The sequence below is a fragment of the Somniosus microcephalus genome, chromosome 5, assembly GCF_052327205.1.
Source record: "Somniosus microcephalus isolate GS21.2 chromosome 5, FLI_Smic_1.0, whole genome shotgun sequence".
Classification (NCBI taxonomy): domain Eukaryota; kingdom Metazoa; phylum Chordata; class Chondrichthyes; order Squaliformes; family Somniosidae; genus Somniosus; species Somniosus microcephalus.
In genome coordinates this window covers 311,572,680-311,644,768 of record NC_140991.1, presented here as the reverse complement: position 1 = coordinate 311,644,768, position 72,089 = coordinate 311,572,680, and positions in this window count along the sequence as shown.

Here is a 72,089-nt window from a genome sequence, read left to right as displayed (position 1 = left end):
AGCATGCGCGTAACGCCAGGATGACACAAACCATTGTGGACATCCATGAGAGTGGAGGATGACATAGTGGAGCAGAATGCCCGTGTGAGGGTGTCCGGGGCCACATTCTCCTTGCCAGGCCGATAGAGAATGGTATAACCAAAAGAGGCCAGTTCCATCCTCCAAAGTTGTATTTTATTATTCTTAATTTTGGTTCGTTTTCGATTATCGAGCATGAAGGCGACTGATCGTTGGTCCGTGATCAATGTAAAGTGCTGGCGAGCTAGAAAATGGTTCCACTTCCGTACTGCCTCTATGATGGCTGTGGCTTCTTTCTCAACCGGAGGATAATGTAGCTCGGCACCTTGTAAGGTCCTGGACATAAATGCTACAGGACGACCTTCCTGATTCAGAGTAGCCGAGATCGCCACCTCCGAGGCATCACATTCAACCACGAAAGGGAGATTCTCATCAATGGAGTGAAGAGCCGCTTTCTCCAACTGTTTTTTGAGAAGGTTAAAGGCTGCAACAGCCGCTGTTCCCAGTGGAAATGATCTAGCATGCAGCAAGGGTTGGATTTTGTCCGAAAAATGAGGAATCCATTTAGCGTAGTATGCAAACAGACCGAGAGCCCGACGTAAAGAAGCCGGATTCTTAGGTGACGGGAGCTCTTGGAGCGGGCGAAGTCTTTCTGGGTCTGGCTTAATGATACCATTGCCTACGCAGTAGCCAAGGATGTTGATGGTCGGTTGCGACTCAACAGATTTGGATTCATTCAGGGTCAAATTACGGCGATGGAGGGCATCCCGAAATTTTTGGAGGTTGGAGTCGTGTTCCTGTTGATCGTGACCTGCAATGGTAATGTTATCAAGATAGGGAAAAGTGTCCCTTAGGTTTTCCTGCTTAACCAGGCCATCCATTGCCCATTGAAAGACAGCCACTCCATTAGTAACCCCGAATGGGAGGCGACGAAATTGGTACAGCCGTCCATTAGCCTCAAAGGCTGTGTACTGCTTATCTGAGACCTTCAAGGGTAACTGATGATAGGCACTTTTTAAATCGTAAGTTGAGAACACTTTGTATTCGGCCAGTTTATTAACCATATCATCAATGCGTGGCAATGGGTAGGCGTCCAAGTCGGTATATTGATTGATGGTTTGCGAATAATCGATGCATAGTCGCTGTTTGTGAGGTTTTAGAGGGTTCTTGACAATGACGACTTGAGCCCGCCAGGGCGACGAACATGGTTCAATGATATCCTCTGCTAGAAGTCGAGAGATTTCAGCCGCAATAAAAGATTGGTCTTCCTGATTAAAGCGCCGCGATTTCGTTATTATCGGTTGGCATTGAGGCGGAATACTGGCAAATAATGAGGGTTCATCAAGTGAAGCTGCTGATAATGCACAAAATGGTAATTTAGATGGTATATTAGAAATAGTAAGTCCGGGTTTGGATCCACCAAACTCAATGGTGAGTTTCTTATGCTGTTTTTGGAAGTCCAGCCCTAAGAGGAGATCACTACATAAGTCCTTGAGCACCGAAAGTCGGGTGGAGGGATACATACGACCATGAAGTGTCATATCAACAACACAAAAGCCGGAGATTCTGGTATTAAGTGATGACTGGGCCATCGCAATTGCCTGGTCCGATGGGAAGACATGTAGTTTCAATTTCGCAACAATCTGTTCCTTAATGAAACTATCAGTGCTTCCTGAGTCAATTAAGGCATCTAAGGTATGCCCTTTAATTGAAATTTTTGTGGCTGCCTGAGACAGGTTCTGTGGGCAAGCAGCTGTAATTGGTGTCGTTGCACAGAGAGTGGCTAAAACTCTCGGTGTGCTTCTTCGGGAGAGAGCTCGAGAGGAAGCTTGATAGGTCCTAGCTGGAGCATCTTGATAGGCCCTAATTGGGGCAGTTCGGTAGGCCTTAGCTGGATTGGCCCTCGTAGAGGCCCTTGATAGGCAAACTTTAGCAAAGTGTCCTTTTTTCCCGCAATAACTGCAGATTGCATTGCGAGCAGGGCAGGTTTTCCTAGGGTGAAAAGCATCTCCACAAAAGAAGCATTCCTTCCTAGATTGCCAAGAGGCTGCTAAAGTGGGGTCGTCCTCCTCTTCTTCATCAGAATTATCAGAATTAGATTCCCCCATGATAGGGTTCACCTGAGACCGCTTGAATTGTCTGGTTGCAGCTACAGCAGCAGATCGAGATCTGGGCAGCTGATAGAGGTCTGCATTTCTCTTTGCCAAATCCAGTGAACAAGCTAGGTCAAAAGCTTTTTGTAGCTCAAGTGTTTTACTTTCTAGTAGACGCTGGCGTATAAATGGAGAGGCAATCCCGCAGATGAAAGCATCACGAATCATTTCTTGGCGGTACAGCTCAGCTGAGGCTGCCTGAAAGTTACAATCTACGCTGAGCCTGCGAAGTTCTTGCAGGAATTCGTCAATTGATTCCCCTGGCCCTTGTCGGGCTGTGGCCAGTAGATGTCTAGCATAGACCTCATTTGGGGTCTTCGCATACAGTTTCTTAAGTGCCCGAATCACCTCTTCGTAATTATCCCAGTCATCAACATATTCGAACACTTTTGGGGTCACATAATTGACAAGTATCTTCAATTTAGCAGGAGCATCCGCTTTACATTCATCCAGAAAATTCTCAAAAGTACGATACCAATGCTTCCATACCCTGCCAGCTGCTGGTGTATTCGGGTCCAAGTCCAGACGAATAGGTCTAAGGATTTTCTCCATGATGGGTGGTTCCCTGGATCCTTAACTTCCGAGTTTGTCTGAAGGTCTAGTATTTGTCAGTGTAAATACTAAGTTACTTAAATTGATGTAAGAAAAAGGAGACTTACCATCAAGTAACTTTAAAGTAAGCTTTAAGTAACTTATAAACACACTATATACACAAGAGAGGTCTTTACCATGCCTCTGGTAGAAGCCTCTTACAATACTGAACAGACCAGTATTTATACCAGTCCAACAGGAAGTGACATATGACAGGAAGTGAGGTATGTACACAGTTCATAGTTCATAGTTCACAGGAAGTGATGACATAACTTCCCGGAAGTTATTATTTTTATCACAAGTTCGACTCTGAGAGTAGAGTTTTCAATCGTGGTATTGGACCTTCAGAGACACAAACCCTCAGTGTGGAAAATACTGATGATTCTGGGAATTCGAATGAACCGGAGTTAGAACTCCGGGAGGAGCCTCAGCAAGAGTTACGTCGTTCCCAGAGGATTATCAGACCTCCTGACAGACTGAATCTAAAGCAGGGGGTGAGTGTGATGAAATAACTGTGTTCTGATATTTGTACTTGTACTTGTAATGTCTGGAATGTTCCACCGGGGGGAACCACTAATGCTCCTCCCTGGCCCCGCCCCTCTTCTGGTATGTTCTACCAAGGGCTCGGTCAAGATGAACCCTGTTAACTCTGCCATGATTCTTACTTAATAAAAGGCTTCAGTCTTAAGCTTTAACTTCACGGATCCGGGCAGTTATTTGGCACATCACACCTTGATGGTCTTCCAAGTGTAGATCAGGCAGGATTCAGACCAAATTACAGTAGCTGTGACCAATTTCCGCTGTTCACCAACAACACCATCAAGAATGGCTTCCAGACCAGGCAGAATACATGTGGAGTGTTCCTAGATGCTTTTTCCACAGCATTGCATTGCTCCCTGGTGTGGCTGAGTGGGTAGTGCTTTCTCCTCTGAGTCAGAAGGTTGTGGGTTCAAGTCCCCACTCCGCAGGCTTGAGCACAGAAATCTAGGCTGACACACCCAGCGTAATACCGAGGGAGTGCTGCACTGTCGGAGGTGCCGTCTTTCAGATAAGGCGCTAATCCGAGTACCCATCTGCCTTCGCAGGTGGGTGTAAAAACTCTGATGGCGCCATTACAAAGAAGAGCAGGGGAGCTGGCCAGTATTTATCCCTTGATCAACATCACTAAAAAATAGATTATCTGGCCATTATCACATTGCTGTTTGTGGGAGCTTGCTGTGCGCAAATTGGTTGCTGCATTTCCTATATTACAACAGTGACTACACTTTCCATACCTCAGGAGCCTATTATCAACAAGGGCAGATGTTGATGATGAAATCCAACACTGCCTTCAGTGTGCCAGTGCAGCCTTCAGTCGCCCGAGGAAGAGAGTGTTTGAAGGCCAGGACCTCAAACCCGGCACTAAGCTCATGGTATACAGAGCAGCAGTGATACCCGCCCTCATGTATGCTTCAGAGGCATGGACCATGTACAGCAGGCATCTCAAAGCACTGGAGAGGTACCACCAACGCTGCCTCCGCAAGATCCTGCAAATCCATTGGCAGGATAGGAGCACTAACGTCAGTGTTCTCTCTCAGGCCAACATCCCCAGCATCGAAGCTTTGACCACACTCGATCAGCTCCGATGGACGGGCCATACCGTCCGCATGCCCGATACGAGATTCCCAAAACAAACGCTCTACTCAGAGCTCTGACATGGCAAGAGAGCCCCAGGTGGCTGAAGGCAGAGGAAACCCTTCAAGGACACCCTCAAAGCCTCCTTGAAAAAGTGCAACATCCCCACCGACACTTGGGAATCCCTGGCCCAAGACCGCACAAAGTGGAGGAGAAGCATCCGGGAAGGCGCCGAACACCTCGAGTCTCTTCGCCGGGAGCAAGTGGAAGCCAAGCGCAAACAGTGGAATGAGCGCACGTCAACTCAAGCACCCCACCCACCCGTCCCTTCAACCACTGTCAGCTCCACCTGTGTCAGAGACTGTTGGTCCCGCATTGGACTCATCAGTCACCTGAGAACTCATTTTTAATGTGGAAGCAAGTCATCCTCGGTTCCGAGGGACGGCCTAAGAAGAAGAAGACACTTCAAAAGTAATTCATTGGCTGTAATGCATGTTGGGAGGTCAGGTGGTCATGAAAGGCGCTATATAAATGCAAGTCTTTCTTTTCCCCAGTGTGGCTCAGCTCTTCTTACACAGGACTAGTAGGCACGCAGCTGAGTTAGATGAACAGATAGCATGAGACCAACTGACATCGCCCCTTCTGACATCAGGCAACAGGTCACCTTGCTACAGCCATTGACCCGTGGGGCCGGTCTCCAGCAGTTAGTGAGGGGTCTGTCCTCTCTCGGGCTTACCTCATGCCTCTCTCATGCTTACCCCATGCTTCTCTCATGTAAGAATGAGCTGATCTTGTCTGGCAATGTGAGGCCAATTGATTTGAATATTTTTCTTGACATGAATCAGTCATTCATGAAAGAAAGACTTATGAAATAATACTGAGCGGCCTGCGGGTGGCGCTGTCCAGGGAGAGTATAAATACTCGGGCAAGGTCCCAGCTTGCGCAGGACATTCTTAACAGGAACTAGTGAAGGACACAACTAGACCTCCATGTTGTAAAACAGTTGATTAAAGCTTTGTTTAACGCTTAGACCAAGTGCCTCGTAGTTTTCTTACGTCATTTCTCGCACTCCACGTGCATTGGTCATGACACTCTGGGAGCACTGGGGGATTGGATGGGATGGGATGCGAGGTGGAATTTCAGGTGGCAGTAGTCAGTCATGCATTTCTGGCTGCCTATAGAATCTCGGGATGATTGTTCAGCATGGAGGAGGGGCATGGGGTCAGTAGGATGCTGGACATGGATAGTAAGCCTGGTGGGAAGGGACCAGACTGTGGATTTTCACATTTTAAAACTGGGGGACTCCCCACTTCAATACCCATTTCAAATGGCTGACTGATGCACCCAGTCGCATTATTTCACACCATTTCTGTAATCTCCTCCAGCCTTACAATCCTCCGAGATATCTGCGCTCCTCCAATTCTGACCTCTTGCGCATCCCCGATTTTAATCACTCCACCATTGGCGGCCGTGCCTTCAGCTGCCTGGGCCCTAAGCAGCGGAATTCCCTCCCTAAACCTCTCCGCCTCTCTACCTCTCTCTCCTCCTTTAAGACGCTCCTTAAAACCTACCTCTTTGACCAAGCTTTTGGTCACCTGCCCTAATTTATCCTTATGTGGCTCGGTGTCAAATTTTGTTCGATAATCACTCCTGTGATGCGCCTTGAGATGTTTTGCTACATTAAGTCGCTAGATAAATACAAGTTGATATTGTTGTTGTTATTGTAGGATCCCAAGACCCTTTGTGGAGTCCAGCCGTGGTGAAGCATCCTGGGCACCATGGACATGTTGCAAACCTCACGGCCCCTGCACCCAATAATATGGAGAGTGGTCATCCTCGGATTATTGGGACCACGTGTCACAGAAGAAAAATTCAGCCCAAGGTTTCTATACTAGGGGGAAAAGAAATGCTTGAGGTTAGTTAAAGTTGACTGAAATTTCTGTGATTGGCCTGTGCAATTCTGCCTTAATCACATCATGAAAATGCGCCTGAAAGGTTAATTTGTTTATTAAATAAGATTACCTTTCTGGCTTCAAACTTAACAAATACTGCTTCGTGGTTTTAGTCCTATTCACATTCACACATAGCACTAAATTTGCTTCTACCTCAAGAATGGAAAATCATCGCCTTGATAGCCCACATTATCATAGCTAATGGGAAACTGGAAAATAAGGAACCCAGTTTCATTTGTCTTTTTGACAATCATGCTGTTGCATGTAATTTTCCTTGATTAAAACCTTTATCAGCTATCAAACTTATTTTTCTATAAGAAAGGGATTCAGTTTTCACACAACGCTAGATATGACAAATGGACTCCCACGTAAAGCAGTGTTTCGGTCTGGTGCTGATCAAATATCTGCCTAAGAATGGAATATCAGAAGCAGTATACACACAAATGATCAAACACTTTATGAGTCAGTGATCCCAGTCCTCTCAGGAGTACAAAATGGTCGCCAATCGAATATAAAAAATGAAAGACATGCCTTTCTATAGCGCCTTTCAAAACCTCAGGACGTCCCAAAATGCTTTACAGCCAATGAAGTACTTTTGAAGTGTAGTTACTGTTGGTAATGTAGGAAACACAGCAGCCAATTTGCACACAGCAAGCTCCCACAAACAGCGATGTGATTGACATGAATCTTGTCATTCATGTGAAAATGACTTATGTAATAATACTGGGCGGCCTGCTGGTGGCGCTGTCCAGGGAGAGTATAAATACTCGGGCATGGGCCCAGCTGGTGCAGGACATTCTTTAACAGGAACTAGTGACGGACACAACTAGATCTCCATGTTTAAAAACAGTTGATTAAAGCCTTGTTTAATACTCAGACCAAGTGCCTCATAGTTTTTTTACGTCAGTGATCATGACCAGATAATCTGTTTTTAGTGATGTTGATTGAAGGATAAATATTGGCCAGGACACCGGGGATAACTCTCCTGCTCTTTTTTAAAATAGTGCCATGGAATTGTTTACATCCACCTGAGAGAATAGACACTTTTAACATCTCATGACACCTTCGACAGTGCAGCACTCACTCGGCACTGCATTGGAGTGTCAGCCTTAAGGTTGTGCTCCAGTCTCTGGAGTGGGGACTTGAACCCACAACCTTCATAACTCAGAGGCGAGGGTGCTGCCCACTGAGCCACGGCTGACACTAACTCAGCGAGCAATTGAACATTACACCCTACGTTATTCATTATACTTTGACTAATGTAGGGTGTAATGTTCAATCGATATCCCTCAAGTTTTGCTCGCTTACATTCAATGGACAAGGAGAAATCTTTTATTGTGATCATCATTGCTCAGCAGATGAAGTAAGATGTGGAGAGTCAATGACAGTGTAGACTGCACATGGAGCAACAGGCTTGATAGCTTGAATGGCCTTTTTTTTATGTCCCATGCTTTCTTATGTTCTTAAGGGATAGAAGAATTCCCGGCACAGCACTCAAGGAAAATGGCATTACTCTGGCCCCCGAAAATTCACACGAGCATCTTTGTTCGGGGAGATACAGAGCAGTGAGTTTATCTGTGTCTTTTTTTCTTCTCTCCCACAGGGCAGCTGTCTTTCGTTCTGCCAGCGCAATTCACACTTCATCTCGAGCCATCCTTTGTTTCTTAACCTGTTCCATTACCATCTCCTTTTGCCTTGAATATTTCTTAATGTCTCTTAATCTCTTCCGCCTTCTATCCTATCACAGACCTTCCCTTTTGTTCTTTCCTCCCCTCCCCCATTTCCCAGCCCCTACACTCGCTTAAAAATCTGTTCCATTTCCTGCTTTTTCCAGTTCTGACGAAAGGTCATCGACCTGAAACGTTAACTCTGCTTCTCTCTTCACAGATGCTGCCTGGCCTGCTGAGTGTCTCCGGCATTTTCTGTTTTTTATTTCAGATCTGCAGCATCTGCGGTATTTTCTTTTTGTATTAGTGAGTTTGAACAGTTGGTAACCTTTGCATTTAACTGTAATTGTGAGGGAGCGAGGTCCTTTCGGCAGCCCTGCTCCTGCTCTGTTTTGAAATATGGTAATTGGACATAGGATCAAGCAGCTTGTACATAATTTGTATCATCTCATTGCTGTAAGGAGTAGTTTCATGAAAATTTAATGTCTTTTGGAAAGACTGTAATTCAGTTTTCGATTAAAAACCCACCCTTCAACAGAGATGGCCTTCAGTCAGACTGACAGCTTCACGTTCTGGCTGTTCTCTGAAATACTGCCAGAACAGTCTGTCATGACAGGACAAGCAAATACTGTAAAACCAGTGGGCGAAATAAGTAAAGAAATTAAACTCCAACAGCATTTATAGAATGGGGTATAAATAGCTTTCCAGCAATTTATTTTTGTCGCTAATCTTTCTTATTCTGCGTGTTGCCATTTTGGGATCCACTCTCTGCCTTAATGGGTTTGAAATACACGTTTGGGAAGATTGACTTCATATTGCCCCCGAATGCGTGGATATGGGCAAGCGTCTGTCTTTGTAGCATGGGCACCGGACAGTATTAATAAGGTGATTTAAATATTCATATGGTTTCTTTGTGCAATTGGCTGAGTCATGGCCAGCCCATTACCAAAGGTGGTAAATGTTCTCTGCCCAGTAACTTGCTCCTGCTGAATTTTTAACCTTAAAGCAATTGTTTCACCTTTTCCTGTACATGCTGCAAGTTATCATACACTTATATTGAATGTTCCCTTATCAACTAGACGGTCAAACGTGAATATGCTGAAGACGGGTGGAGCTAGTGTGACCAATCGTTAAAGCGCGAGGAGTGGCTCTGTAAGACGATCTGGTGTCCCTTGTTGGGGGAGTTTGCCCCGGTTTACGCTGCAGCCCGCATTTGGCAACAGTGGATAACGCCGCAGGTGCAGAATCTTGACACATTTTGAAATTAGTGCAAAAATTGTCTTAGCGGGAGATCCTCCAATGGTGTGGAAAGTGACGTGGACGCTTGCAATTCCGTGAGTCAGCCTATGGCAAATGTGAGCTGCTCACAAACAACATTGGCTGCTGTTCAATATCTGCCCTCACTGCTATCCAGAGCTCGGAATTAACAGGCAAAACTCTCCTTAAGAGGACGCTTCTTGGCTTACTTTACAGGGTTGCCTCCGATGGTGTGCTTGCTACCAGCAGCAACCATGTAAAGTAAAGAGAGTATAAGATGCTTGCAGGGCTGCAACGTGTGGAGTCTCCTACATTACTACAATGACTACACAACAACAACTTGTATCTATATAGCACCTTTAATGAGATAGGGAGGGGGGCGAGGCCATGGAGGGATTTGAAAACAAGGATGAGAAATTTTGAAATCAAGGCGCTGCTTAACTGGGAGCCAATGAAGGTCAGCGAGCACAGGGGTGATGGGTGAACGGAACTTGGTGCGAGTTAGGACACGGGCAGCCGAGTTTTGGATGACCTCAAGTTTACGGATTGTAGAACATGGGAGGCCAGCAGGGAATGGATTGGAATAGTCGAGTCTAGAGGTAACAAAGGCATGGATGAGGGTTTCAGCAGCAGATGAGCTGAGGCAGGGGCGGAGACGGGCGATGTTACGGAAGTGGAAATAGGCGGTCTTAGCTAGGCCGCGGATATACGGTCAGGAGCTAATTTCAGGAAATGCTTCATTGGTGCAAAGTGCTTTGGGACTTTCTTTCTTTACTTCCTTCCTTTCTTTCTTTCCTTCATTCCTTCCTTTCTTTCTCTCTTTCCTTTTCTTTTCTTTCTTTCTTTCTTGTCTGCCTTCATTTTCAGCAGTATTTTTTCATGGATAAAGTCAACTTTTAAGCCCATGACAAAAATTGAAATATAATTATCCAGCACTTATCCAACAGACAGACCCGACATCTTAACATATTCAGAAATGAAGTCCCTTATGAATTCTTGAGTCATTTCTGTCTGCTGGGTGCTATTCATAACAAATGTCCACTAACTTACTCTTCTTTATGAATGAAAGGATCCACCTGAAATATTAACTTAACTTTCTCTTTCAGTGTCCTGAGTGTCCTGCTGTGCACTTCCGGCATTTTCTATTTTTTATTTTGGATTTCCAGCATTACTCGTTTTTTTTTCATTGTACCTGTTCGCAGTCACATCTCATTATTACCCATCCCATTAATTAAAAAAAAAGACAGACTTTCATTTCTATAGCGCCTTTCGCGACCACCGAACGTCCCAAAGCGCTTTACAGCCATTGTAGCACTTTTTGAAGTGTAGTCACAGTTGCAATGTAGGAAATGCAGCAGCCAATCAGCACACAGCAAGCTTCTACAAGTTTAAGCAGCGTAAGTTTAAATCATCTTGAAATGTGATAATGACCAGATAATCTGTGACGTTGATTGAGGGATAAATATTGGCCCCAGGACACCAGGAATAACTCCCCTTTTCTTCTTTGAAATAGTGCCATGGGATCTTTTACATCCACCTGTAAGAGCAGACGGAGCGTCCCTTTAACATCTCATCCAAAAGACGGCACCTCCGACAGTGCAGCACAGCACTGGAGTGTCAGCCTAGATCTATATACCACCTTTAATGGGATAGGGAGGAGCGAGGCTATCGAGGGATTTGAAAACAAGGACGAGAAATTTTGAAATCGAGGCGTTGCTTAACTGGGAGCCAATGAAGGTCAGCGAGCACAGGGGCGATGGGTGAATGGGACTCGGTGCGAGTTAGGACACGGGCAGCCATGTTTTGGATGACCTGAAGTTTACGTAGGGTAGAATGTGGGAGGCCAGCCAGGAGTGCGTTGGAATAGTCAAGTCTAGAGATAACAAAGGCATGGATGAGGGTTTCAGCAGCAGATGAGCTGAGGCAAGGGTGGAGACAGGCAAAGTTATGGAGGTGGAAATAGGCGGCCTTAGTTATGCCACGGATATATGGTCAAAGCTAATTTCAGGAAGGCTAGATTTTTGTGTTCAAGTCTCTGGAATGGAGTTTGAACCCACAACCTTCTGACTCAGAGGCGAGAGCGCTGCCCACTGAGCCACAGCTGACACAGGGGAAATGATATTAAAGAATGTGGCGATCTCAAATATCAACAGAATGACCCTTGACAAGAAGAATCATATTGCTGGTAGCTTTGTAACAGTAAGATTTAACTCTATCACGAAGAATTGTTCTTCCTAATAAAAAAGGAAAATTATGACATTTGCATCGACTTTAGTAACCACTTTTATTCAGAAATCCATTCTCAATCTATATCATCAGAGATGTTTGAAATGGTGTACTGCGAACAATCTTTCAGCAGCTTGATTCGTGCAGCTTGAAGCTGAAATATATGTGAGCAGTGTAAGTTTAAATCATCTTGGCATTATTTGAACGTTCGGAGAAGAAGAGGCTCGAGCGACTGCAACTGTAAGAGATGTCACTCTTTAGACGGAGAGGGTGCACCAGTTTTAAATTTATCTTTCAAATAAGATGCTCTACTAAAAAGATAGAATAATAAAAAAAAAAGTAAATTATGTTATTGATGTTCGGCGACAGTCATGAAAACTGATGAGACACGTCTGAAGAAGCACTTGTGGCAAATCAGTGTCTACTGCACCTGAAGGATATGATGAACTTCATGCTTTAATCAATGTTGATGAATATATTCATCCTATTCTTTATGCAACCTTTTAAACCGTGAGGAAATATGTTTAGCAAACAGGCGAAATGGAAGGACCGAGGCGCAGAATTTCCTTTGATCTTTTGTCGTGGAAAGCAAGATCAGTCGGTTTCAATTTGCATCTTCAGGGACAATTAGTAAAGGTTTAACAGTAGATTGGATGTGAACGAAGGCTGCGACACAAGGAATGTAGCATTTTAAGGAATCCCAGGATTACATCGGATGTGCAGCACAGAAACAGACCATTCGGCCCAACCAGTCCATGCCGGCGTTTATGCTCCACTCGAGCCTCCTCCTGTCTTTCCTCATCTAACTCTATCAGTGTAACCCTCTATTCCCTTCTCCCTCATACGCTTGTCCAGCCTCCCCGTAAATGCATCTATACTATTCGCTTCAACCACTCCCTGTGGCAGCGAGTTCCACATTCTCACCACTCTCTGGGTAAAGAAATTTCTTCTGAATTCCCTATTGGATTTCTTGGTGACTATCTTATATTGATGGCCTCTCATTATGCTCTTCCCCACAAGTGGAAACACTCTCTCTGTATCCACTCTATCAAAACCCTTCATAATGTTAAAGACCTCTATTGGGTCACCCCTCAGCCTTCTCTTTTCAAGAGAAAGGAGACCCAGCCTGTTCATCCTTTCCTGATGGGTATACCCTCGCATTTCTGGTATCATTCTTGTAAATCTTTTTTTTCTGTTCTTCTGATCTGTTCTTTTTATCTAGCTATCTATCCACTCATTTATCATTCGAGCTATCTAGTAGGTATTACAGGCTCGTTGTCAAATTTTGCTCTTAACGCTTGTGTGAAGCACCTTGGGACTTTTTGCGACATTAAAGGCGCTATATAAATGCAAGTTGTTGCTGTGTTGGATCCTAAACTGGCTGAGTGGCAGGAGGCAGAGGGTGATGGTCGAAGGTTGCTTTTGTGACTGGAAGCCTGTGTCCAGTGGGGTACCTCAGGGATCGGTGCTGGGTCCCTTATTGTTTGTGATCTACATAAATGATTTGGATGAAAATGTAAAAGGTATGATCAGTAAGTTCGCAGATGACACGAAAATTGGTGGGGTGGTAAATTGCGAGGAGGAAAGCCTCCGGCTACAGGACGATATAAACGGGTTGGTCAGATGGGCGGAAAAGTGGCAAATGGAATTTAACCCTGAAAAGTGCGAGGTGATGCATTTTGGACGGACAAATAAGGCAAGGGAATACACAATGAGTGGTAGGACCCTAGGAAGTACAGAGGGTCAGAGGGACCTTGGTGTACATGTACATAGATCCCTGAAGGCAGTGGAGCAGGTAGATAAGGTGGTTAAAAAGGCATATGGGATACTTGCCTTCATTAGCCGAGGCATAGAATATAAGAGCAGGGAGGTTATGATGGAGCTGTACAAAACGCTGGTGAGGCCACAGCTGGAGTACTGTGTGCAGTTCTGGTCGCCTCACTATAGGAAGGATGTGATTGCTTTGGAGAGGGTGCAGAGAAGATTCACCAGGATGTTACCTGGGATGGAGCGCCTCAGCTATGAAGAGAGGCTGGACAGGCTGGAGTTGTTTTCCTTGGAGCAGAGAAGGCTGAGGGGGGACCTGATTGAGGTGTACAAAATAATGAGGGGCATAGATAGGGTAGATAAAGAGGAACTTTTCCCCTTAGTGGGGGGGTCAATAACAAGGGGGCATAGATTCAGGGTAAGGGGCAGGAGATTTAGAGGGGATTTGAGGAGGAACTTTTTCACCCAGAGGGTGGTTGGAATGTGGAACTCAATGCCTGAAAGGGTGGTGGAGGCAGGAACCCTCACAACATTCAAGAAGCATTTGGATGAGCACTTGAAATGCCATTGCATACAAGGCTATGGACCAAATGCTGGAAAATGGGATTAGACTGGACAGGGATGGGTGGGCGGCGCGGACACGATGGGCCGAAGGGCCTCTTTCTGTGCTGTAAAACTCTATGACTCTATGACTCTATGTGTTACTGAGGGAAAGAGTAGGGGTAACAAGGGGTCAATAATACAAGTAGAGGGCTGAGTTGTGGGTTTTGGAATGTTGCAATATCAGGTACAGAGGCCTGTCACCATGAACAGTACCCATGTCCATGCAATCTCTCAGTACTTTGGGCACATTGAGCTGCCACACAGTTTGCGTAAGGTTCATTGATCTGATTATTATGTTAATATGGGGAGGTGCCCATTCTATAATTGCTAGGTCTGAGCACTGCATGAGAGACTTGCATTTATATAGCGCCTTTCACGACCACCGGATGTCTCAAAGCGCTTTACAGCCAATTAAGTATTTTTGAAGTGGAGTCACTGTTGCAATGTGGGAAACACGGCAGCCAGTTTTGTGCACAGCAAGCTCCCACTCACAGCAATGTGATACTAATCAGATAATCTGTTTTTAGTGATGTTGATTGAGGGATAAATATTGGCCAGGACACCGGAGTTAACTCCCCTGCTGGTCTCCAAAATAGTGCCGTGGGATCTTTTACGTCCACCTGAGAGAGCAGACAGGGCCTCAGTTTAACGTCTCATCCGAAAGACAGCAGTGCAGCGCTCCCTCAACACTGCACTGGAGTGTCAGCCGAGCTTTATGTGCTCAAGTCCCTGGAGTGGGACGTGAACCCACAACCTTCTGACTCAGAAGGCAAGGCTGCTACCCACTGAGCCACAGCTCACACTGCTGCTTGGCTAGGAAGCTGTATAAAATGGGGACTGCAAGGCCGGGCCACACTACACCCCATGCAACAGGACTTCCAAAGCTTCCTCTGTCAAAAGGAGACTTTTCCCCATATCCCTGTTTGCAGACAGTTTTGGTGACATGCACCTCAGGCCACTTTTACTGTCCTTGCTCACAGTTCTTTTCCAGTAAAGCACAACTTTTGCTGCTTCTCCTCTCTAGAGCTGTTGTCTTGCAGATTACCTGTCCCCGCACGTAAGAAGCAGGCTGTATGACCCCTCGAGCCTGCTCCGCCATTCAATAAGATCATGGCTGATCTTCCAACTCCACTTTCCCGCCCGATCCCAATATCCCTTGATTCTCTTAGCGTGCAAAAATCTATTGATCTATGCCTTGAATATACTCAACAACTTAGCATCTGCAACCCTCTGGGGTAGAGAATTCCAAAAATTCACAACCCTCTGAGTGAAGAAATTTCTTCTCATCTCAGTCCTAAATGGCCGACTCCTTATCCTGAGACTGTGCCCCCTAGTTCTAGACTCCCCCAGCCAGGGGAAACAGCCTCTCAGCATCTACCCTGTCAAGCCCTCCAAGAATTTTATACGTTTCAATGAGATCGCCTCTCATCCTTCTAAACTCCAGAGAGTATAGACCCAATGTATTCAATCTCTGCTCATGGGACAGCCCTCTCATCCCAGGAATTAGTCCAGTGAACCCTCGTTGCACTGCCTCTAAGGCAAGTACAGGTAGACTATCCTTTATCCGAACTTCCGAAAACCGAAAACCTCTAAAAACCGAAAGTCTTTTCGTTCAGCGTAAGTCGTGCGCACGACATGACCAGAGTGGCGCACGACTTACGCTGAGCAGGGCAGAGGGTCACAGAGTTCCCTCCTGGGTAGGAGATTGCGGGCCGAGCCGGGCAGTGTGAAGGAGGTACCGGGAGAGTGAACCCAACAATACAGCGGCCCTTCCGATAGCTGCAGCGGCCCGTCCGATATTCTTTTCTCCCCCCCCCCCCCCCACCCGACCCCCGACCTGATTTGCGGGCCAGCTTAGTAGGAGTCAGCCGATATCCGGCTTTCCAGAGAAGCAGGAAGGGGAATGAGACACGGAACAGTCGCAAGAGGTAGCCTGAACTTTTAAAATTTATATTAAATACAAATTTCCCAGTCTTATAATAATACCTTCTGAAATCCGAAAAATTCCGAAAACCGAAACTCAGCTGGTACCAAGGCTTTCGGATAAGAGATAGTGTACCTATATATCCTTCCTTAGGTAAGGAGACCAAAACTGTGCACAGTACTCCAGGTGTGGGCTCCCCAAATCCCTATATAATTGCAGCAAGGCTTCCTTATTTCAACCCCCTTGCAATAAAGGCTAACGTAACATTTACCTTCCTAATTGCTTGCTGTAGCTGCATGTTAAATTTCTGTCAACTTTTGCACAGCCAATCATGATGCTGGCCAGCCTTCTTGCACTGCTCTCATGCACAGGGAGCCTAGGAATATGAGAAGAAAGGGGTCTAGCCTTGTAAAATTGGAGGCTGCCAGTATAGATTGCTCACACCATTGGTGCGTGCAGCCATTGCATGTAAACAGTGTAAGTCCCTTTTCTTTATAAAACGCGTATCGTCTTACTGTCAGCAATGTCATCGGAGATCCAGCAGTAATGTATTAACGAGAGCATAATATTACAGATCATGCTTGTTTATGCCCATGTGGAGTATAAACACCAGTCAGGCTGAATGGCCTTTTTCTGTGCTCTAAGTTCTGTGTAATTCGATTTATTTTTATGTCCATCACATTACACTGTGTCATACTTTAATGTCACACTTTCTGATTGGTTCCCAAAAAAGCCCCACAGAATTGTATAACTAGCAGTACTCAGGAAAATCTAACCAATCAGAAAAAATGAAACAAACTATCAGATCGCTCAAGCCTTTTGTCCACCAGTTTGCATTTTTTTCCCCCTGAGCTCCAATATCTCGGGTTCAAAATAAGCTTTTAATTAACAGACGCGAAATGGTCAGCAGCTTGCGCCCAATTTTACCATAAGCGTTTCCAGTGCACCAAACTCTTGTGCCTGAAACTCTGCCCCACCGAGCAAAATGACCACTTTACTGACCGATTATGGGTAGTTTTGTGGGCTTGCGTTCACAGGTAGCTATTATTTATTCACTCACGGGACGTGGGCATCGCTGGCAAGGCCAGCATTTATTGCCCATCCCGAATTGCCCCTTGAGAAGGTGGTGGTGACAATTGAGTGGCTTGGATAAGCAATTTAAGAGTCAACCACATTGCAGTGGGTGGACTAGGTAAGGACAGCAAATTTACTTCCCCAAAGGACGTTAGTGAACAAGTTGGCCTTTTATGACAATCTGAAAATTTCATTACTGACAATGGCCCAGAAATTCGGGTCGCAACGCGTGAGGACGGAGTACTCACACGTGGACCCGATGGAAGTGCCGGAATCTTGCATGCACTACGCATGCGCGGGAAACCGGCACTTCCGATCCTCTGAACCAAGGGGTTCAGAGGTCGAACGCGTGCGCGTGGGAGTCTGCGCGTGCGCGTTGAACTTCCTTTTTTTTTCAGGTTTTAACGTGCGGGTAAGTCTGTACATTTTAGAAATGTAAAAAGCAGCCATAAGGACTTCATTTTCAAAGGTAAGTGGTCAATTATTTAAAATTAAAACATTTTTTCCACAGGTTTTTTACTTTTAAGCACTTTAAAGCAAGGTAAGTTTATTTTTAGCCCCGTCTTTTTATAAAATTATTTTTTTCAAAAATTTAAATTTTTGTTTAAAATAGTTATTTAATGTCATTTACAGTTTATTTACAAAGTGTGATGTTTTTTAAAAATTTATTTGAAGGTAAAGTACAGCTTTACAGCCTCAGCATTTATACATTTTGACAGGTCTATCTGTCAAGACTTATGAATGGAGCATTCCCTGCTCCGATTGGCTGCCTGTTGCTCACGTGATCCCAGGGGATGCTTCGCACTAACTACGCCCCTGGGACACGCCAGCATAGCGCGCCGGCCTCTGGGACAGGCCTCGGAGAGGAATTCCACGCAGGCCAAGAGGTCAACTGCTGGCGCGCTAGGTAAGTGTAGGTCGGGGGCTTGCACCCGCGGGAAGCCCCCGACCCGAATTTCTGGGCCAATAACTTTTAATTCCCAGATTTAATTAACTGAACTATCACAAGCTGCCATGGTGGGATGTAAACTTCACATTTCTGGATTATTAACCCAGTACCATAACCACTATTGTACCACACCCTTGAACTGAAGTGGGATCATTCAAACTCAATGTGGTTGAGCATTTTAATGCATCTGCTTGGTGAGTAAACTACAACATCCAGTTCCCTGGAAGACTATTCAGTTGATTCCTAATGAAATATTTTACGTGAAAATAACTGATTGAAACATTTTTATTGGGTATGTTATAGTGTCAGCTGTGGCTCAGTTGGCAGGTCCCTCGCCTCTCAGTCAGAAGCTTCTGGGATTACAGTCCCACTCCAGAGATGTGAGCACAAAAATCTAGGTTGACATTCCCAGTGCAGTACTGAGGGAGTGCTGCACTGTCGGAGGTGCCGCCTTTCAGATGAGATGTTAAACCGAGGTCCCGTTTGCTCTTTCAGGTGGACATAAAAGATCCCATGGCACTATTTCGAAGAAGAGCAGGGGAGTTCTCCCCGGTGTCCTGGGCCATTATTTATCCCTCAATCGATATCACTAAAAAACATGATCTGGTCATTATCACATTGCTGTTTGCTGTGCGCAAATCGGCTGCTGTGCTTCCTACATGACAACAGTGACTGTGATGAAATATGCCATTCATCAGGCACTGTATTCTCTGTGTTTAGTTTAGTTTCAGTTTCATTTCCTTACCTGGATTGTATTGTGTGTAGGGCTCCGCCCATACCTGGCCCCTACTTAAGCAAGCCCAGCGTGTCTCTCAGACAGTACAGCAGATCTCTGGATGAGAGACACTTCTCCAATGTGTATTACTTTCTGAGTTAATAAAAGCCTTGCTTTGTTCCGTTAACATTGAGTCTCGGATTCATTGAGGCACATCAGTGACTACACTTCAAAAAGTACTTCATTGGCTGTAAAGCGCTTTGGGATGTCCGGTAGTCATGAAAGGGGCTATAGAAATACAAGACTTTCTTTCATAGGAACATAGGAACAGGAGGAGGCCATTTAGCCCCTCGAGCCTGTTCCACCATTCAATGAGATCATGGCTGATCTGCAACCTAACTCCATATGCCTGCCTTTGCCCCATATCCCTTAATACCTTTGGTTAACAAAAATCTATCAATCTCAGATTTAAAATTAACCATTGATCTAACATCAATTGCCATTTGAGGAAGAGAGTTCCAAACTTCTACCACCCTTTGTGTGTAGAAGTGTTTCCTAATTTCACTCCTGAAAGGTCTGGCTCTAATTTTTAGACTGTGCCCCCTAGTCCTAGAATCCCCAACCAGCGGAAATAGTTTCTCTCTATCTACTCTATCTGTTCCCTTAATATCCTGAAAACTTCAATCAAATCACCCCTTAACCTTCTAAAATCTAGGGAATACAACCCTAGTTTGTGTAATCTCTTCTCATAATTTAACCCTTGGAGTCCGGTGATCATTCTGGTAAACCTACGCTGCACTCCCTCCAAGGCCAGTATATCCTTCCTAAGGTGTGGTGCCCAGAACTGCTCACAGTGCTCCAGGTGTGATCTAACCGGGGTTTTGTACAGCTGAAGCATAACTTCTACCCCCTTGTATTCTAGTCCTCTAGATATAAAGGCCAGCATTCCATTAGCCTTTATGATTATTTTCTGTACCTGTTCATGACATGTTAATGATCTATGTACCTGAACCCCCAAGTCTCTTTGGGCCTCCACTGTTTTTAGCTTTTCATCATTTAGAAAGTACCCTGCTCTATCCTTTTTAGGTTCAAAGTGGATGACCTCACATTTGCTTACATTGAAATCCATTTGCCACAGCTTTGACCATTCACTTAATCTATCGATATCCCTTTGTAATTTTATGCTTTCATCTACACTGCTTACAAGGCGCCACTTTATTTCTTTATACAAAATTGATTTTTTCTTACATGGACATTCTCGGTCCATTCCATCAATGCAGGCAGCAGGCTCTCGTTTCCTAATGCAGCTTTCCAGGTCCATACTGTTGAAGTAAGTACTGAGTCTTGACAAAGGGTTTGACCCGAAACGTTGACTTTATTGTCTCTCCACGGATGTTGCCTGGCCTGCTGAGTTTTTCCAGCATTTTCTGTTGTTATTTTGGATTTCCAGCATCTGCAGTATTTTGCTATCGTAAGTACTGGTGGCACTCGGTTGCAAATGTTCGAAGGCAGCTGTTTCCTAGATTTGGAGATGAACTTCACTGCACCTATTTTCATATTTGAACAGTTTCCAGGCATCATGTAAGACTGAGTAAATATCAGAGGCGAATCCAGGTTGTAATTAATAACAAATGTTCTTCTGTGTAGCCACTTGTCCGATGGTTTCCCCTAGAAACAATCGTACACTATAAGATCGCAACTAGCCAATTTCAAGCTAGCTGCTTCTTAGCCGAGCTGAGTAAAGGTGCTAATTTGTGACCAGACTACTTGGCTGCAACTTCATATCTGTTTGTGACACATCGTTACACATCTAACACAGGAGGCTGGCCCGAAATCTGGGAGTAGAGGAGATCAAGGGCCCAGTAATCCTCGGCATCAAAACAGAAGAAGCACACGTTGTCTCGTTGATTCCTGAGAATTACGTTCACCACAATAAAACGATAAGAGCCACGTGCAATCACGATCCTTCAATGCTTCCCAAGCAGCTCATCAACCATTTAACCAGGATAAATGTCGAAAAGTGTGTTAATCCAACAGCGTGGTGAACAAATTGCAATGTAAATGGCTGAAACCAACTGTGTAAAAACCTGATTGAATGATGAATCCCTGACAGTGCTGGGAATCCCTGCAATGAAAGGAAATGAAAGAAAGACTTGCATTTCTATAGCGCCTTTCACGGCCACCGGATGTCCCGAAGCGCTTCACAGCCAATGAGGTGCTTTTTGAAGCATAGCCACTGTTGTAATGTAGGAAACGCGGCAGCCAATTTGCGCACAGCAATGTGATAATGACCAGATAATCTGTTTTAGTAATGTTGATTGAGGGATAAGTATTAGCCAGGACACCGGGAGATAACTCCCCTGCTCTTCTTCAAAATAGTGCCTGGGGATCTTTTACGCCCACCTGAGAGAGCAGGCGGGGCCTCGGGTTAACGTCTCATCTGAAAGACGGCACCTCCGACAGGGCAGCACTCCCTCAGCACTGCACTGGGAGTGTCAGCCTAAATTTTTGCACTTAAGTCTCTGGAGTGGGACTGTGAACCCACAACCTTTCACAAACTCAGAAGGTGAGGGTGCCGCCCAACTGAGCCACAAGTGACAAATATCCCAGAGCCCTAAGAGTGCAGTCAAGATGGCAAATGTGACAATTCCTCACAGACTGTATCGTTCCCTTATATGCCAGCTGTACCGTTGAAAGCCAATACGTTAAAAGTAATATTCATGCCTTAACTTTGTGCTCTTTTCTGAGCCTTGCAGCTAAGGTCTTCTGGATTTTGGAGACCGAGTTCACTCAGTCAGTGACGATGCTGGGAGCTCCTGTAAGTGAGCAGCGTCACAGCCTCAGAACTGCAAGCTGGTTGCCAAATGTGACAACACCTCACAGAGTGGAGGTGAGGCTGAGGGATCTGTCGCAAGCTGCCTGTGTCTGTTTTATCTGTCTTTTTGAATATGGGCACACCAGTGGCCTGCTTGCAATTTACTGGTACCTCCCCAGTCATAGAACCGTACAGCACAGAAGGAGGCCATTTGGCCCATCGTGCCTGTGCCGGCTCTTTGAAAGTGTCCAGCCATTCCATTGTAATGGTTGTCAATGCCTCACAAAACTTCTCCCTGCTCACCTCCAGCACACTGAGATAAATACCATTTATCCATGGTGATTTGTTTGTTTTCAGCCCCTTCACCTTCATCTCATTTATATCAAAGTCGTTACTTTGACTTTGGTTCACTCTATTTAGGGAGAGCACATGACTCAAATCTTCCCCATGTGAATACTTGGAGAAAGTAAACATTCAGATTATTTACTTAGGTTGTATTTATCTCAATTTCAGTCCATTCGTGTATTTTAAGGTGCTCTGAATGTCCTCCTGTTGTTAAGTACTGAAAGAATTTTTATTATTTCATTTAGTCTCGGCTGCAATGCATTTGTTTGGATCTCCTTTTGTCCCTCTTGTATCTGGTTGCCCCCATGGCATCGGACACCTGCGTTATGTAAGCGTGTACTGCAGATTGACTGACATTGCTAATATCCCTGTTGCAGCCGGGAAAGAGTCGAACACAAAGAAGTTGAAAGAAAAAGAAAGACTTGCATTTCTATAGCGCCTTTCACGACTTCAGGACGTCCCAAACCACTTTACAGCCAATGAAGTACTTTAGAATTGCAGGCACCGTCGAAGGACATAGGACCCCAATTTTCAGATTGATATTTGGCTCCTGCCTGTTTAGAGTGCGCTGTCTACATAACCGCTCTGTAGAATTCGCAAAATTGCACTTTATGTTATAAAGGGTCGAATGGCAGAAGAGGCCATGATTTTTAAAGACAGTTTTAAAAGAAACCCAGAAAAAGGGGCAATCAAAATGGCCGCCAGACCCCGTGATCAACTTATTGGGACACTTTAAAATGGTTCCTGCAAATCCTCAGACAGCTTTGTGGATTCAGCCCAAAGTAAGTTCTGGAAGCCGTTTCTGAGAGAACAAAACCAGGCACCCACATATACATATAGATTGGATGCAGATCCAGTCGAGATCGGCCTGCAGATAAAGGCCATCTAAATGTTGACCCAGACAAAAGGGAACAGTTTCATATTCATGAGCAGAGCATCAAGGGCCCGTTAAGGACATCACCAGGACATTAAAAACAATGAAGGTCATTCCAGACCAGAGATGGCCCGTTACCAGCCATCCAAGAACAGTTTAAAATATAATAACTACCCCGTTGTGCAACAAGCCCGCCAAAAGTTAAACAAAGACTAACCCGATTTGGCGCGAGATAAGGGCTTCTGGAAAAGAAGTATAATTGTGAGAACACACGGGTAGGGGTTGCCATTTGTCAGCTTTGCAGCTTGCAGGCCTGTCCAGCTTTTGAGCTGGGTAAAGAGGAGCCGCTTCGGGAGAAGATCAGCGTGACTCCTCTCCATCGACGGAGAGGAAGAAGAAGAAGACCAAACCGCCATCAAGAAGGTCGTTCGAACCGGCGTCCCGCCCCGGGGTAAAACATTGAGAGGCCATTGACCCCCGCTCCGGCTCGGGAGAAGAGATAAAATAAAACGACAGAAGAAGCCGAGGTCGAGCAGCCGCCCCCGACCCCCACCTCAGGAGAGAGGTGAGGCGCAGCTCGCTGGGGCTCTACGATCCACGTGGAGACGGGACGCCTGAAAGGATCAAACGCAGACTGGTTCAAAACCTTGCACTTCCTAGTTGGATTGGTGAGCATGTTTCTGGCCCTCCATAATCAGATCTAGATAGGTTTAAGGGGGTGGATATTTAAGGGTATAATTAACATGAGTTGTTGTCCCTCGATGTTCCGTGTGTTTCCCTATTTCATGATGATTTTTGTAGAGTATAATATGCCTGTATTTGCCTTAGTTAGTATTGTGTCGTTATGATTTGTTTGTGTTTTTCCCTCCCATGTACTCTCTTATTTGCTCGCTTTTGATTTGTGTTTCCATATGCAATAAAATTTCATTTTGTTTCATCAAACTTGGTCTATAAGAGTTTTCTCTACATTGTAGTTCCTGCCCCAAAGTCCAGAGTACAGAATCTAAGGGGCGAGTGGGTCGAACCACTCAAGGTTTTACTGTGCAAGCGAGCGAGGCCTCTGGAGAGAGAAACCTCTGCGATCTAAAACCCCTTACAGAAAATGGCGACCGCGGCAGGACTCTGGCAGCAGGATTGCAATGTAATAGATCCAAGTTTGAATGGTCGGAATGCAATGGATGAGAGGATAGCGGATTATGTCTTTGGCAAGGTAAATCTCACTAAGCAGTGGATTTCCGATCTCTTACTGGATGGGTGTCCGGTGGACGCAGCCATCAGGTGGACAGAGAACAACGAGCATAAGAAGTCAGTGGAGAAGGCACTACAAGAAGCAGGTCCAGATGTTGGACCAGGTCGTTGCAGCACAGGCAGCCAGGATTACAAGCCAGGCAGCAGAGATGGAGGAAAAGGCCATGGGTGGGGAAAAACTCATCACAGCGCTCGCTAAATCAGGAACGCCAAGTGGTAGCTAGTCAACATCAGGCTAGGATAGAGTACCTGGAGTGCCAGGTTACTGAGGCAAAGATCAATGAAACGAGGATCCGGGAGAAAAACGCCCGCCTCGCACAACAGCTAAGAGCGCAGGAGGAGAGAGTAGTGGAAGTTAAGGCAGCTTACAAGCTAGCCCTCAAGCACGGGTTTGAGAGCACAGACCATGGCCCCTGCCAAAAGACCATAGAGGACCTAAGAACGGCCCTGGTTAAGGCAAAAGGCATGATGTGTCTCGTCAGCCCTAAAGCCAGTCACATGGATTTTTTAAAGGAATCAAAACAGCCGATTCCAGCTGAAGTAACTGTGGTACCAGCCACCGAGCCCTCAGCACCACCGAGCTATAGTGAGACTTGGCCGGAACAACAGGGGGTGGTAAAAGAGGAGGCAGCCGAGGTGGAATGTGAGGAAGAACAGCCACTGGGAGCGAAGCCGGGACCGGCACCAATGTGTCCTGCTTGGCACCAGAGGTTCGGTCCCAACGGCGCCAATGGTAATGTCGGACCCCACCAGAACCAACTCATGGTGCCATACGTTGCCCCACAATTAAGGTCCATGGTGAGCCACCTCACACGACTCACAGTAAAGGGAGATCCCTCGATTCATTTCAGGGAGATAGAGGAAACAGCAGCCATTAATGACTGTGATGATCAGGAACAGGTGAAACTGTTGCTTTTCTCCCTGGATTGCACAATCCTTCAGTGCCTCTCATCTGAGAGTAAGAGGGGATGGAAAGGGTATACAGATCTCAAGGAGGAAGTCTTAGAAGTAATGGGAGTGGACGACAGTAGTCCGTTCGACCATGTGGAAGGGACCGTGCAGCTATCTGGAGAACCCCCACGGGTTTTCGCAGAAAGGCTGTGGCCAGTGTATCGACGCAGCTGTCCGGGCATGCCTGAACGGGTTGCAATGAACGATGAACAGCGGGTTCATTGGCTCCGTTGCTTGGTTACCAACAGCTTGCCACAGATATGGGCCCTAGCCAGATCTTGGTTTGATCCCCAAGGTCCCGGTGTCACGGAGGAGACGGTGCTCCGCCAGCTCAACGTTGCGTATAAGAATTGTAGAGGTCAGGAAACACCTCCCCAGAAGGGGAAGGTGCATGAGGCAAAACCCGCAGCCCCAAGCAAGAAGGAGTGGCGTCAGGAGGGGAATCGCCCTATCCAAGCCAAGCTCAATTGTTACGGGTGTGGGAAGGATGGACATTGGCGCAAGGACTGTAGAAATCCGTGGAAGGATAATAAGGGAAAATTTCCCGCAGCCCAAGCCCAAGCCCAGACCGCCGCCCCAGCACCAGCCCAAACCCAAGCCGTAGCTCCTGCCCCAGCACAAGGAGCTGGTGCAGTTATGGATCCCGCTGCGATTGAATCAATCATAGAGACAATGCGGTCTCTGATGATTTCGCAGGGGAAGATAGCCGTCACCACTGGTCTTGTCGCTCCTGAAACCCCGACCGCTGTGCCCACATGACTAGAGCTGGTGCAGCCCGTTTACTTGTGTGCACTGCGATATGATGTATGGAGACGACCCCTCGTGGAGATGGAGGTGGAAGAGGTGAAAGGGACCTATTTGCTGGATACGGGTCATCGTGCACCGTGATCCACGCAGGTAACCCCACCGCCTCGCCCCTGTCCACCGGGGTTCCGTATATTCTGTCGGGCTTCACAGGCAAGGAACAGGCTGGCGCATTTTCCATTCCCCTCTCCATTCATTTAGGACCGCTCCGCACCAAGTGGGAGTGTATACTGATGAAGTGGGAGGTGGAGAATGGGAAAGGGATCCTCGGGTCCAATTTCTTGGTAGAACACGGGATCCTCGTGGATCTAAGAAATCATTGTCTTTGGGGAGCGGGTAAGGGTAAGCTGGGCAAGGTAGTCGTCATCCCAGGGAAAGGAGAAAGAGGGACCCTGTGCACCGTGAAGCCGAAAGAGGGCTACGACCTCGAGCTCATGGTCGCAGGCGTCCCACAAGATCTGCAGGCATTCGTGTCAGACCACCTGACGGCGTTTGCCACTCACAAGCACGATTGCGGGAGGGTCACCGAGTTTGAGGTCAGAGTAGATGGAGACCCCATGGCCCGACCCCAAAAACAGTACAACTTCCCCCGGGAAGCGGAGCCCGACATGGAGACAGCAATATCTTCACTGGTGCAGCAGGGCGTGTTGAGACCGATAGTTACCCATGTAAACTCTCCGTTATGGCCGGTGAGGAAGCCGGACGATTCCTGGAGAGCCACGGTGGACTACAGATTCCTCAATAGCAATATCCCAGCCTGCGCGCCGACGGTAGCAGCAGTTGCCGACCTGATAGGAAGTATCCCAGCATCCACGACCACGTTCATGGTGCTGGATATTTCTAATGGGTTTTGGTCCATCCCTTTAAGGAGGGAGGATCAGTACAAGTTTGCCTTTACGTTTAAAGGGCAACAGTACACCTGGGATTGCTTGCCACAGGGTTTCCACAACAGCCCAGCATTTTCCATCAATGCATGGCAGGGAGTTTAAAAGAGTTCAGCCAGCCCAATCAGCTAGTGCAGTATGTGGAAGACCTGCTCCTGTTCACAGATTCCAGCGAGGAGCACGGCCCACTATTGGCCGAGTTATTGGAGCTGTTAGGCAGAAAGGGTTTCAAAGTGAACCCAAAGAAGGCACGGATCGGTCAGCAGGAAGTAAAATTCCTGGGTCTGACCATCCGCGCCAGTGAGAGAGCCACAGATAAGGCCAGACGGGAATCGGTACAAGATCTACCGATCCCCACCACCGTAACGGGCGTGAGGTCCTTTCTGGGACAGACCGGGTACTGCAGAGACTTCATTGAGGATTATGTAGCCACAGCAGCCCCGTTGCTCCGACTCCTACACAAGGGAGTGGAGTGGTCCTGGGATGAGGGTTGCCAGGCAGCATTTGAGAAACTCAAGAGAGACTTGCAGACCGCACCAGCCCTGGGGGCCATAGATGGGGGAGAGGAGTTTTTCCTGGAGGTAGCGGCTAGCAGGGATAGCTTGAGCGCTGTACTGCTTCAAGAGCGACACGGCAAGCTGAGGCCAGTGGTCTATTCCTCCAGGGTGCTCACTGATGTGGAAAGGAGTTTTTCCAATTGCGAGTGGCATCTTCTGGCCATGCATGTGAAAAGGTCTCTGATCTTCACAGGCACCTCTCCCATCACTCTCCTCACCCATCACACACCCACCCGAATGCTTCTAGATGGAAGGATTAAGGATGGGACAGTAAGCAGTGCACGCATTGCGCGCTGGACCCTCCTCCTTTCACAGATGGAGCTGAAGGTGAAGGGTCTCTGCGAGCCCAAGCTCGTGGCCAACATGGTATATCCCGGAACAGCTCATCGGTGTTCTGTAGAAGGGGTATGGGAGGTGGACGTAAGTTTACGGGCCGGGATCATCCCACGGGCCGCGAGATCTACGTAGACGGTTCCAGCACGGTATCCGCTGGCGAACGACTCACAGGGTGTGGAGTTTGTGACCCCGCGGCAGACATTGCCCGGGCGATTAAGCTCCCCAGCACCATGAGCGCCCAGCAGGCTGAACTGTCTGCGGTAGTGTACGTCGTTACACACCCCGAGATCGTCCCCACCCCTTACACGATTTGCTCGGATAGCATGTTCACATGCAACTCGTGTACGGAGTACCTAGCCATCTGGTCCCATCGCGGATATACCTCTGCGGATGGGCGACCCTTAACCATAAAGCCCCTGTTAGAAAAGATCTTGGCTGCGGTGGGAGAGAAAGGGGAAGTCTTTATCCACAAGGTAAAGGCCCATTCCTCCACGGAACCCCGCAGGCGAGGGTAATCAGCAAGCGGATACGCTAGCCAGGGAAGGTGCCCACACCGGCACTTTCTGGGATCCCTATGGGTCCAAACCCGTGGCAGTAATCCGAGGCAGGGATGGGACTCAGGGTACCACAGGGGTAACACTGCCCCCAGACCTCAAGACCGTCCAAACCCTAGATCCCGCCCTAAAAACAGTCCTCAAGGCCATCACTGAGGGCAAGGAAGTAGAGGGTCCATACGGTACAGCAGCCCTCCCCATCAAGGCAGGCATGCTGTTCCGAGAGGAACAGTGGGTTGTGCTACAGCAGCACCAGAGGGAATCCCTTTCACTGGCCCACGAGGGTCCAGGAGCAGGACACCCCGGGCCTGAGGTCACCTGGCAATGGGTGGAACAGGCGGGGTGGTGGCCAGGACTTCGGGACGATGTCCGCGAGTTCTGCGCCAATTGCCTAGTGTGCGCTGCGAACAACCCAGACCCCCAGAAAGGAAGGTGCCCATGGGGCACATCAGGAGAGTAGAGGGACCATGGCAGTCGATACAGGTCAACTACATCGGGCCCCTGCCCACCGCCCAGGGAGGCTATAAGTATTGCCTTGTCCTGGTGGATGTGTTCACCAAGTGGGTGGAAGCCTTCCCATGCCGAACAGCCACAGCACTTAGTACTGCCAGGATCTTGGTCCGGGAGGTGTTCTCGCAGTGGGGACTACCACGATTTGTGGAGTCTGACCGAGGGGCTCATTTCACTGGCCAAGTGATGCAGGACACCCTCATGCTCTTAGGCATTGAAGGGAAGTGGCACGTGGCCCACAATCCGCAGTCATCTGGGATTGTGGAACGCATGAACTGCACCCTCAAAGAAAAACTGAGGAAGGAGACGAGGGACTCGCCCCAGAAATGGGCGGAGGCCTTGCCACTAGTCCTCATGGGGATCTGGGCTAGCCAGTCTAAAAGTACGGGGTACTCCCCGCACGAATTAATGACTGGAAGAGTCATGCGAACCCCCACCCATGTACTAGCCCCGGTGCTCACTGAGGGGCAGCTCCGAGACGTAAATCGGGACAAATTTGCCCGGAACCTTTTTGAGCACCTGAAACAGATCTATGGGCAAGCGGCTGGGAACATGGGAAGGCAGCATCAGGGCAACAGATTGCTGCTTGGACCCCGAAAGGCAATTGAGTGGGAAGTCGGAGATCAGGTCATGGTGAGAAACTATGCCCGAGTAGGGAGTTTAGAACCACTGTACATGGGGCCCTACAGCATTGTAGACAAGACCAGCCCCATGGTATATGCAGTGAAGCTGCCCCGGCACACTAAATGGTTTCACATCAATCAGTGCAAACTGTTTAAACCGGGTGCAAGAGTATCAGCAACCGAAGCCAGGTCTGAGGGTAAAGATCCTCAGCCTGATGCGTGCGATGAGTCACAGACCACACAAGCTGGCGTTGTATCCTGCTTGGAAGGAGAAGCTGCCCTGCCCACCTGGGGGGAGGCTTCCCCTATGGCCTGGGACTCGGACGAGGAGGAGCCCGAACAGCAAGGCCCCGCCCTCGACACGATTCTGGAGGAGGTGGAGTCGGAGGACGGAGGTCCCGCCCTCGACTCAAGCGTGGGGGAGGTAGAAATTGGGGGCAGAGATCCTCCACCTGTAGGGACAGGTGAGGAGGAGCCGTCTGCCACAGGCCCAGATCCCGAAGGGGCGGAGCCTGAGGGGAGGGAGCCGAAGCCCACAGTCGTGGAAGAGCCACGGGCTGTGAACGCTGAAGTCCCACCCGAAGGTCCACTCGCTAAAGGAGCCTGCCCAAATCCCAAAGGGGCGGAGCTTGAGGGAAGGGAGCCGAAGCCGGCAGCTGTAGAGGTGCCACGGGCTGTGAGAGCTAAAGTCCCACCCGAAGGTCCGTTTGCTAAGGGAGCCACGCCCAAAGTACCTCTTCGCAGGTCGACTCGAACGCCTCAGCTGGTAAAACCTTGGCCCGATTCCCCCGTTATCAGTAAACGCCGACTTGAGAAATCCCTGACAAAACGCAGTCCCCGATTAACAGCAAAAGGCTGCGGGGAACCCAAGCCACAGGTCACTGCAGCCCCACCGCAGGGAGCGGCGAGCTGCAGTCCAATCAGGGGTTAGGCAAGCCGCCCGGGGATGGGCGGCGCTGTACATAAGTTAAGTTTAAGTTTTTAAGTTTTAAGGTGTGTATATATTAAAATGATAAAGAGTTATAAGTAGTTTGGGAATCTGCTCAGTATGTGTGCTATTTTGGAACGAGGTCGAAAGGCCCGATCATGCCTTCACCTAAGCCAAAATCTCTCGGGAGCCTGGCGGCATTGTTTAATTTGTTGCAGGAACCAGGAGAAAGATGAGAGGGATCCTCGTCGCGTTCATGCTGATCGGATGGAGCTGGGCCTATCGGGGCCGCACTAAGGACTCTACCATTTATGGGTGCTCTGGCAGCAGAGGCCCCGTCGCGACTGATGGAACCGGCCCACGGGACGCTGAAGAGACTGCTGTCTACTTCCATGAAGGGAGTTGGCCAGGCTGGCTGGGGTCGAACTCTACTGAATACTCCAGCCAGACGGGGTTTGCATACAGAGAAATGTCTCTGATGTGCCCCAGGGTGAGGATCATCGCACCAAGAATCAGCGTCACCGTTGGAAAAAGGATTTGTTTGAACTGTCTGGGACATGTACCTTTGAGTCGCTGGTGGTGGCTCAGGAAGCTGAGGAAGACCATGAAGAATTCCACGGTTGAATGGGAAAGACTGGGTAACAACACCCATTAGACTATTACAGGGACCCAAGGGGGGTTGAGTGTCTGTTGGGACAAATGGTGGGAACCAGATGAGGGGATCTACATCTGTATGTGTGGTTCAGACCACGCTTGCCCCACAGGCGTCTCCATCTTTTTCCAAAGGCAGTGGCAGGATGCTGGACAAGGAATGAGGTGGGATGTCAGCACACGGGCGTGCGGAGTCCCATACTCTCAAACCCCAGTAAACGCCACTGAGCTCATCACCCGACCCCGCAAGCCCCTGCCCACAATTCCGGTAGCTAAAGCCCTCAAGGAAGGGTGCCCCACCACAACCAAGGGACCCGGGAACGGGTTGGTATTGGTACCCACAGGTCAGGTGCTGTACCAAGGGGTGCACTACGCGGTGGCTTCAGTGATTTTAAACCTCACCGAGGTGCGGTTGCCAGAGTGGTGCCCCAGGGAAACAGAGCAATTATACCAGGTCCTGTTAACAAACATGTTTAAACAGTTTTACGAATTCGACTTTGCCGATGTCGACAGAGCCGAACTGTACACCACACCACATGAGGTCTTGGACAGGATAGGGAGGCAAAGAAGGGGTGCAGTAAATGATATTTTCACCGATCTGCAGCAATTCGTTGCACATTTTGGATATATCATTCCCCCTCTCCCTGAACACCTCACCAAGATATTAAAAGCCATTGTTGTTTCACAGAAACATTTCTATACACTGGAGCAGAAGACTTTAGAGATAGGGGCAAACATATTGGATATAGTGACCCCACCGTGGTGGGACCTGTTCACTAATATAGAAGTCCCTTCTTGGATTAGGATAGCCTCCCACATTCTTGTAGTGTGCCAGGTTATCATTGTAGTTTATTTACTGTTTGTACACTGTAAAAAGGTCAAACATTCGCAAAAGTATGAGAATAGAGGGGAATGGAGGGAGCATTATGTACGGGTAGAAGAAGAGACACCCATTTATATTTTTGCTGCTTTGTATAAAGTTAAAGTTTTCCCTCCCTCCTCTGTATTATTTTTGATATGTATTCATGTGCATTTTAATTTCCGTGTGTGTACTTTATTTTTTCTTATTGAAGTTTATTAGATGTGTTGTTATTATTAAAAGGTAGTGTGTATGCACCAGGTGATGTAGGGTATAAGGCCCCCCCTCCACGCCTGGAAGTAAGTTGTCAGATTTTTTTTTTTAACTCCAAGGCATTGCCATCTATAGATGCTTAATGTACACTAGGTTTTTCTGAAATGGGAAATGCATGTGTCGTGGGGTCATAGATAGGTAAATACTGGGGATGGTTAGATTGTGGGAAGTCAGAAAATTTTGCTCACCCAAAATTATGATACTTCAAGCAAGTTACAGTATCATCAGGGGGGAGTGTAGGATTCACAAAATTGCAATTTATGTTGGGCCAGAAATTCAGATCGGGGGCTTGCCGCGCGTGCAAGCCCCTGATATGCACTTACCCGACGCGCTGGCCGTTGACCTCCAGGGACGCCTGGAATTCGATTTTGAAAAAGAAGAATCCCGGGCAGCGTATGATGTCACGCCGCCCAGGAGTGCAGCCAGCGCGAAGCCTGTAGCGCGCTGTGCAACTGAGACACGCCCCTTGAGGTCTCAGTTTAACAGGACACGCCCCCAATGTTTCTGCCAAGCTGCTAAGCATTTTTACATGCAAAGCAGCAGCTTAAATAGGTTTTTGGAAGTTTTTTGAAGATTTTGGTAACTTTTATAAACTTTTAAAAACGTTTACATTATTTTGAAGAATCTGAAGTAGTTTTAAACAGAATTAAAGCAATTTAAAGACTTTTAAAAGCCCTAAAAGAATTTTTTTAATTCCATTTATTTATTTAGCAATGTCGTCGTCATACGTGTCTTCACACTGTTCCCTTTGGGGAACTGTATGAAGTGGTGGAAGGATTTATGGCCATGATTAATGCTCATTCCGTGACCGTAACCATCTTTGAACCAGCCATTAGGGCGGTTAGTCCTATGGCGGGAGGGTTTTACGGGCTCCCACAAGCTATACAAGGAGGGGGGGCCACCCACACCCACGGACGCAAATATCCCACTGGATGTCAACCCAGAATTTAGAGCCGGAGCTCCAACTCCACTTGCCGGGACTGTCTGGAGCGGGGTTCGAAACCCTACCCTGATCTGGCCCAGCGGCGGGGATCCTACCGCTATGCCAAAGGCCCAATCCGATTAGCAAAGTGAAATGGCTGGAATGAGCACAATTCACGGCATTAAAAGAACTCACAATTGAACTGATGATGACCTCAGCAATCTCCTCAAGGAGGTGGAGGCGCAGCGCCTGCTCATCATTGGTAATGAGAAGTCAAAGGCGCCGCAAAAAGGGCAGATGATAGCTTGGTCTTTCAAGTGGCAGCATAGGGCTCCAGTCACGGGGAGGGAAAAGGCGCAGGAAACGTATGGGTGTCACCTTTTGTGCGGAGTGGGCCTTTTGCGTAGCAGTAAGCATCCCTGCCGCTGGGCCAGAAGGAGTAGGGTTTCGAACCCCACTCCAGACAGTCCCGGCAAGTGGAGTCGGAGCTCCAACTATAAATTCTGGGTGGACATCCAGCGGGATACTTGCGTCCGTGGGTGTGGGTGGCCCCCCCCTCAGATGGGTTGTGGGAGCCCGTAAAACCCTCACGCCATAGGGCTAACCACCCTAATGGCTGGTTCAAAGATGGTTACGGTCACGGAATGAGCGTTAATCACGGCCATAAATCCTTCCACCACTTCATACAGTTCCCGAAAGGGAACAGTGTGAGGATACGTACGACGATGACCTCTTGCGCAATGCACCTCCTTGGACCCTCAGTCGCAGATGCGAGGGGGCAAATCATGCAATTGTTAAATTTTTCATTTTATTGACATGTAAAATGTTGGCCCAGTAATTCCCTTCCAAATGCGCGAGTACGGTCGGGGTACTTACGCGTCTGGCCGGAGGAAATGCCGGTTTTCAGCATGCACAGTGCATGTGGGGAAAACCGGCATTTCCTGTCCTCTGAACGAAGGGGTTCAGAGGCAGAACGCGTGCGACTGCACAGGCAGCGCGTGCGCAGTAAAATTCGCCACTTTCATTCATGCTTTCAGTGAGGTCAAGTCCTTACAACTTACACATGAAAAAAGCATGGGTACAGTTGCTCCAGAGGCTGCGGAGGAAGATATTTCTTATCGTGGAGCTTCTGAAAGTATGTATGTCTGTATATATTCCTTTGCGTGTTATGTATATATTCCTTTACTTATGTGTATGAATGTATTATTTAATTATGACTTTCAGAGAAAGTAACTTATTGGAAAATCATAATTAAAAACATACATTCATACACATAAGTAAAGGAATATAAAACATACATACATATACGTAAAGGAATATATGCGGACATACATACATAATTATTTATTACTGATGAAAAGTTTCTTTCTTAAAAGTGCTGGAAATGTTACATTACTCATTTTAGAACACTCATTTTCAAATTCCATTCACACAGCCACAATTGCTCCTTCTACCTACTGTTCTGAAAACCCGTTTAAAAAAATAATTTAAACTTTAAAACTTACTTAAAATTTCTTAAAATAACTTCCCTCCCTTTCCCAAACAAAAATATTGCCTTTCAGAAGCTCCACGATAAAATATATCTTCCTCCGCAGCCTTGGAACAACTTTACACATGCTTTTTTCAAGTGTAACTTGTAAGGACTTACCCTCACTGAATCCATGAATGAAATCGACGAAGTTCACTGCGCAAGCGCTGCCTGTGCAGTCGCACGCGCTGTGCCTCTGAACCCCTTCGTTCAGAGGACTGGAAATGCCGGCGTTCCCCGCATGCGCTGTGCATGCTGAACGCCGGCATTTCCACCGGCCAGATGCGTGAGTACCCAGACCGTACTCACGCATTTGGACCCGAATTTCTGGCCCATTATAAAGGGTCGAATGGCAGAAGAGGCCATGATTTTTAAAGACAGTTTTAAAAGAAGCCCAGAAAAAAGGGGCATTCAAAATGGCCGCCAGACCCCGTGATCAACTTATTGGGACACTTTAAAATGGTTCCTGCAAATCCTCAGACAGCTTTGTGGATTCAGCCCAAAGTAAGTTCTGGAAGCCGTTTCTGAGAGAACAAAACCAGACACCCACATATACATATAGATTGGATGCAGATCCAGTCGAGATCGGCCTGTAGATAAAGGCCATCTAAATGTTGACCCAGACAAAAGGGAACAGTTTCATATTCATGAGCAGAGCATCAAGGGCCCGTTAAGGACATCACCAGGACATTAAAAACAATGAAGGTCATTCCAGACCAGAGATGGCCCGTTACCGCCCATCCAAGAACAGTTTAAAATATAATAACTACCCCGTTGTGCAACAAGCCCGCCAAAAGTTAAACAAAGACTAACCTGATTTGGCGCGAGATAAGGGCTTCTGGAAAGAAGTATAATTGTGAGGACACACGGGTAGGGGTTACCATTCGTCAGCTTTCCAGCTTGCAGGCCTGTCCAGCTTTTGAGCTGGGTAAAGAGGAGCCGCTTCGGGAGAAGATCAGCGTGACTCCTCTCCATCGACAGAGAGGAAGAAGAAGAAGACCAAACCGCCATCAAGAAGGTCATTCGAACCGGCGTCCCGCCCCGGGGTCAAACATCGAGAGGCCATTGACCTGCTCCGGCTCAGGAGAAGAGATAAAATAAAACGACAGAAGAAGCCGAGGTCGAGCAGCCGCCCCCGACCCCCACCTCAGGAGAGAGGTGAGGCGCAGCTCGCTGGGGCTCCACGATCCACGTGGAGACGGGACGCCTGAAAGGATCAAACACAGACTGGTTCAAAACCTTGCACTTCCTGGTTGGATTGGTGAGCATGTTTCTGGCCCTCCATAATCAAATCTAGATAGGTTTAAGGGGGTGGATATTTAAGGGTATAATTAACATGAGTTGTTATCCCTCAATGTTCCGTGTGTTTCCCTATTTCATGATGATTTTTGTAGAGTATAATATGCCTGTATTTGCCTTAGTTAGTATTGTGTCGTTATGATTTGTTTGTGTTTTTCCCTCTCATGTACTCTTTTATTTGCTCGCATTTGATTTGTGTTTCCATATGCAATAAATTTTCATTTTGTTTCATCAAACTTGGTCTACAAGAGTTTTCTCTACATTGTAGTTCCTGCCCCAAAGACCAGAGTACAGAATCTAAGGGGCGAGTGGGTCGAACCACTCACGGTTTTACTGTGCAAGAGAGAGAGGCCTCTGGAGAGAGAAACCTCTGCGATCTAAAACCCCTTACAGCTCCAAAGCTGCTACCCCTCCGGCCTGACGTTATGTTAACAACCTTTCAGTCTGCGCTGGGAACATTTAAACTGATCTCTTGTTCTCAACCTGAAATTGGGGGTATTAATCCTTCTCCTGACACCCATGGCATCTCTAATAATCAGATGAACACCATCAATTAATTTTAGTCTGCACTTTAAAATGTATCTAATTAAAATCACAGCTCTATGTATAATTGCCGACACATATTCATCCGGATCTGGATAGTTATCAGCTGATTGTCTTGAAGCCGTGGTGGATTTGCTAACATGTCTCCCTGCATGGCACATTGAATGCATCTAATGTTCTACTATCTGCTCTTTGCAGAAGTCAACAAAGGTTAAAAAGACCCTCCCCTCCCCCTCCTGCCGCAGAGATTAAATACCACACTTAAAAATACGTGTTTACAACTTGTAAGAAAACTAGGCAGTATATTCCATTCCATGGTGCATTTTGCATTCACTGGATATCGCTCCAGGCTCTGCTCCCTGAAGTACTTGTAGTGCAAACTGACTATTTCTGATGTGGTACAGATGTATCTTTATGCAAAAGGATAAAAGAGCAAAGGCGTCTATTATACCTGGCACTCAGAGCATTACAAAAGGCTTCTAGCTCATCATTCATCTGCAAATCTATAAACTTGATGCTGAATATCTCTTTAAAAAGTAAAAGCATAAAATTTCAGCCTGCAATAAAAAGGGACCTTGAAGTCCACAGTTCCTTTATTCAGCTTCACCCTTTAATGAGAAACTAAAGCTATGTCCTTATAAATGGAAGTGGAAGTAGAAGCATGATTGATAGGCGGAATAGAGGTCGATGACAGTTATTCCAATCTTCAGAATGGTGGGGTGAAAAACAGGTGTAGGTTGTTTAGCCATGGAACTCCAACACCTGCAAGTTCCCCTCCAACACCTGCAAGTTCCCCTCCAAGTCACACACCATCCTGACTTGGAAGTATATCGGCCGTTTGTTCATCGTCGCTGGGTCAAAATCCTTGAACTCGCTCCCTGACAGCACTGTGGGAGCACCTTCACCATACGGACTGCAGCGGTTCAAGAAGGCGGCCCACCACCAACTTCACAAAGGCAACTAGGGAAGGGCAATAAATGCTGGCCTTGCCAGTGACGCCCACATCCCAGGAACGAATAAAAAAAACCTATTGGTCAATTGCTACACCCATGTGACCACCTGACTTAGCACCTCTTGGTGTCAAGATAAGTTCAACACTATAGTGAGCTTCTGGATGAAGCGGATCCAGATTAGATCTTGGTTTGGAAGAATGATGCTGTCAGAAGCAACTATGACACAAGCACTTGAATGAATTTGATTAACACAATCCATGTATGTCACCATGCTCGCTTACACCTGTTATAATCCATTTCCTCATTAACCTTGGTATCATATACATGAAAACTCATCTAGATGGTTGCTTTAATTCCACGCTCAGCCCCAAAGACTGCAGGCATCTATTGTGAAATGAATCAGGATAAGGATTAGGTCACAAAGTACGGAACAGTTCCTACTTATTTTTCAAGAAAAGTAAGGGAAAGGAAATGAGTGTTCCTTGAAATAAGGGATCAACTGGTGGTGGGGGAGGGAAGTCCCTGTTAGAATAATTGCACCTGGACTCTGGATGGAGTGGTCTTGATGAGCTGAATTACCTTTTCTTGCTCCGGATTTTCTGATATACTTGTCTTTATTTTTTGGATTGTTTATTCTCAAGGGGGCTTCCTGCTTACTGTGGCCCAGGTACTCCCTGCTCTGACTTGGCCTTCTCCATAGTTGTCAACATTTGGAACAGACAATTTGCTTTTTTTGGACACTCGTCAGCTCCTCAAATAGAGTTTCTAGGTCTGGTTGCCTCCCCCTCCAATGATTTCCGTTTTTCAGAACAGGAACAACTCCCTGCCTCCGCCTCCCTGTCAAGCCAGCCAGTTTGCAAAGGAGCAGGGAATGGGGAAAAAGGTGAGGGGATGGAGAGAGTAATGGGGCAAGCGTGAGATGACGGAGGAAGGAAGGGTGAAAGGGTGAGGGAGTGAAGAGCACTAGCGAGAGAAGGGGAGAAGAAAATGGAGGCAAGGGGCAACTTTGAGAGGAAGAGATTGGAAGAATGACACAGTGAGGGGAGGGGTGTAGAAAGGGACAGCAAAAGGGAGGCAAGGGATAACAGTGGCAGGGAGGAGAGATGAAGAAAGAAATGATGAGGGACAACAGTGAGGGGGGTAGAGAAGAGAGGGAATTATAGGCTGAGCATATTTAGCTGAGGCTGGCAACACCTTGATATTAAAACTCACATCCTCGTTTTCAAATCCCTCCATGGATTCGCCCCTCCCTATTTCCGTAACCTCCTCCAGCCCCACAACCCCCCGAGATATCTGCACTCCTCTAATTCTGGCCTCTTGATCCAACCCTTGGGAATTGAGGAGAACTTTTTTCACCCAGAGGGTGGTGGGGGTCTGGAACTCAGTGCCTGAAAGGGTGGTAGAGGCAGAAACCCTCATCACATTTAAAAAGTACTTGGATATTGTAATGTATTTTCACATGGTTTGTCACATGATTTAGTATGAGCATGCACAGTTCACTCTGGCCTAGTAAACAAGCACATTGACTAGTAACTCATCATGTCTCTGTCCTTCATTTGTTCTACCCACATATATTATATTTTGGCGACGAGGATTAAATCCCAAAGCCATTTTTAGGGATCATGGAAGGACACAGCGTTCAACCTTCGAGTCGAGAAGTTTAAGGTGAATTTGTGACACCTATACTGAATTTTTTGTGATGTTTTACTGTTAGTGCTGATGCAGAATTGTCTGTGCTTCGCCTTCGTGTGTATGTATACACAGCAACAGCGGCGTTGATTCTCACAGGTACACAGGTAGCGTGCTGAGTCACTGTTCAACGGGATCGCGACAATCATGGCCGCACCTACAGGATTCATCGGAAGCCTCAGCAAGTTTGACCGAGCTCGCGAACAATTCAGTTCTTACCTTGAGTGGATGGAGATGTTTTTTAAGGCCAATAACATTATTCAGACCGAAGGTGTAGATGAGGATGTTCAAGCTCAAAATAAAGTAATTTGTGAACGTAAAAATGCAATTTTTCTAACGGAGATCGGGCCAGATGTCTACGGAACATTGACAAAGCTACTCGCGCCAGGGAAAGTGAAGGATGTGTCGTTTGAAGACATTGTCGAGAAACCCAAGTGCCATTTCGACCCAAAGCCATTAGAAATAGCAGAGGGCTATAAGTTTCATACCAGAAACCAAAAACAAAGTGCAACCATCAGTGAGGACATTGTAGCTCTTAAGAACCTGTCTTTGCATTGTAACTTCGACACATTGTTGGATCGTGAGTTGTGAGATAAGTTTGTGTGTGGACTGGTGGATGAGCGCACACAGTCCAAGTTACTGAACACTCCGAACCTGACGTTTGACATATGCAAAATTGCCCCATCTATGGAGATGGCGTCTAAGAATGCTAGGGAACTCCGTCCAACTCAAGTGACTAGTGCAGTTAAAGTCTACAGTCACAAAGCCATCGCCGAACCTCAAGCTGTGAGACCAAGTCAAAAGCATGTCGGTGAGAGCAGTTCAGTGAACTGTTATTACTGCAATGGAAATCACTCACCACAGACCTGCCAATACAGAAATGCGAAGTGTTTTCACTGCCAGAAGCAAGGCCATATTTCAGCAGCTTGCAGAGCTAGATCGAAAGCAGGAAGTAAGAACCATTCTCGTGGCAATGCAAAGCAGCAACAACAAAAGGGAGAAATGCACAATATTGAAGTGAATACACCCGATGTTGAACTAGGCACTTACAGTATATATGCCACTAGTGGCAATACTAGCAGTTGTGAGAAAGACTTCTGTACAAAACTTTTGATCAATGACCAATATATTGATATGTGTATTGACACGGCGGCGGACTGCTCTATCATGAGTAAGGACACATATGAGTGTAAGTTTAATCAAATAACACTTACAAAGAGTACCATAGAGTTAAAAACCTACTCCGGAGAAATCCTGGAGACATGTGGACAAATGGAATATACAGTTCAAAACAATGGCCAGTCAGTAAAGCTGCCTATTATTGTAGTGAGCTACAAAAACAGGCCAACCCTCATGGGCAAAGACTGGTTGAGAAAGTTAAAACTAGATTGGAAAAATATCTTCAGTGTAGATGCTTCAAAGCAGTGACTCGACACAATGCTGAACAAGTATAAAAGCATGTTCACGAACAGTTATGAGGGCATCACTGGGTATGACTTGCATATCCGCATCAAGTCCAGTGTGAAGCCTGTCTATTATAAGGCAAGGCCGGTCCACTATGCATTATAAAGTCAGGTGGAGGAAGAGCTAGAGAAACTTAGAGAGAACGGAGTGCTCGTAAAAACTGACAAAAGTGAATGGGTTATCTCGAGTGTGGTAGTACCCAAAGCAGACAAAGCTGTACTCTTGTGCAGTGACTACAAAGTTACTATCAACCAAGCAGTTGACGATGAGCAGTACCCATTACCTACATCACAAGATTTGTATGCAGCACTGTCTGGGTAAAAGGTTTTCTCCGAGCTTGACCTGTCGCCTGCTTACACTCAGCTGAATGTTGACAAAGAGAGTCAACAGTATCTCACCATCAACACACACAAGGGACTGCACTCATACACCAAGCTGCCGCATGGTGTAAAGTCCTCCCCCCAAATCTTCCAGGCTATGATGGATACGATTTTGCAAGGAATTCCAAATTGCTTATGCAATCAAGACAATGTGCTGATCACAACAAACAGCAAGAAAGAAAATCTAGAAGTATTAGATTTAGTGCTTCAAAGGTTGAATTCCCACAAAGTCAAATTGCAAATTGAAAAAGACCAAATATGCTTTTGTGCAGCCCGAGGTTTTGTACCTTGGTCTGAAAGTTGATGCAAATGACTTGCAACCAGTGAAGGAAAAGATTGATGCTGTCATCAATGTTCCAAAGCCACAGAACGTGTCTGAGTTAAGATCTTTCCTTGGAATGGTCCAGTACTACGCATGTTTCTTACCTGAGTTAGTGACCATGTTAGCTCCATTGCACGAGCTCCTCAAGAAGGATGTCCAGTGGATGCGGACAAAAGCCCAACAGGAAGTCTCTCTAGCGATGCTCTACTTATGCACTACGACACAGAGCGTGAGCTTAAGTTAGTGTGTGATGCTTCCAGTTACGGTGTGGGAGCTGTCATAAGCCACGGCCAAGAGAAACCAATCGCATTCACATCGCGAAACCTCACAAAGAGCGAAAGAAACTATGCATAAATTGAAAAGGAAGCACCCTCCATAGTGTTTGGAATCAAGAAATTGATTCCAAACACTATGCGCGGGAAACCGGAACTTCCGTTCCCTTAAAGGAAGGGGTTCACAGGTCGAACGCGTGCGCCGGAGAGACAGCGCGTACACCTGGAACTTCCATTTTTTTTGCAGGTTTCTCCGGGAGGGTAAGTCTCCAACAGCTACGCTTCTAAAAAGCAGTCGCAAGGCCTGCTTTTAACAAGGTAAGTGGTGAATTAAGTCAAATTAAAACATTTTTTCCACAGGTTTATTATTTTTAAATACTTTAAAGAAACGTAAGTTTATTTTAGCCCTGTTAGAAACTGTAATTAATTTTTTAAAACATTTTAATTATTGTTTAAACTAGTTATTTTATGCAATTTATAGTTATTTCAAAAGTGTGATTTAAAAAAAAATTATTTGAAGTTTTAGTTATGTTTTGGGGTTGAATTGTATTTATAGATTTGACAGCTCTTCCTGTCAAATCTATGAATACAGATCCCCTGCTACCTTTGGCTCTCCATGGCCCACGTGATCCCAGGGGACGCTTCGAACTAACTGCGCCCCTGGGATACGCAAGCACTGTGTGCCGGCAGTTGGAGTAGGCCCAGGATCGGAATCCCACGGGGGCCCACAGCACAACGGCCGGCGCGCTGGGTAAGTGCAGGTCGGAGGCTTGCACCTGCGGGAAGCCTCCGACCCGAATTTCTGGGCTAATATGATTACACGATTGAATATCGCACTTCAAAGCAGAAGGCAATTGCAGATGCCTTGTCCAGGTTGCCACTCATGTGCGGGAGTGAAGGTGAGATTTTCACGCTAGATGAAGTTGATAAAGACTTTCCCTGAATGCAACTGAGATTGCAGATGAGACTCAAAAGGACTCAGTACTGAAAAGAGTGTGTGAAAACACCTTGAATGGATGGACTGATCAGTATCTGGACACAGAGTTGAAACCATTCCATAACTGTCGTACTGAATTGTCTGGTAGGCAAGGTTGTATCAAGTGGGGAAACAGTGGTGGGACCTACTTCTTTGAACTTGGAATCAAAACAAAACATCCCAAAAATTGGTTCAAAACCAAAAACTTCTGTTAGAAGATCAGGAAAGCTCCGGAAACCTGTTATTAAACTGGATTTGTAGTTCATTTGTAGCATTTGTAGTTGACTTAAAAGGAAAGAAAAAGGTGTTTTTGTTATGTGGTCCGTATAATGCTGGGAGAGGTGGGACTAGAGTTTTGTTGTATTTGAGACGGGAATACATACACTGTTTCTAAGGGGAAAGCAGTGTAATGTATTATCACATGGTTTGTCATATGGTTTGGTATGAGCATGCTCAGTTCGCTCTGACCGAGTAAGCAAGCACCTTAACTAGCAACTCATCCTGTCTCTGTCCTTCGTCTGATCCACCCACATATATTACAGATATGCATTTGAAGTGCCGTAACCTGCAGGGCTACAGACCAAGAGCTGGAGAGTGGGATTAGGCTGGAGAGCATTTTTTCGGATGGCGCGGACACGACGGGCCGAATGGCTTCCTTCTGTGCCGTAAATTTCTATGATTTTATGTCTGTCACTCTTTTCCTTATTTAATTTTTTGATTGTCCTTCTGTTTATATATTATTTTGTTTTGTTTCTTGCCGCAAAGGATTATTGGTGTTGATGAGAACTGAGGTGAGGTAAGAGACACAGTGCAATCACTTAACATATCCCGAGTTTTCATTAATATGCCAGCTGTAATACACACGGGCCTTCTGATCTACGGGCAAACAGCAGACAGTGGAAATGTGACTGTCACTAAACATTTGACTTCATTTGCATAGATGGCAGGGAAATAAAATTGTCTGTTAATGGCTGAATCTTCATTGAGCACTATAATATGGTGCTGTCACCTTTTGTTAATGTGACAACATTCAAGGAACGTTCTGCATCCATAGTACTTCCACCTCATTATTCAAAGTCATTTTCCTTGCCATGTTATTAAGCAGCAGAAAATGTAGCCGGATTATTTTTTTGCATTTTACAGGATCTCGTTTGAAATGGCTTGCTCAGTAGAATCTCTTTGTAAGGAGCCATAATTCATACTGTTAAAAACTTGTTAATGGGGTGTTTTATATGATTTCTTGAAACATAAAGGAGCCGTAAACCATAATTGTTATTAAGGGGAGCTTTATATGGTTCCTGTTGACCTTCAGGCATGCTTCACAAGCATTTCCTCTCACTGTTCCAGTGCGTCAAGATAAACTGGTGGATAGTCATACTCTATAAGTAATCAATTCAGCTCAGATTGCTTTTGTACCTTAAGAAGGTTAAGAGCCAAGAAGCATATAGGAAACCACCAAAGTTGGAAAAAAATGGAGAGAAAGCAAATGATAAATCAAGAAGTGGCTTGGTGATGCCAACCTTGGGTTTTAAAGCTTGTCTTTTCTCTTTGTGTGAACTGCCGGCCGTGGCTCATTGGGTAGCATGCTCTCGCCTCTGAGTCAGAGGGTTTGGGGGTTCAAGGTCCATGCCAGAGAATTAAGCATAAAAATCTAGGCTGACACTCCAGTGCAGTACTGAAGGAGTGCTGCACTGTCAGAAGTGTCGTCTTTTGGATGAGACGTTAAACTGAGGCCCCATCTGCCCTCTCAGGTGGACGTAAAATAACCCGTGGCACTATTTCGAAGAAGAGTAGGGGTTTATTCCCCGGTGTCCTGGGGCCAATATTTATCCCTCAATCAACATCACTAAAACAGATTATCTGGTCATTATCACATTGCTGTTTGTGGAAGCTTGCTGTGCGCAAATTGGCTGCCACGTTTCCTACATTACAACAGTTACTACTCTTCAAAAGTACTTCATTGGCTGTAAAGGGCTTTGGGACGTCCAGTGGTCGTGAAAGGTGCTATATAAATGCAAGTCTTTCTTTTTTTTGAATGACCTGCTGTGTATTTTCAGCATTTTCTGTTTTGTTCTGGTTTTTGGGATTTTCAAAGCCTGCAGATTGTAGAAAAAAGGGAAGATTGAGAGATGCAAGAAGTTCCAAAGTTTTGAATTCCTGGGAAAGAATAGATTTGTTTATGGCTTGCTCACTGTAATCAGAACTCACACAAAGAATACCCTTAACAAAGTGCCTCTTTTATAACATATGTTGTTTACATTTCCTTTGCTAAGCACAAGCACATATGAAGGATGCCATCAGTGGGTAGCACCATAGAAAAAAAAGAAAGACTTGCATTTCTGTAGCACCTTTCACGACCACTGGACGTCCTAAAGCACATTACAGTCAATGAAGTACTTTTGAAGTGTTATCACTGTTGTAATGTAGGAAACGCGGCAGTCAATTTGCACACAGAAGCTCCCAAAAACAGCAACGTGATAATGATCGGATAATCAGTTTTAGTGATGTTGATTGAGGGATAAATATTGGCCCCAGGACACCGGGGTGAAGTCCCCTGCTCTTCTTCAAAATAGTGCCATGGGATTTTTTTTACAGCCACCTGAAGGAGCAGACGGGGCCTTGGTTTAACGTTTCATCCGAAAGACGGTATCTCTGACAGTGCAGCACTCTCTCAGCACTGCACTGGAGTGTCAGTTTAGATTTTTGTGTTCAAGTCTCCTGGAGTGGGCCGTGAACCCACAACTGTTGCCGACTCAGAAGCGAGGGTGCCACCCACTGAGCCACGGCTGACACAGGTTCGCCACTGCACAGGTTTATGATTTTGTGAAAGAACTGGTAGTTTTGAACCATAATGGTGACATTATTATAAGTCCTACATTACCGCAGTGACTACACTTCAAAAAGCACTTCATTGGCTGTAAAGCACGTTGGGCCGGACCTGAGGTCCAACAAGGCGCTATATAAATGCAAGTCTTTCTTTTGCCCTTCTGCCTCCAAACCTATATTTGACATGCTGAACAAACTTTAAATAGTCTGAGAAGAATTTATCAGCTTTCAGTTATATATTTAAACTTATGCCACTTAACAGATCCCAGGGAAAATGTTACATAATATTTGTAACGATGTCACCTACAATATATTGTCATTTCATGAAAGAAATTGCACTAATTGTTATGTAGAAACTTTTCTGTTCCTATAAACACTTCCTCCACCATTCTGATTGAATTAAATAACTAAAAAGTTCTTAATAGCTGCTAAAATTACACTGAACGCATCTTTTAAAAAATTTAATATACAAGATACATATTTGCCCTCAGATTATTACGAGCACAGTTATGATCAACCAATATATGCTGCGCTCTGCTTATTTGAAAATGTTAATGGTGTTGTCCATGTTTAAATGTAATGTGTTCAGTTCTATCTTCTTAATTGTTTGTGTCATTTTTCCAGCAACATAATATAGATTGATTAGAGGAATGCTGCATTATTATTTCCCATTGGTACTGATTGTGGCCAATTGAATGAATATTTATTCACAGCATTTCCCATGTTATCATTAAATGTACTTGCTTGCTGGCAAGTCTAAAATTATAAGTTATTTGGAATACAGAGCAGATCATGCAACAGTATCTTGCTGAATATTGCCAGTGTTTCATTTGGTTGAAAAGAATAACTGATGCTGTAAGCCTCTTTCTCTCTGTCTAATTGAACGTTTTTCATCTGCTGCATGCCCAATATGTCCGTACTGCATGGGGAAAATTCTGACATGTCTACAAGGCATGAGCCATAATGAATGGCTCAAATTTGACATGTTTTCCCAGCTTGCAGGCGGGGCAATCACGATGATTTTCCAATCTTCTGTGCGTGCAGGTCTCCAGCTCGCCATACCCCAGGCAGTACCCTGGACTACCCAAAAGCAAGCCCACAAGAGGCCTACGAGAAAAACATATCGGTCAGTAAGATTATGGTCTGCTTTTCCTTGCTTTCAATGTGAACCTTGTGGAAATCTTTTCCATTTTGACAGTGGAGCCGCCTCCGAACCCGCCCTCTGAGCGCCGGCAAAAATTAGGCTCTGTTTTTGGGACATCTCGATTGTGAACTTTATCGACGGGTTGGTTTCGCCAGCAAAAGGCTAACGGTGAAAATCAGAGCTCGAAATGGAAAAGTGGTTCTGTGCTAGAAAGCTAATGTGGAAAGCAAGCAGAACATTCTGCCACCAAATACATTTTGGGATATTGGTTTTTATTTCAACGATCTGAATAATTCAACCCTTTTACATGAAATAAATAACTAATTCCCAATTTAAATTGGACCTGTCATTCAACTTGGGACTGATTCTTACAGTAAAGGGCACTTTACATGAGATTTATGTGTCCATTGTACAGTACTGTCTTTGAAAACTCCAAGAGGACAAATAAAGGAGCATTAACTGTGACGCTGTATTGCATCAGTTGTGATTTATACGTTCATAGCAAATGTTCCAATGTGTTTTATCCTGGAATAGGAGAGTAAACACCTGATTAAATCAAATGGTACAGTGGAATAATTTCATCTGCTCAAGGTTCCTCATTTCAACACAAAACGCTGAAATATTGATTATTGTTCTCAGTAGATAACCCAAATTGCAATATATTCTACAGATTCCTTCCCTCACTGAACACAATTTTCTTCTTATTAAATTTACTGCCACTGACCATTTCATAGACAAAGGTAACATCACAAGTTGTGTCAGCTGTGGCTCCGTTGGTACCACCCTTGCCTCTGAGTCAGAAGGCTGTGCGTTCACAACCCCACTTCAGAGACTTGAACACAAAAATCTAGGCTGACAGTCCCGGTGCAGCACTGAGGGAGTGCTGCACTGTTGGAGGTGCCATCTTTCGGCTGAGACGTTAAACCGAGGCCCCGTCTGCTCCCTCAGGCGGACGTAAAAGATCCCATAGAAACATAGAAGATAGGAGCAGGATTAGGCCATTCGGCCCCTCGAGCCTGCTCCGCCATTCAATGCGATCATGGCTGATCATCCAAATTCAGTACCCTGTCCCTGCTTTCTCTCCATATCCCTTGATCCCTTTAGCCTTAAGAAATATATCCAACTCCTTCTTGAATATATTTAATGAATTGGCCTCTACTGCCTTCTGTGGTAGAGAATTCCACAGGTTCACCACTCTCTGGGTGAAGAAATTCCTCCTCATCTCTGTCCTAAATGGCTTACCCATTATCCTTAGACTGTGACCCCTGGTTCTGGACTTCCTGACCATCGGGAACATCCTTCCTGCATCTAGTCTGCCTAGTCCTGTTAGAATTTTATAAGTTTCAATGAGATCCCCTCTCATTCTTCTAAACTCCTGCAAGTACAAGCCCAATCGACCCAATCTCTCCTCATACGTCATTACTGCCATCCCAGGTATCAGCCTGGTGAATCTTCACTGCACTCCCTCCATGGCAAGAACGTCCTTCCTCAGATAAGGCGACCAAAACTGCACACAATACTCAAGATGTGGTCTCACCAAGGCCCTGTACAGCTGCAGCAAGACATCCTTGTTCCTGTACTCAAACCCTCTCGCTACGAAGGCCAACATACCATTTGCCTTCTTAACCGCCTGCTGCACCTGCATGCTTAACTTCAGCCACTGGTGCACAAGGACCCCCAGGTCTCGTTGCACTTCCCCTTGACCACTATTTTGAAGAAGAACAGGGAGTTCTCCCCAGTGTCCTGTCCAATATTTATCCCTCGATCAACATCACTAAAACAGACAATCTGGTCAATATCTCATTGCTGTTTGTGGGATCTTGCTGTGTGCAAATTGGCTGCCGTGCTTCCTATACTTCAAAAAGTACTTAATTGGCTGTAAAGCGCTTTGGGATGTCTGATGGTTGTGAAAGGCGCTATAGAAATGCAAGCCTTTCAAGGTTGAATACATTTATAGAGCTGACATCGGAAATAAGAATCCAAAATAAGTCACTTTATGGATGAGGGCTTTTCAACATGAACTGACACCTGCTGGCAGCCAGTTTTGGTTAATCTACGCGCTAATAGTTGATCTTCTTTATGGTTAATCATTAAAACAGTTGTTGTATGCTCCAGAAAAGCATTTAAAAATAATTTCTGATTATATACAGCCAGTAAAGCGTTGTGAAAGTCAGGTCGAGGGTTCCAGTTTGTTGAAAAGCAGAACGGTGTAATATTCACGCGGCAGAGCTACGACTAAAGATAGCCGTGGTACAGTCAGAGTGGGTGGGAAAGAACAATCTCCATTTGGAGCCTGTGTTTTTATGTATCTGTCTGAATGTTGTAATCTTAACAAAAGGAATGACAGCCCGTCTCACCCATATTGCCAATCACTATACTCTTATATTTCTTTATGTCCTCCAAAATACGAGAGAACATTAATAAACTTGCAGAATGGGCGTGTAACTTGCCAATGTATTTCAATATAAACAAGGGTGAGGTGGTGCATTTTGGAAGGAAGAATAAAGAGGGCACATACGGCTTGGATAATAAGAGTCTAAATGAGGCAGAGGAGCAAAGAGTGCACATTCACAAATCACTAAAAGTAGTGACGCAGGTTAATGAGGCCATAAAAAAAGCAAACCAAGCACTGGCGATCATTTCTAGAGGGATAGAATTGAAAAGCAGAGAAGTTACATTAAACTTGTTTCGAACCATGGTTAGACCACACTTGGAGTACTGAGCACAGTTCTGGTCTCCATAATACAAACATGATATCGAGCCACTGGTGAAGCTGCAAAGAAAATGCACAAGGGTGATGCCAGAAACGAGAGGATATACCTATCAGGAAAGGCTGAACAGTTTGTTTTATCCTGACTGGAAAATGAAGACTGAGGGGGGACCTGATAGAGGTCTTTCAGATTATGAAAGGGTTTGATAGGGTAGACTTAGAGAAGATCATAGCATCATAGAATCATAGAAATATTACGACACAGAAGGAGGCCATTCGGCCCATCTTGTCCGTGCCGGTTGGATAAGAGCTCTCCAGCCTAATCCCACTTTCCAGCACTAGATCCGTAACCCTGTAAGTTACGGCTCTTCAAGTGAATATCCAAGTACTTTTTAAATGTGATGAGGGTTTCTGCCTCTACCACCCTTTCAGGCAGTGAGTTCCAGACCCCCACCACCCTCTGGGTGAAAATGTTTTTCCTCATCTCCCCTCTAATCCTACTACTAACTACTTTAAATCTATGCCCCCTGGTTCTTGACCCCTCTGCTAAGGGAAATAGGTCCTTCCTATCCACTCTATCTAGGCCCCTCATAATTTTATACATCTCAATTAAATCTCCCCTCTCTAGAGAATATAGGCCTAGTCTACTCAATCACTCCTCATAGGACAATCCCCCCATCCCAGGAATCAGTCCTGTGAACCTTCTTTGCACTCCCTCTATGGCAAGTATATCCTTTCTGAAGTAAGGAGACCAAAACTGTACACAACACTCCAGGTGTGGTCTCACCAGGGCCCTATATAACTGCAGTAAGAAATTCAGTTGCGTTCGCCAGCCGTTAACACCATAAGAGGGGTATATTTCCAGCGCTAGGCACTTAGCGCCCGGGCGCAGGCCGATCTGCGCCTACGCCCAAATTCAGTAGACATTTAGCGCCGGCGCAAAGTGTTTGCGTCCGCTCAGCTGCGCGCGCAGCTTATGACGTCATTTCGTCGTGCAACGCTGTTTGTGCGCCCCAAACCGGAAATTCAGTGGCGCCCGCCCAATGTGGGCGTGGCGCTGTTAAGAACTGTGAAGTGGAACGCAACAGAGGCCCTGTGGGCCTCGGGGAGCGCTAATTAAAGGGCACTTACACTGACCTATAAAGCCCAGCCATTTTGCTGCAATGACTTTACTGCTTTGGATTTCTGGACAGAGACCAAGGAACAGAGCTTACTGATTTGGGACAACATAGGAGAGGTATTTTTGGCTTCTGGCCAGAGCTTTGACATTTGAATCATTGTGATTTCACTGTTTGCAAGTTTATTATGGGGGCTGTATGGGGTTCCAACCCTCAGTTGCAGCATTATGTGCGAAGGGCTCGCAGACGCTGTGTGAGAGGGCCAGCCATGCCTAGACGCAGAGGGGCCATCAGGCGTCGGCAACGTAGGCCTTACCCACTCAGGCAATACCGGCAGCAGGTGTCCTATCTCACCATGACTGCGGCGCATTGTGTTAAGAGGCTGCGCTTCAGAAGGGAGGTGGTTGCAGAGATCTGCCAGCTGCTTCACAGAGATCTGCGTCCACAGCTGATGTGCAGGACGTCTCTCTCGGTGGAAGTGAAGGTCACGGTGGCTCTGAACTTTTATGCAAGCGGCTCCTTCCAAGCCGCTGCTGGGGACATAGCGAACATCTCCCAGTTCGCCGCGCATCGCTGCATCCGGCAGGTCACCGATGCACTTTTCGCGAGGAGACACCAATTCATCTCCTTCCCCATGACCCTAGAGAGGCAGGAGCAGCGTGCAGTCGGATTTGGCAGGATCGCGGACTTCCCCATGGTGCAGGGCGCCATTGACTGCACGCATGTGGCTATGCGGGCACCTATCGACAATGCCGAGGATTACCGCAACCGGAAGGGCTACTGTAAAGTCTGTGGGTTGTATAGTGAATTAATGCACAGACTACAAAAGTAACTTTTAACAGGACTTTACTATTCGGAGGTCAGGGCGAATCTGCCCAATAAATTCTGCCACAGCATTTATATACCGGTGTGGTCACCGTCGGTATTACAGTATACAGCAGCCAGGATAAAGTAGTGCCACACCTAAAATAGTTCTCTTAAAGCTGGACGGTTACATACAATAGTTCTCTTAAAGGTAGAACAGTTACATACACTACAATCCTCCCTTTTTAGCTTACAACATACTTATTCCCCATTAACATAACATCATAACATATCCAACTTCATGTTACAACAGTTCACAGAGGTAGTCTCTGCGGAAACAGTTCACAGGTTCAGTCTCTGCGGGAAACAGTTCACAGATTCAGTCTCTGATCTTCTTGACTCGGTCCGGACCATGCCTCCGTGGTGTAGTGGGGTCACCTTGCTAGAGGGACTCATCCCATAGTCCTTCCCTAGACTTAACAGCTTTACTTCCATCACTTCTGAACCAGCATTGCTGACTTTTTAAAACAAACAAAAACAGTTGGATTGCCTTGGGAAATTTTCCTACCTTCCAACTGATTTGGCTCCGTTCGGGGGACCACGTGTGTGAATGGGTAGAGGTAATAATGGTTCAGATGGTTATCATCTTCTGCTTTGTCTTTTCCTTTTTTGCTTCTTGGAGACTCTCGGAGCTCCATTGTCAGCTGCCAGCTGTAACGCCACCATCTCCCTATGTTCCTTAGACTTTAAGTGATTCATCCTGATTTCGGCACTTTGGGAGTTCTCGGCACAAGCTGGGCAGACCAGGTCCTCGTAATATTCAGTGTCACTCAACAGATCATGGTAGTATTCGGTGTCGTCCTGAGCTAGGCCAGCGAGAGGGTCTTCTATTTCCTCCTTACCCAGCTGGACGTTAGCCGACTTTTGTTCCAAATCCCGACATCTGTCCTGAAGAGACTTCATCATGCATTCAGATTCATCCCGCTTTTTCTGGGCTTCCTGCAAGTCTTTTACTAATGACCTCATTTGTGATTTCAATACTTCAACTTCATTCGGAGATTGATTGATCGGACTATTCAATCCCTCTACTGAAGTAGCTGTTTCAGTAGTCTGTTGTTCTACATTGCCGTGCGTCAGCGTACTTTTGGCATCCAAGGGCTGTTCCGCTGCAGACTTCTCAGTCTGGGTTGCCACCTCAGCTCTTCCAATGACTTTTGGGAGCTCCCTTCCCTTTGAAGATTGAGGCTCGTATTTAAGTTTTTCCCATTTTAGAGTTTTATCCCTCAGCATATGAATGAGTTGGCTGACTGTTAACTCTTCTGCCATCATCCCTTTTCCATTAACTACAGGGCTGTTTATAACCTTGCCCTGGAGGAGTTGGCTGACTGTTAACTCTTCTGCCATCATCCATTTCCCATTAGCTGCAGGGCTGTTTAGAACCTCGCACTGGGGTCCCTTTGCTGCTTCTACTTCGCCATCATCCGCAGCCTCCACCATTCGAATTTCCACAAATGAATCGTCCGGTGATGCTGCACCCGACTTCAGTAGGAGCTCGGAATTCATGGCGACCAAATCAGCCTTTTCTGCCTGCAACCTGCTAACAAGCGCCTTCAGTTGCTGAACATCTTGCTCCACCAGATTAGAGCACGCACCTTCAGAGACCGAATCAGCTTTGATTCGTTTGGCCTCCTCGCGCAGACGGTTTGTGTGCTCCTGCTCCATTTTCTCCCCCAGCTGCTTCTGTTGTCTTTCCAGATTCTCCCACTCTGTGTCCAAGAACTTTTTCATTGCTGTTGTCTCTTGCTCAAGACGGCAACTCAATTGTTCTAATTGCTGTTGTAATTTGAAATAAAGTTGAGTTTGAGCTCGGTGTTCCTCAGTAATGTATATGTCTGTAAACTGGACAGACTCAGAATTCTCTGTCAAACTATGTTGTTGTTGTTCAGTGGAATTCTGTTCTGAAACTTTGTTCTCCTCTGGAGCATAAACCTTTATGCACGCCTTCGTTTTTCCAACCTCAGTCAGCAAGTCCATTTTAGCCTTGTCTTTCATACTTGGGCTGGTCTCATCGTCATCCGTTTCAGAGTCTGAGCTGATTGTCTGCACCGAGTCCTCACTCGTTATTGCTTTTAGGTAGTGCCATTCCATGTCTATTTTCTTGATCCACTCCCGTCCTAGAAGTGGTGGTCCTCCCTCAGGTAGTACATATAAGTCCATTCCTGGGTGTTCTTTGCCCCTGTCTCTCACCTTGACTCTTATCTTCCCCATGGGGTATACTTTATGCCCCATGTATGTCTGCAATACGAACTTGGTATCTCTCAAGGGTATATGTGAGAATAGCCGGTTGTAATCCCTTCGATTTATGACTGATAGGGCTGATCCAGTGTCCAACTCCATTTTCACTTGGACTCCGGCTATTTTTAGCATGACCCAGATAGTTTGTAGGTCAGCTTTCTTACTCACATTGTGAATTCTCAGACTACCCAGTTCCTGGCCGTTTGGGTCTGAATCCGAATTCTGTTCGTCTGAACTCTTCTCAGCCACCTTGTGTACTTTGTTGTACTTTCCCTGTGATGGCTTTTTTTGGTTGTTGGTCTTCTTTCCTGACCGGCATACTTTAGCTATGTGACCCAGTTTGCCACATTTTCTACATTCCTGGTTTTTAAACCAGCATTGGTTCTGGTCGTGTGTTGTCTTCCCACAACGATAACATTTCGTTGTACCCGAAGTAATTTGATCCACACTGAGTACCGCTGCCTTTAGCTGCATTTCCGCAGTTCCATTCGCTGCGGCTTCGTGCAATGCTGCAATAAGGACAGCCCTCTCAAGTGTAAGGTCGTTCTCTTCGAGTAGTCGCTTTTGCGTTCCTTCCTTAGACAGCCCGCACATGAACTTGTCTCGCAATGCCTCTGTCAGATTTCCTCCAAACTGGCAGTATTTCGCTAGTCTACGCAGTTCGACCAAGTATTCCGCGTTGCTTTCCTCTTTCCGTTGCGTTCTCGCATAAAATTTGAATCGTTCCGCCAACATCAGCGGTGTGGGGTTCAAGTGATCCTTCAGAACAGCAACAATATTATCGAAAGTCTGATCCACCGGTTTAGCTGGTGATAGAAGATGCTTCAATAACCCGTATGTCTTCGCGCCCATCGAGTTTAGCAAGGTTATAGCTTTATCATCATCTTCTATTTTATTGGCCTCACAATATATCTCGATACGCTCTACGTACGTGGCCCAGTCTTCCACCTCGGCATCAAAGTTGTTGATGTTACCATGCTTAGGCATCTTCACTATCTCTCACTATCTTTCTGCGAAACAACAGGATTTCTCTTTAACTTTTTAACTTTTTCTTTTTTTTTCCAAAAATGGCGGTTTCCCGCGCTTGTCTTCTTCCCCCCGACTGGCAAAATGGCGGTTTCCCGCTCCTGACTTCTTCCTCTGGTGGGAGGGGTAAGCTTTGCCCTCGGGCGATGACCGCTGGTTTACGGGGTTTGTAGCCTGTGCGCCGGCTTGTTTATTCTGAAGCGCGCGCTAGAAAAGCCGATCGCGTTCCTTGTTCCCCCCCCCCTTCTTCTTTTCGGCAGGGGCAACCGGCGCTGGGGACAACCAGTTGGCGTCGGACAGATCCAGCTCCTGGTCCTTCACGGCAGCTGCTGCAAGCCGCTGGCCGGAACCTCGCTCGGTCTCTCTCTCGGGCTCTGTCTCTCCCGCTCGCGCGGCTCTCGCTCACTCTCTCTCGGGCTCTGTCTCTCCCGCTCGATCGGCTCTCGCTCGCTCTCTCTCGGGCTCTGTCTCTCCCGCTCGTGCAGCTCTCACTCAGCGGCTTTAAACGCCTCTCCCAGACCTCCCGCAGTCCGGTCCTTTCCTCCCCGGCTGCGGCTGATTCTTCACGGGTTATTTAGTTATTTATTTATTTATTGCCTCCGCGCCTTATGATCCCGGTCGCAGCGCCTCGTGGTCGCGGTATTTGTCCGGCCTTTTTCGCCGTCGCGGTCTAGTCGTCTCACGACGCTCCCCAGCCCGCTTGTACCGCGGCTTCTGCTCCATGCTGCCCCAGTCTCAGCGCCTCTGGGCCCGACTTCTGTCCGGCTCCTTTCCCTCTCGACCGTGGTCGAGTGCACCGCCCTTATCCTCCGTTTATTTGTTTCTATTTTCCCTTCACTCACAGTCACCGTGGCCGACTTGCTTCTCGTGCTAATCGGCTCACTCCCCACCGTGGCAGAAGGGACAATCAGTGCCTGTTGCTGATGGAAGGCGCCTTGTTTGAAGTCTTCCTTCCTTCTTGCTCTGCAGCCTCGAGTTTTCTCTCAGCAAAACGACGAGGGCGGTTGCCTCTTCTCAACGCTCGTTAACTGTTTCAGAAGTATTGTTGCCGCAGGGTACGATCGAACTCGTCGCCACTGTAAAGTCTGTGGGTTGTATAGTGAATTAATGCACAGACTACAAAAGTAACTTTTAACAGGACTTTACTATTCGGAGGTCAGGGCGAATCTGCCCAATAAATTCTGCCACAGCACTTATATACCGGTGTGGTCACCGTCGGTATTACAGTATACAGCAGCCAGGATAAAGTAGTGCCACACCTAAAATAGTACTCTTAAAGGTGGACGGTTACATACAATAGTTTTCTTAAAGGAAGAACAGTTACATACACTACAGCTACCATTCCCTCAATGTACAGCTGGTGTGTGACCACAGGCAGCGCATCCTAGCTGTCAATGCCCGCTTTCCAGGAAGCAGCCACGATGCATTTATCCTGCGCCAGACTACTGTGGCTGACATGTTCGAGGCACAGCCTCCACCAAGGGGATGGCTTATTGGGGACAAGGGCTACCCTTTGTGTACATGCCTCATGACCCCGCTCTGCGCGCCCAGGACCCCAGCGGAGGAGGCATACAACGAAAGCCATCAAGCCACAAGGAACATCATAGAGCAAACGATTGGTGTCCTCAAGCAACGGTTCCGCTGCCTGGATCATTCCGGCGGATCTCTACAGTATTCGCCGGATAGAGTCTCCCAGTTCGTCGTCGTGTGCTGCATGCTGCACAACCTGGCTATCCGCAGGACTCAGGCACTGCCACCTGACGTTGCACCACCACCTCAGGAGGACGAGCAGGAGGACCATGAGGAGGAGGAGGAGGAGTACCAGCCCAGGAGGGAGCCACAAGGTCCAAGGGCCGTCCGCCGGCGGCTTATTGAACGACACTTCTAGGCCCCCTGTCAGGGAATGGCCTGTGGCAATGAATGCACCTGAATGCAGCCGCTCCGCAAGCCCTCAGCCGGTTAACGCAACAACCACTTGAAACATGACACCTGGACATGCTGAATAAATAAAAAGCTTTATTTTACAAACTCAGGGCCAATCCCACATGAAACAGAAAAACAGACGAGACCCCCAAAAAACAGTCAAAAACATCTGTCACTCCCACAACCTGGGGAGGAATAACAAAACTTGCCCATCCAATTGGCCTTCATCATCGGCCTTACAAAAATAAGCCCCCCCCTCCACAACACAAACACCCCCATAAAAACAAAAAATGCCTTCATCTTCGGCCTTACCAAAATAAGCCCCCCCCAGAACACAAACACCCCCATATAAAAAAAACCGCTATCACCACACTCTACTGGGTGTGCCGAGAGGGCGAGTCCTTATGCAGGCTTCTCCGGCCCCTGCCCGACCTGCTGCTCCGCCTCAACCTGGGCCCTGTGGGTGTGGCAAGGCTGGGGGAAGGCTCATGAGGGCCACAATGCGTGACGGCAGATGCCCTTGGGGGTCGGCCTAGACGAGGCCCGGCCCGGGAGGGGCCGGCTGCTGACTGCTGCAGCTGTGGCTGCCCAGCATCAGTCTCAGCAGCAGCTCGTCGCACCTTGGCTGGGGGAGTGGCAGTGTCGGCTGCACCAATGGGGGCAAGCTGGCTGATGCCAGGCGCGCGCTGTTCGCCAGAGACACTGGCACTCGGCCGGGCTGGCAGTGCAGCAAGCGCAGCAATCTGGTGGAGGCCAGACCGCTGTGCTGCAGCAGGGCGGCGGGTGCCCTGGCGATGCTTCCGCGCCACAGCGAGTGTGGCAGAAGTGAGTGCCCGAACTGCCCTGGTATGTGCCCGCATCAGATCTGCCAGTGTCTGGACGGCACCACTCATGGACTCGCAACTCGCGTCCTGTGCTGCCGCGAGTTGCTGGACACCCCTGTCCTGCGCTGCCGCGAGTTGCTGGACACCCCTGTCCTGCGCTGCCGCGAGTTGCTGGACACCCCTGTCGTGTGCTGCCACGAGTTGCTCGACCCCCCTGGCCTGTGATTCCCCGAAAGCGACCACACTATGAGCCAGGGACTCAATGGCCTGAGGCAACTGTCCCACAACCCCCATGAACTCCTTGTGGCGTCGCTCCGACGCCGCGGACATCTCATCAAGGAGGCGCACCTCCTGGGCGAGGACCGTCTCCGGACTGGAGGGCGGACTCTCCCTCTGGGGAGAAGGCTGCCGAGCTGCCCGACCCTTCCCGCGTGCCTCGACCCCACTGGGCCCAGGAACTGCCCTCCCCTGCAACACTTCCCCCCTCTGGGGAGAAGGCCGCCGTGCTGCCCGACCCTTCCCGCGTGCCTCGACCCCACTGGGCCCAGGAGCTACACCCCCCTGCAACACTTCCCCCTGCCTCTCCTCCAGGCCAGACGTCTCCCCTCCATTGCCATCCCCTGGCGCGGATGAGGGTTCCCCCGATGTGCCGCCTTCCTCCTGGTCCTCGTCGTCCTCCTCCTCCAAGGGCCTGGCACTCTGAGCTTCAGGGACCACCTCCTCCTCACCAGCTGAAAGCAGGAAGGCACAAGAGTAGCTTTAGAGTGAGGACAGGGCGTCAGCGAGGGAGGCATGAGTGGTGGCATTATGCGCATTGGTCGGACAGTGGGAAAGGATGTAGATCTGAAGCGCAAGGGCAACGAGAGAGGTCCAACCAGTCATGTCCTTACCAGTGGGTCCCAGTACAGGGTCCGCATCTCCAATGGCAACAGGGCCAGTCACCCGGCCACGCATGAGTCGAGCCACGCTCTCCTCCAGCTCACTGAGCGCCTGGTACTGGGGACGGCCTCCCCTGGTGGCAGACTGGCTCCTCAAATTCCACGCCAGCTTGGCCTGCAAGAGAAAGGACGGCCTCTAAGTACAGTGTGGTGCCCTGTTGCTGTGTGCACTGCCTCCCATGGTCGAATAGCTTGGCCAGTGTGGTGCCCTGTTGCTGTGTGCACTGCCTCCCATGGTCGAATAGCTTGGCCAGTGTGGTGCCCTGTTGCTGTGTGCACTGCCTCCCATGGTCGAATAGCTTGGCCAGTGTGTTAAGTGCAGAAAGTGCTATTGATGATCATGTCAGTGCCATAGCTGCGGGAGGAGGGCTGCCCATTAGGCCTTTGAGGTCCCTTTGCCCATAATGTGAGGTGCACATGCAAGGATGAGGAGGACACTGGAAAGGCTACTCACCTTCACCATCCGAGTGAGGTCGTTGTACTTCTTGCGGCATTGGTCCGCACTCCTGGGGACATTGCTGGTGGATGACACCCTGTGGGCGATTTTCTTCCAGGCTCTCCTGTACTGCCTCCTGGGAGCCTTCTTGCCACTGTCCGGGCACAAGATCTCTCTTTTCTTTTCCACACCATTAACCAGCACCCTCAAAGCATGCTCTGAGAAGCGCTGCGCTCGTTCACGGGCCTTCTCCATGGCTTCAGGCGCTATTTGGGTCCACCAGCAGTGTTGAGGCCTAGCTGCAGGGCTCCACTATGCAGGGCGTGGCAGCAGTCAAAGTCGACCTTTCCCCCTTTAAGAGCTGGCCGGCGTCAGGGTGTCTGCTGTCAATCAAAACATGACCGCACCTGCGCTGCGCCCGGCCTCGGCGTTATCAGTCCGCATCGCCGGCTTAGCGCCTGAAGATAGCAGTGCAACGCCAGTTTCAGCGCTCGCCCAAACTCTTGGCCAAATCTACTGAATTTCGGCGAAGTGGCCTACACTTTCCGGCGGGCGCTAACTTTAGCGACCGCCCGACTTTACCGCCCCAAAAGTGGCCAGACTGAATTTCTAGGCCCTTTACTCTTATACCCAAATCATCTTATAATAAAGGCCAACATACCATTTGCTTTCCTAATTGCTTGCTGTACCTGCGAGTTGTGTACAAGGACACCCAGGTCCCTCTGAACTCCAACATTTCCCAATCTCTCAGCATTTAAAAAATACTCTGCTTTTCTATTTTTCCTACCAAAGTGGATAACTTCACATTTCTCCACATTACATTCCATTTGCCACATTCTTGCCCATTCACTTAGCCTGTCTATATCCCCTTGAAACCTCTTTGCATCCTGCTCACAACTTACATTCCCACCCAGCTTTGTATCATCAGCAAACTTGGATATGTTACACTTGGTCCCCTCATCCAAATCATTGATGTAGATTGTGAATAGCTGAGGCCCAAGCACTGATCCTTGCGGTGCCCCACTAGTTACAGCCTGTCAACCTGAAAATGACCCGTTTATTCCTACTCTCTGTTTTCTGTCTGTTAACCATGCTAGTATATTACCCCCAATCCCATGAGCCCTAATTTTGTTTAATAACCTCTTGTGTGGCACCTTATCAAATGCCTTCTGAAAATTCAAATACACCACATCCACTGGTCCTCCCTTATCTATTCTGCTAGTTACAACCTCAAGAAACTCTAACAGATTTGTCAAACACGATTTCTCTTTCATAAATCCGTGTTGACTCTGCCCAATCCGATTATTATTTTCTAAGTGCCCTGTTACCACGTCCTTAATAATAGATTCTAGCATTTTCCCCACTACTGATGTCAGGCTAACTGCTCTGTAGTTCCCCGTTTTCTCTCTCCCTCCTTTCTTAAATAGTGGGGTTACATTTACTACCTTCCAATCCACGGGAACCGTTTCAGAATCTATGGAATTTTGGAAAATGACAACCAATGCATCCACTATCTCTATAGGCACCTCTTTCAAAGGACTACTTTTCCTGTGGGGTTTGTGTGCCTTAAAGGAAAGTATATTTGTTGTAAATTATGTATTAATTCTTTAAATGCTAGCCATTGCTTGTCTACCATCATACCTTTTAATGTAGTTTCCCAATCTACCTTAGCCAACTCGCCTCTCATACCTACATAGTTTGCTTTGTTTAGATTTAAGATCCTAGTTTCGGATTTAACTAAATCACTTTCAAACTGAATATAAAATTCTATCATATTATGGTCACTCTTCCCTAAAGGCCCCTTTACTGCAAAATTATTAATTAACCCTTTCTCATTGCACAATACTAGATCTAAAATAGCCTGTTCCCTAGTTGGTTCCCCAACATGCTGATCTAGAAAACTATCTTGTATACATTCCATGAATTCGTCCTCCACACTATTACTGCAAATTTGGTTTGCCCAGTCTATATGTAGATTAAAGTCCCCCATGATCACTGTATTACCCTTGTTACATGTGCCTCTAAATGTCCTGATTTATAACCTTCATTACAACTGCTGTTTGGGGGCCTATAAACAACTCCCACTAATGTTTTCTGCCCCTTGCTGTTTCTTAGCTCCACCCAAACTGATTCTACTTCTTGATTTTCGGAGCTAAGATCCTTTCTCTCTACTGTCTTTGTCCCATCCTTTATTATCAGGGCTCCCCCTCCTCCTTTTCCATTTTGCCTATCTCTTCTAAAAGTTAAGTATCCTGGAATATTTAGTTCCCAACCTTGGCCACCTTGCAACCGCGTCTCCGTTATGGTTATTAGATGAAATCTGTTCATTTCTATCTGTGCTATTAATGAATCTATTTTGTTGCGAATGCTTCACGCATTCAGATATGGTGCCTTTAGCGTTGACTTATTTCTATTTTTCCCTGATGTCACCTTAGTCACTGATGCCCTATTACCTTTGTTACTCTCTCTGTCCCTTCCTGACCCACTCTGCTTATTTTTACCCAAAACTCTACTCTAAAGCCTCGACATTTCTCTCATGGATTTTAAATTTGCTCTTTTCTGAATCCTCCCACCACCCCACCCCCCCTTCATTAATTTAAAGCCCTGCCGACTGCCCTAGTTATTCGGTTCGCCAGGACACTGTTCCCAGCTCGGTTTAAGTAAAGCCCATACCAACGGAACAGCTCCCTCTTTCCCCAGTGCCCCATAAACTGAAACTCCTTCCTCCCACACCACTCTTTGAGCCTCGCATTTAAATCTCAATCTATTTGTCCCAATGTCAATTTGCGCGTGGCTCAGGTAACAATCCAGAGATGATTACCTTTGAGGTTCTGCTTTTTAATTTGGATCCTAGCTCCTCAAACTCCCTCAGCAGAACTTAATATCTAGTTCTACCTAAGGCATTGGTTCCTACGTGGACCACGACAACTAGATCCTCCCCCTCCCACTCCAAATTCTTCTCCAGCCACGAGGAGGTGTCTTTAACCCTGGCACCAGGCAGGTAAAACAAACTTCGGAACTCTTGGTCATGGCTGCAGAGAACAGTATCTATCCCCCTGACTATACTGTCCCCTACCACAACTACATTCCCTTTCACTCCCCCCACTTGAATGGCCTCCTGCACCATGGTGCCATGGTCAGCTTGCTCATCCATCCTGCAGGCTTTTCCCTCATCCACACAGGCAGCAAGAACCTCATACCTGTTGGACAATGACAAAGGCTGAGGCTCCTCCAGCACTGCACCTGGGGTCCCCTTACCTGCCTGAGTTGCAGTCACACCCTCCTGTCCCTGACCACGAACCAGAACTGTAACACTACCTAACCTAAGGGGTGTGACTGCCTCCTGGATCAAAGTGTCCAGATAACTCGCCCCATCCCTGATGTCCTTGTTATGTCTGACATTGGTGATAGGTACTCAATTGCCTTGGCCTGAGCACATGGAGTTTGATAGTGCTGTTATTGTCGTATTGTGACTGACATTGGATATAGGTATTCAATTGCTTTTGCCTGTGAGAGTGTGTTTGGATCAGCCATTAAAAGCAACATGAACTGAGCTCTGCATACGGCCTCTGTATTATCTTTGTAAATGCAACATTTGGCGACGAGGATGGCTGAAATCTCTCTTCCATCACCTCCTCCCTTCCTTGCACTACCCGGTGAGCCACCGATCACATGGGTTCGCTGGTTACAGTCCTTTGAAACCTACCTCATTGCTCTTGGACTAGAAAATGTGAGTACAGCAATTCACCGCTCCATTCCCACTCGGACCTCACCGTCCTTGGCCTCTTGTACTGTTCCACGGAAGCTCAACGTAAACTCGAGGAACAGCACCTCATCTTCCGATTAGGCACTCTGCAGCCTTCCGGACTCAATATCGAATTCAACAATTTCAGATCATAAGCTCGGCCCCCATTTCATTTTCTCTTGCAATTGTTCCACTCCTTTCCCCTCCCCCCTTTCCTTTTGTTTCTCTCTCGCACCTGGCAGCTATCTTTTGCCCTGCCAGTACACTTTACACTTAATCCCAGCCTATTACCATCTCGTCTAGCTTCTAATCTCTTTTACTTCTTTTGTTTCTTTTATTCTTTTGTCCAATCGCAGCCCTGCCTTCGATCTAGTTTCTTTTCTTTCCAGTTTTGAAGAAGGGTCCAACCCGAAACGTCAACTCAAATTTCTCTCCACGGATGTTGCCTGACCTGCTGAGCTTTTCCAGCATTTTCTGTTGTTATTTCAGATTTCCAACATCTGCAGTATTTTGATATCGTACTGTTATCCCATTGCTTGGGAGCGGAGGGCCAGCATGTTCTTGGGACATTATGCACAGCAGACTCAATTCAAACGTATGATGTGGCTGTGGCTCTGTTAAGCACACACTTCTCTGCCCCACAAAGTGCCCTCCTGCGGCGATTCATTTTTAGACAGCGTCACCAACTCCCCGGCGAGTCGGTGCATCAATACGTGGCTAATTTGAGGGGGTTAGCTACCTTGTGCAAGTTCGGTGCACTACAAGATGAGATGGTGCGTGATCAACTAATAGAGCGCACCAACAACGTGAGAGTGCGTGAAAGACTGTTACTCGAGCCCGACGATCTGTCGTTGTCACAGGCAGTTAACATTGCCTTTCAAGTGGAGTCTGCAGCCGAATGTGCAGCGAAACATAAGAACATAAGAACATAAGAAATAGGAGCAGGAGTAGGCCAATCGGCCCCTCGAGCCTGCTCCGCCATTCAATAAGATCATGGCTGATCTGATCCTAACCGCCAATCCACTATCACAGAACCATCTCCTGAATCTAACCGAATTAGACACACGAAATAGGAGCAGGATCAGGCTACACGGCCCCTGGGCCCGCTCCGCTACCCACAGGGCCATGACCTATCCGAACCTAGACTCATGTCCAAATTCCTGCCCGCTCCCCGTAACCCTTAATTCCCTTTACTTCTAGGAAACTGTCTATTTCGGTTTTAAATTTATGTAATGATGTAGCTTCTACAGCTTTTTGGGGCAGTATATTCCATGGACCTACCACCCTCTGAGTGAAGTAGTTCCTCCTCATCTCAGTTTTGAAAGAGCAGCCCCTTATTCTAAGACTATGCCCCCTAGTTCTAGTTTCACCCATCATCGGGAACATCTTCCCCGCATCCACCCGATCCGACCCCTTCACAATCTTATGGGCTAGAAATTCAGTAGGCTTTGCGCCCAGTTTTCGCCCAAAGAGGGCTTTTGCGCCACTTGCTGAGCTTTCGCCGATATTCAGCGCTGCGGTAATGGCGGCGTTAGCCAGTAGCGCTGCGCCGCCACCGATGACGTCATCGGTGTGCACAGTGCCCCGCTACCGCCCCGCTACCGGCCCGACCGCCATATTTAGTTGCGGCCGCCTCTTCCGCAGCGGCCGCAAACAGCGATCAGAAAACGGGGCCGTCCTGTAGCCTTAGTTGGGCGCTTTAAGGTGGAGGTGCGGCCGGACGCTTTTTCGGCCGCCGCCTGCCCGCACCTCCTTCCCCGGTCTCTTCCACCCACCCACCCCGCGGCATTGCCGGCTGCTTTCCGCGAACCCGGCACTTCTCCGTGGTGCCGGGCTCATTTGCCGGCACTATCCAGCGGCGATCTCCCCGTTGCAGGCACCTCCCCCTTAAGAGAAGGAGGAGGCCTGCAGTACCGCAGCCTGCCGCTCCGCAGCGGGTGGCGCAGCGGCGCCTAGAGCGCTAAATTCAGTTTCAGCGCCCCAAGCGGGGGCGGCCACACCCTGGAATAGTGCCCGGTTCCGACTTGGGGCGCAAAAACTGAATATCTGACGGGCGCAACTGGCTCCGCGCTCAGCGCTAACTTTTGGGCGCACGTCAGCTGGCGGGCCCAAAGTGAATTTCTAGGCCGATATGTTTCAATAAGATCGCCTCTCATTCTTCTGAACTCCAATGAGTAGAGTCCCAATCTACTCAACCTCTCCTCATATGTCCATCCCCTCATCCCCGGGATTAACCGAGTGAACCTTCTTTGTACTGACTCGAGAGCAAGTATGTCCTTTCTTAAGTATGGACACCAAAACTGTACGCAGTATTCCAGGTGCGGCCTCACCAATACCTTGTACAACTGAAGCAATACCTCCCTATTTTTATATTCTATCCCCCTAGCAATGAAAGCCAACATTCCATTGGCCTTCTTAATCACTTGCTGCACCTGCATACTAACCTTTTGAGTTTCATGCACCAGGACCCCCAGATCCCTTTGTACTTCAGTACTTTCCAGTTTCTTGCCATTAAGATAATAACTTGCTCTACGATTTTTCTTGCCAAAGTGCATAACCTCACACTTTCCAGTATTGTATTCCATCTGCCAAATCTCTGCCCACTTACTTAGCCTGTCGATGTCCCCTTGCAGGTTTTTTATGTCCTCCTCACTCACTACTTTCCCTCCCATCTTAGTATCATCTGCAAACTTTGATATGTTACACTTGGTCCCCTCCTCCAAATCGTTAATATAGATTGTAAAGAGTTGGGGACCCAGCAATGACCCCTGCGGAACACCACTAGTTACTGATTGCCAGTCTGAGAATGAACCATTTATCCCAACTCTCTGCCTTCTGTTAGATAGCCAATCCTCTATCCATGCCAGAATATTACCCCCAATCCCGTGATTTTTTATCTTAAGCAATAATCTTTTGTGTGGCATCTTGTCAAATGCCTTTTGGAAGTCTAAATACACTACGTCCACTGGTTCCCCTTTATCCACCCTATACGTTACTTCCTCAAAGAACTCCAGCAAATTTGTCAAACATGACTTCCCCTTCATAAAACCATGCTGACTTTGTCCTATTAAATTATGATTATCCAAATGTCCTGTTACTGTCTCCTTAATAATGGACTCCAAAATTTTACCTACCACAGATGTTAGGCTAACCGGTCTATAGTTTCCAGCCTTCTGTCTACTGCCCTTTTTAAATAAGGGTGTTACATTAGCAGTTTTCCAGTCTGCCGGGACTTTTGCTGAGTCCAGGGAGTTTTGGAAAATTATTACCAATGCATCCACAATCCCTACCGCCACTTCCCTCAAGACCCTAGGATGTAAGCCATCAGGTCCAGGTGATTTATCCGCCTTGAGTCCCATTATTTTACCGAGTACCATTTCCTTAGTGATTTTGATCGTGTTTAGCTCCTCCCCCCCTTTAGCCCCCTGTTTGTCCAGTGTTGGGATATTCTTAGTGTCTTCTACTGTAAAGACTGATGTAAAATATTCATTCAGTGTTTTTGCCATCTCCATATTTCCCACTTTCCCGGTCTCATCCTCTAAGGGACCAACATTTACTTTAGCCACCCTTTTTCTTTTTATATAACTATAAAAACTCTTACTATCTGTTTTAATATTTTTTGCTAATTTACTTTCATAATCTATCTTCCCTTTCTTATTCAATCTTTTTGTTATTTTTTGCTGTCTTTTAAAGTTTTCCCAATCCTCTATCCTCCCACTAGATTTGGCTACCTTATATGCCCTTGTTTTTAGTCGAATACTATCCTTAATTTCTTTACTTAGTCACAGATGGCTGTCTTTTCTTTTACACCCTTTTCTTCTCAGTGGAATATATTTTTTTTGGAAGTTGTAAAATAACTCCTTGAATGTACACCACTGATCATGTATTGTCTTACCCTTTAATCTATTTTCCCAATCCACTCTACTCAATTCCGCTCTCATACCTTCATAGTCTCCTTTATTCAAGCTTAGCACGCTTGTTTGAGATCCAACCTTCTCACCCTCTAATTGAATATGGAATTCAACCATGTTATGGTCACTCATTCCAAGGGGATCCTTTACTAGGACATTTTTAATTAATCCCGTCTCGTTACACAGGACCAGATCTAAGGTTGCTTGCCCCCTGGTTGGTTCAGTTACATACTGCTCAAGAAACCCATCCCAATACACTCAATGAACTCATCCTCAAGGCTGCTCTGCCCAATTTGATTTGTCCAATTAATATGATAGTTGAAATCCTCCATAATTATAGATGTTCCCTTATTACAAGCCTCAACTATTTCCTGATTGATACTCCGTCCAACAGAGTTGCCACTGTTCGGAGGCCTATAGACTACGCCCACTACTGTTTTTTTCCCCTTATTATTCCTTACCTCCACCCAAACTGTTTCATTATCCTGATCTTTTGACCCAATATCATTTCTCTGTATTACAGTGATTCCTTCCTTTATTAACATAGCCACCCCACCTCCCCTTCCTTCCTGCCTGTCCTTCCTGATCGTTAAATAACCTGGTATGTTTAATTCCCAGGCATTGTCACCCTGCAGCCATGTTTCTGTAATGGCCACAAGATCATATCCATATGTAGTTATTTGTGCCATTAACTCATCTATTTTGTTACGAATGCTACGTGCATTCAGATAGAGAACTTTCAAAGATGTTTTGTGACACTTAGTTCCTGATTTTGCCCTTTTTATTACTTTACCTTTTACTCCATACCTTCTGCCCCTTCCTGACACGCTCTGGTTTTTAATTTCCCCACTGCTACCTAAGTCTATTACCTTCTCTGTTGTCATTTTTATTATTTGCTCTCTAGGAACCTCCCCCCCCACTAGTTAGTTTAAAGCCCTCTCTACAGCCCTAGTTATATGATCCGCCAGGACTCTAGTCCCAGCACTGGCCAAGTGAAGCCCGTCCCAACGGAACAGCTCCCTCCTGCCCCAGTACTGGTGCCAGTGTCCCAGGAAGCAAAACCCATTTCTCCCACACCAGTCTTTGAGCCACGCATTTAACTCTCTAATTTTATTTGTCCTAGCCAAATTCGCTCATGGCTCAGGTAATAATCCAGATTATTACCCTTGTGGTTCTGCTTTTTAATTTGGCCCCTAGCTGCTCAAACTCCCTCAGCAGAACCTCCTTCCTTGTCCTATCTATGTCGTTGGTACCAACATGGACCATGACAACTGGATCCTCCCCCTCCCACTCCAAGTTTCTCTCCAGTCCAGAGGAGATGTCCTTAACCCTGGCACCGGGCAGGCAACACAGCCTTCGGGACTCTCGCTCTCGGCTGCAAAGAACTCTATCTATCCCCCTAACGATACTATCCCCTACCACTACAACATTTCTTTTAACTCCCCCCACTTGAATGGCCCCCTGCTCCATGGTGCTGTGACCAGGTTGCTCATCCTCCCTGAATTCCCTGCTCCTGTCCCCACAGGGAGTAAGAGCCTCGAACCTGTTGGACAAGAGCAAGGGCTGCAGCTTCTCCAACACTACCTCCTGGTTCCCCGTACCTGCCTCACTTCTAGTCACACCATCCTGACCCTGGCCACGGACTACATCTGAATTAATTAATCTAATTGGTGTGACTACCTCGTGATACACAGAGTCCAGGTAACTCTCCCCCTCCCTGATGTGTCTCAGTGTTTGAAGCTCGGTCTCCAGCTCTTCAACACGGAGCCGGAGTTCCTCGAGCAGCCAACACTTACTGCAAATGTGATCACCGTGAGCATCAATGGTGTTCACCAGCTCCCACATATTGCAGCAGCAACACATCGCCTGATCTCCCATTCTATGTAATTAATTAAATTTATTAAAAATATTCTTAAATATCCTCTGCCCCGATTCTAGATGGTGTATATCACACCTTAGAAACTATAAACCAAAGAGATTTAAGCTTAAAAGGGAGAAATACTCACCAACCAATCACTTACCCGCTTTCTGGTGACGTCGCACTTGGATTAGTTTTTACCTCTCTCCTTCCCTCCGAGTTCAGAGGCTGGTACACCTTACCTGGTCTCTGGGGACTTTTATACCCCGCTCTGCCGCTCAGGATTCCCGCCGACGCTGTGAGGCCTTACCTGGTCTCTGGGGACTTTTATACCCCGCTCTGCCGCTCAGGATTCCCGCCGACGCTGTGAGGCCTTACCTGGTCTCTGGGGACTTTTATACCCCGCTCTGCCGCTCAGGTTTCCCGCCGATGCTGTGAGGCCTTACCTGGTCTCTGGGGACTTTTATACCCCGCTCTGCCGCTCAGGTTTCCCGCCGACGCTGTGAGGCCTTACCTGGTCTCTGGGGACTTTTATACCCCGCTCTGCCGCTCAGGTTTCCCGCCGACTAGCGCACACACCCAGTGACGGCACCCTCGGCCCCGACAGCTCTGACACTGTAATGCGCGCGTGACAGCAGCAACAGTGTGGAAACTGCTGATCTCGTTCACATGCTACCAGAGTGCAGAATTGCCCCGCGCGCGGCCAAGCCTGTCGCAATTGTGGAAAACAAAATCACTTTGCCAATGTCTGCCGCTCTGCCCCTGTTGCTACAGATGAAAACGCTCAGTCCTCAAGCAGTTGGCCTATAATTCACAACGTGAGCGCTGGGCCAGTAGTGGCTTTCAAGTCATGCACAATTAACCTGAATGATGTGTGCATCCCTCTGTTGTTGGATACCAGTGCCAGCATCTCACTGCTGAATGTGGACACATTCAAACACTTTTTCAGCTCCCTGCCACTCTCTGCGCCCTCCACTGCCCTTTGCGGGTATGGTAATTCAAAAATTGGACTAGTGGGCTCAGTCAACCTCACTGTACGCTATGGAACACAAGTTTTGCCAGATTTTTGTTTTCATGTGGCACACCAAGGAGCTAAACTGATGGGGCTGGATCTTTTCACTGACCTGGGTTTTTCTCTCTTGGACACCGGCGGGTCTGCGATTCTGCACGTCGCCTCACCGTGGCGCCAAACATGGCCAGCGCTCTTCGAGGGTCTGGGCTGCCTGACTGCCTTCATCCACCAGCGCTTGGGGATAGTGAAGCTCAAACAATGATGCCGAGACCTAGTGTGGTGGCAGGGTATCGACAGGGAAATCGAGGCCCTGGTCAAGGACTGTGCAGCCTGCCTTGTAAGTGGCAAGACTGGCCACCAAGCTCCTCCACCCCTGCAACCCCTTGTCTGGCCCTCTCAGCCCTGGGAGCAACTGCAGCTGGACGTCTGCGGGGAGATCCATGGTGTCCCCCACCATCAACGGTTCCTATTGGTGACCTATGACCTGCACTCAAAATGGCCAGAGGTCACTGCCGTGGGCTCCGTCACCTCTCGGGTCATCATCGATACCCTTAAGTCCCTCTTCTCCCGCTGGGGGCATCCAAAGGCCATCACCACAGACAATGACCCCCAAATGGTCTCTTCGGAACTCTCCTCTTACCTTGAGAGCAAGGGCATCAGTCACATACTACCACCCCGAGTCAAATGGGGGGGTGGAGCATTTTAACCAGACACTGAAAAATGGCCTCAGAGCACACCTATCCCAGGGGTGTGCATTTGACAAGGCCCTCCTCCACACACTGCTGCACTACAGAGCCTCCCAGCATTCCACTACAGGGGTCTCACCCGCATCCCTCTGATGCGCCATCAATTACTCAAAAGACTGAAGTTGAGCGAGTAACAATCAGGCTTTTATTAACTAAAGAATGAAGGTCTTGTCTCGAGTGGTCGACCCGTCCAGAATACTAAGGGACTGGGAGGTAGTCACTTATATACCTGGAATAGTGGGAGGAGTCAGCCGAGGCATGTCCAGACCTGTACCTAGTGGAATACACATACAGACACAGACAGGTATGACAGTGGTTTACCACATTCACCCCTTGTTTAAAAATGAGTCCGGCGGGGTGAAGTGTATTTAAAAGTTCGTGTATTGGAGTCTCTCCGGAGGTCTTGTCTGCCGCTGTGATCGACGTGGCGACGGCAGGGGTGGTGGAGCTTCCGGCGTCGCGTCCCGTGTAGGCTGGGGCCCTGGAGTGTAGTCCTCATGGGTGACGGTCCAAGGCGAGCCGGCTGCTGGGGTTGGATATCGGGTCGTGGGGGGGGGTGGTAATGGGTAGTGGGTTACAGCGGTCCCCGAGGGTGCGAGGTCTCGTATGGAGACTGTGTCCTCCCGCCCGTCCGGGTACGCAATGTAAGCGTACTGGGGGTTGGCGTGGAGGAGGTCGACCCTCTCGACCAGGGGGTCCGTTTTATTGGCCCTCACGTGTCTTCTCAGTAGTACCGGCCCTGGGGACGTCAGCCATGGCGGTAACGATGTCCCCGATGTGGACTTCCTTGGGAAGACAAACATTTTCTCGTGAGGGGTGGCATTGGTGGCAGTGCAGAGAAGTGACCGAATCGAGTGGAGCGCATCGGGGAGCACCTCCTGCCAGCGGGAGGTCGGAAGGCCCCTAGACTTTAAGGCTAGCAGGACGGCCTTCCAAACTGTCGCATTTTCTCTTTCCACCTGTCCGTTCCCCCGGGGGTTGTAACTGGTGGTCCTGCTTGTGGCAATACCCCTAGCGAGCAGGTACTGGCGGAGTTCGTCGCTCATAAACGATGAGCCCCGATCGCTATGGATATAGCTGGGGAAACCGAACAGGGTGAAGAGGCTGTTCAGACATTTAATGACCGTGGCACTGGTCATGTCCGGGCAGGGGAAAGCGAACGGGAACCGGGAGTACTCGTCAATGATGTTGAGGAAGTACACATTGCGGTCGGAGGAGGGGAGAGGCCCTTTAAAATCGACGCTCAGGCGTTCGAAAGGGCGAGTGGCTTTTATCAGGTGGGCTCTGTCTGGTCTATAAAAGTGCGGTTTGCACTCAGCGCAGACTTGGCAGTTCTTGGTCATGGTCCTGACCTCCTCAATGGAGTAAGGCAGGTTGCGGGCCTTGATGAAGTGGAAGAACCTGGTGACCCCCGGGTGGCAGAGGTCATTGTGGAGGGCCCTCAGCCTATCGATCTGCGCGCTGGCGCAGGTGCCACGCGATAGGGCATCTGGGGGTTCATTGAGCTTCCCAGGCCGGTACAAGATCTCGTAATTGTAGGTGGAAAGTTCGATTCTCCACCTCAAGATCTTGTCATTTTTGATTTTGCCCCTCTGCTTGTTGTTGAACATAAAAGCAACTGAACGCTGGTCAGTGAGCAGGGTAAATCGTTTTCCGGCCAGGTAGTGCCTCCAATGACGCACAGCCTCCACGATAGCCTGGGCCTCCTTCTCGACCGCGGAGTGTCTGGTCTCCGGGCCCTGGAGGGTTCGTGAGAAGAATGCCACAGGTCTCCCCGCCTGATTAAGGGTGGCGGCCAGAGCGAAGTCGGACGCATCGCTTTCCACCTGGAAGGGGATGGATTCGTCCACTGCGTGCATGGTGGCTTTGGCAATGTCTTCCTTGATACGGTGGAAGGCTAAGCGGGCCTCTGCCGTCACGGGAAAAGAGGTGGACTTGATCAGCGGACGGGCTTTGTCTGCATAGTAGGGGACCCACTGAGCGTAGTAGGAAAAAAACCCTAGGCACCTCTTCAGAGCTTTTAGGCAGTGGGGCAGTGGGAGTTCCATAAGGGGACGCATCCGGTCCGGGTCGGGACCGATGACCCCGTGTTCTACAACACAGCCAAGGATGGCGAGGCGGTCTGTGCGGAATATGCACTTCTCCTTGTTATATGTCAGGTTCAGGAGTTGGGCGGTGCGGAGGAATTTCTCGAGGTTTGCGTCATGGTCCTGCAAGTCATGGCCGCAGATGGTCACATTATCTAGGTAAGGGAAAGTGGCCTGCAGCTCGTTTTGATCGACCATCCGGTCCATCTCCCTTTGGAAGACGGAGACCCCGTTGGTAACGCCGAAGGGAACCCTAAGGAAGTGATAGAGGCGGCCGTTTGCCTCAAAAGCAGTATACTGGCGGTCTTCAGGGCTGATGGGGAGCTGGTGGTACGCTGATTTCAGGTCAATGGTCGAAAAGACGCGGTACTGCGCGATCTGGTTGACCATGTCAGCTATGCGGGGGAGTGGGTAGGCGTCCAGCAGGGTGTAGCGGTTTATTGTTTGGCTGTAGTCGATGACCAGGCGTTGTTTCTCGCCGGTCTTAACGACCACAACCTGGGCTCGCCAGGGGCTGGAGCTGCCCTCAATAATCCCCTCCTTCAGGAGCCGTTCCACTTCGGTTTTGATGAAAACCCTGTCCCCGGCACTGTATCGCCTGCTCTTTGTGGCGATG